The following is a 72,089-nucleotide window of genomic DNA, read 5'->3' on the forward strand; positions in this document are numbered from 1 at the left end:
GGCCACATGTTGAAATAGTTATCCATTGGTCCCCAGTGAACATACAATGTGTCCTGGCTCTGGTAGACACTGGGGCTGAATGTTCACTGATTCATGGTAACCCTGAGCGGTTCCCTGGGACCCCCACTATCATAGATGGATATGGGTGGAAGGCTATCAGGGTGAAACAAGCCCAAATCCCTTTGGGAACAGGGTGTCTACCCTCAAAAGGGTATACTGTGTATATGTCTCCTATTCCTGAGTATATTTTAGGGATTGATATCCTGCAGGGTCTATGGTTGCAGACCACTGCAGGTGAGTTCAGACCGAGAGTATGTGTGGTGAAGGCAGTTCTGAGGGGACATGCTAGGCACCTGCCCATAGCTTTGCCTGTGCCTCAGTGGGTGACTAATACCAAACAGTACAAACTGCCTGGAGGGCATAAAGAGATTGGAGAAACTCTCCAGGAGCTGGAAAAGGTGGGTATTATAAAGCCCACCCATAGTCCTTTCAATTCCCCAGTGTGGCCAGTAAAAAAGCCAGATGGCTCCTGGCATATGACTGTGGATTACAGAGAACTGAATAAGGTCATACCCCCTATGCCTGCTGCTCTCCCCTGTATTGCAGGCTTGATGGATACCCTCAGCCATGAACTAGGAACATACCATTATGTGGTAGATCTTGCTAATACCTTCTTTCCCATTGACATTGAGCAGGAAAGTCAGGAACAGTTTGCCTTCACGTGGGAAGGACGGCAACGGACTTTCACCATCCTCCCACAAGGATACCTCCACAGCCCCACCATCTGTCATGGATTTATAGCCCAGGACTTGGCTACATGGGAGAAACTGCCAACAGTGCAGATGTACCATTATATTGATGATGTCATGCTCACATCTATTCTCTTTCAGATCTAGAAGGTGCAGCACTTAGACTGCTGCAACATCTACAGGAGAAAGGATGGGCTGTGAACAGTACCACGGTTCAGGGACCTGGCTTTTGTGTTAAATTCTTGGGGGTCGTCTGGTCAGGTAAGACCAAAGTTATACCAGAAGCAGTTATAAAAAAAGTCCAGGCCTTTCCTACCCCCACAACTGTAGCATTGCTACAGGAATTTTTGGGTCTTCTAGGCTACTGGAGGGTGTTTATCCCACACTTGGCACAGATTCTGAAGCCCTTATACCGGTTGGTACGAAAGGGCATCAGGTGGGACTGGCATGAGACATGTGCATCTGCCTTTACTACAGCAAAATGGGCAGTCAAGGCCATGTAGGCCTTGAGTGTGATAGACCCATCAAGGCCCTGTGAGCTGGATGTTCATGTCACTGAAGATGGTTATGGTTGGGGTCTCTGGCAGCGGCTTGAATGAACTTGCCAACCTGTTGGATTCTGGTCACAACTCTGGAAGGGGGCAGAGGTACAATACACTTTGATAGAAAAACAACTGGCTGCTGTGTATCATGTCTTGCTGGGTACAGACCCATCCCTGGAATGTCCCCAATAAAGGTAATAACCACCTGTCCCATCTTGGGGTGGGTACCAGACTGGACCCAAAGCCAAGGAGTGGTGTGGCACAAATGCCCACACTAGCCAAGTGGGGTGCTTACCTACAGGAATGTAGTGCTCTCTCTAGTAGCCCCTTGAGTGAAGAACTCCAACGCTTGTTGGGATCGGTGGCATATACTAGTGAAAATCAGGAAGAACTTGCTTTTGAACTATTAGTAGCAGAGAGTCCCTATTGGGAGAGAAGAGCCCCTATACCCGAAGGTGCATGGTATACAGAGGGCTCCAGCCATGGGCAGCCCCCCAAATGGAGGGCCATAGCTTTCCATCCTAAGACTGAAGCAATATGGATGGAAGATGGTAAGGGGAAGAGCAGCCAATGGGCAGAGTTGCAGGCTGTGTGGCTTTTGATTAGCCAGGAGTCCTCTCCTATAGTTGTCTGCACTGACAGTGGGGCTGTCTATCGGGGCTTGACCCTGTGGCTACCAACCTGGTACCATGCCAACTGGCTGGTTGGTCACTGACCCCTTTGGGGGCAAGAATTATGGCAAGATTTTATGGACCTGTGGTCAGACCAAAATAATTACAGTATACCATGTGACAGGTCATTTGCCACTGGCATCCCCAGGAAACGATGAGGCAGATACATTGGCCCAGATACATTGGTTAGAAGGAAAGCCTGCCTCTGATGTAGCCTAATGGCTACAGCAGCGTTTGTTGCATGCAGGGCAAAAGACAATGTGGGCTGTAGCCTGTCTGTGGGGCTTGCCTTTGACCTTTGAAGAATTTAGTAGAGCCCAGCAGGAGTGTGTCATGTGTTCCAAAAAAGACTTACACCGAGTTCCACAGCAACATGGAACAATAGCTAAGGGGCCTATGCCCCTTGTCAGGTGGCAGATAGACTATATTGGGCTTCTCCCTGTGTCAGAAGGATATTGGTATGTGATGACTTGTGTGGACACAGCTACTGGACTTCTGGTTGCTTTTCCTACCCATGGTGCAGACCAGCATGTGATCAAAAGAGGCCTGCAGCATTTCTTTGCTGCCTATGGCTGACCACAGGTAATTGAGAGTGATCAGGGCACCCATTTTACTGGACATACACAGCAAGAATGGGTACAACAGCTGGGAATCAAGTGGAATTTTTACGTGCCATACAATCCTACCGCAGCAGGCATGATAGAGAGGCACAATGGCTTGTTAAAATCCAGACTAAATTCAAATACCAAGAGTCTACGGGGATGGTCAGTCCACTTATGGACCATGCTACGGCATTTGAATGAGAGACCCCAAAAGGGAGCTTTGAGCCCTGTAGACGTGTTAATGCATATGGCTGCCTCCCCTATACAACTGCAAGTACAAACCAAGGAAGAATCACTGAAGCCCAGGTTTGGCCACTAACATCTTGCTGCCAGCACCAACTGCACTGAACCCCGTAGAGTCCATTGAGTGGACGTGGCCTTGGACCTTTTGACACATGGACCAATGATGGCTGGCTCTCCTGGCACCTTGGGGACAAGGCCTGGAAGCTGGCCTCCTGTGTATTCCTGGAATAACAGCAGAGTGACCCCTAAAGGTCACAGTAGTAAATCCTGAATGGCCAGAAGGTAGGAGCATCTTACAGGGGAGTTTTGTTTTATCATTATGGCCAAGTGCATGCACCTCCAGTAGCACTATATATAGACCCTCCAGTAACCCCCACAGGGAAAGGAGTAAAGTATGGTATACTAGACCCAGAAGGGACTCCCTTCCTGCTACAGTCCTATCACAGGACCACTCTCTTGCATGAATCCTACCTGAAGGACAAGATTTGCCTATGTTAGTGGCATTAAAACATATGTCTTAAATGCCCCTAAAGTCTTTGTGGATTATGAACTTCCTCTGGCTTGAGGATTATTATAATTTTTGTATCAAAATCTTGCTGTATCTTAATTTTTATTATTTCTAAGTTGTTGTTATCCTCTGTTGCTACTGTAGAATCTGGTTACAGTGCTCCAGCTTTCTTGCACAGAGACCATTGTGGAAGATTGAAAGCATGTAGATTGTAAGGCGAGAATCCTGGAGGGGTGGAGTGTCGGGAAGTTGGGGTTCCTATGGCCAGGATCCTCACTGAACTTAAACCACCTGATGATGTAACTGGACTGTTGCTAGGCTACTACTGCTTCCACACCTTTATGCAATAAGCTATTGTTGCACTATATAGAAAGCTAGGCCCAGCTCTGGGGCGGAGGCAGGGACGCTAGTGCTCGACCTACTGCCGGGAGAACAAGCCGGGTAATAAACGCTTTCACCCCAAGAACGTTTTGCTGTCAATTCCTTTGGTCACATTGAATCCATAGTGAACTTGCCTGGGGCTGAAACCCATTGGCAAGACACCTTCCTCTGTGAAACTTATACCTGTGTCCTCACAGGGGTACCCTCTGACCAACTGACCAAGCAGGAAAAATTGGGGGACTAATTTGTACATGAGTGAGCTTATTATGTTGGTACCAGCTGAAAATGGACTACAGCTACATTTCAGCTGCACTCGGGGGTGGCTGTATGGACAGGGGCAAAGGGAAATCCTATCAATGGGTAGAGTTGCAAGCAATAAAGTTGGTCATTTACTTTATACAGAGGGAGAAGTGGCCTAAGGTTGGGATGTACATGGTAAATGACTTCTTTGAGTCTGGGAGGAGCAAGATTTAAAAGATGCAAGACAAGGGATTCTGCAGAAAAGTCAGATGAATGAATCAATGGAAGGGAGAAAAAGCATGTTGATCTTTGTCACCTCACATTAATGCCTGCCAGAGCAGAGGCACTCAGCAACCAGCTTATCCCACGGATGTCAGCCTTCCCCCCACCCAGGGCCTACAAAATGGGCATCCATGGATGGAGGCTATGCCCAATAGCACAGACTCCATCTTATGAAGGCTGATCCAGCTCCTTCCACAGCTGGTGCCCAAACTGCCAGCAGCAGGGACTATACCAAACCCTCAACATGGTACCATCTCATGACAAAACCAGCCACTGAAGGCAGGTGATCATATCAAGGCACTTTTACCCATTCTTATGGAACTGACCCTACTTCTCTGGCTATGGATTTGAACTGCCTGCCCTCGAATCCTTGTGCCAGCACCCACCCAAGGACTTAATAGGAGGCCTGAATCACCAGCACGAGATCTCATACAGCATTGCTTTAGACCAAGGGACCAAACTCTTAGCAAAGAAGGCATAACAGTGGGCACATGATCACAGGATGATCTGGTTTTACCACAAACCCTCACCACCTGGATTCACCTAAATGATGAGATGGCCCATTCAAGGCTTGGCTAAGGCACTGGCTCTAGGACAACTCCCCACAGTGTTTGGGTGCTGTCCTACAAGATGCTGTTTGTATTCAACGCAATCTATGGTACTGGGTACCTAACTGCTGGAATGAACAATGCAGGAATTGGCCCCTCTCAAAAGCAGTCCCAGAGACCCACCTATGGAATTTTTGCTTCCCATCATCACACACTTGGATTCTGCCAGATTAGATGTCCTGGTTGTTGGGGTGGGATAGGAAGGGACACCTCCACTAGGAGATGTTTAAGGATCCCAAGGAATGACTCCCAACTGCTTTATTTGAGTTCCTCATTCTGGTGGACCAACGGGCAAAGAAAATGTTATTGGTGAGAGTAATCGACCTGATTACCTTGAGAAATGGGGTTCTACTGTCCAATGGGGACAGAAAACTCAAGAGATACTTTACAGTCCTTGCTCAATGGTCCATGCCTGGTGTAATGGTAAACAGATGACTGTAGCATCCAAAACCCAAGAACGGCAAGGCAACTTAAGGACATATTGGGGATGAAGGCCAGAGGCACTCCACCAGGCAACCAAACTCCACCACCTAAATGGCTGGCTGAGGGTGAGGATGGGTATTTGAGGAAACAGTGTAATACAGTATTGGGACCTGTTGCAGTGTCAGGGACTGGATCTTATTCCACAAAGGTGCCTATGTTAAGATTTTTTAAAGACTGTTGCTAGCCACCTATGGATTGGCCTTAACAGAAGGCACAGGAAATCTGAATGGTGAATGATGTGATATGTGGACTGCTATCAGTCGCCCTTTGTCCACTGTCCTAATCTACCCTTGGCCTAGCCTTTGATCCCAGACACAGGTGTGACATTCAGCGTCATGCAGGCTTTGACCCACTTTGTACTGATGATGCTCTCCCCTCAAGTGTGCATCATGGGCTTCACTGAGGGGTGCTTCAGGAGCACTACTGGCTCCATCATGCACATCCCAGAAATGGAGAGCAGTAAGCATTCCAAGAGGCAGTCCTCCACGAATGCGGATTAGTAACTATCAGATAAATTCTTCCTTTTTTCCTCAAAGTTGACTATTTTGAGACACACTGTACATGCTCCTCAGAAGATCCCAGCAGGACCAAGCATTGTATAATAACTAATTTACTAATATACTATTGCATTCATTTCCCACCTTCTCTGTTCACTCTCCCCAGTCTCTCACTTCTATTCCCTAGGATTGCATGAAATAAGCTGAAAATAACCCATCTAAACACAAGTCCTTATTTCAGGCATCCATTTCTAAGACAAACCCAGCCTAAAACACTCCCACAGCCACATTCTGGACAGGAATTGCCTCTCTTTTAGTTTTACCTCCAATGGCCACACAGTTCTTTGTATTCTTGTTATTTCAATACACATATTCTCCAGCATCCCTGGGATCTTCTGCCTTGACATTGCTCCACTTTCTCTCACTCAGTTCCCTGTCCAGCATAGACCCTAGCCCATCACTCTCTGATCATTTAACAATGTTTTCCTTTGAAACCCTCACCTCTGAACCTCCTTCAAGCATGCTCACAGACAGAAATCTCAGAGAAAGGCATCTGTTGCTTTTTGCTGCCTAGTACCTATTTACCCTTTTCCAAAGGATGGTTCCCCAACTTTCCTCTGGGGAGCCACCCCTTCCTTCATTTATTTAGCTCATGATGCCACAGGTAGAACACTTACTGAGGCTCAATCCAATCAATGCTCTTCACCCCCTCTAGTCCCAGTGATAGCTTCAGGAAGAGATGCATGACTCAAGCCAATCAGGCCCAATCACAGTGGATGACAGGGCTTTTGCCTGAGGAATCAGGACAAGTGAGGAATTCTGCTGGAGTTATTATTGTCTATTTCAGAATGGAACCTACCCAGAGGGAGCAGAACTGAGAAACATCAAATCCTTCTGACATCATTCGAGCCCCCATAACAAATTTTATTGTAGACAGCCTACACTTGTATTGTCCAGTTCCTTAGCTAATGTATAAGCCAAGTTGGGTTGGGCTTTCTGTCACTTGCAACCAGTTCTAATTAATTCTCCTGGAATATTCTTGCCATTTAACTTCCTGCTTTCAGTAGAACTAATGAAAGTCTTGCTTTAAATTCATAGTCTCCAGTGATCTCCTCAATACCATCTCAAAGTCATTCTTCATAGCCATCTTCTTCTATAAATGATTGTTTCCAACTTTTACTACTCTCTTCAAGCATCCATCTCATTCTCTCTTTATATTCAGCAAAGGACTTGCCTGCTGACTTGCCAACCAAATCAAAGTCATCTTTCTTTTTATAATCCTTGCATTTATAAGGGTCACCAGTGACTAGTAACAATTGTAGTGTTACTCTGTAAGTGCTATTGAGAGAAGACTCTTTCTCCCTTATATCTTAGAAATTCTGACAGCATTGTTTATTTTATAACCCAAGATCTAGCGCAGCATCTGGTATGTTGTTAATGCTCAGTAAATATTTGTTGAATGAGTCAATGATTCTTTCTTTCATCTAAATATAATCCACCTAGAAACCAATCTATGTAAGGATAAATATCATACATGTATTTATATATATGCTTATACATATAAACATATATTGCATGTTTTTATTAAACTGTTTCAAATAACTTTCATATATAGATAAATAAAGAAATACAGATGAAAACATTTATCTTTTTTACCCCTCTCCATTATATTAGTGGAATACTCACCACTGGGAGGGTTCTTTCTACTAGAGAACGTTTCTCCACCTTCAGGTCTCTCCTACTCTCTGGCTGAGAGCATATGCTAGAGGCTACCCACGTTTCAAACTAAGACTAAATAGTACATTAAATTATCAACTATCAAAAATGCACTGAGTCTCCCAACTTTGGAGAGCACCAAGATGTGTAGTAGCTGCTTAGAGCTGTATAGGATTACAGGATTCACCTACTCCAATTCCACTGACAAATGAGGAAATTGACAGTTCATGAAGTTAGATGACATTCTCAAGGTCACCTGGCACACTTGGGACTAGAATTCTAGTTCTACTCCAGGGGTTTTCCCACGATATCATTGCTGCCTTCATGGTGGCCTAACAGCCAGTATGGTTCTTATGGATATGGGCAGTTTGCTACTAATTTACCTCTTTTGGTATTTTCCCACTCAGGCCTCATGTCAGTCAGGGCATGGAGATGGCATAAAAATGCTGTTTGCTCATGATTCTGTGTATGAAAGTCTTTCAGTGTGCCTATCAGCTGAGCATATCTCTTTACAGTTATGAGACTATTTAAGTCTGAAATCAGATGACAATTAGAAAGCCAATGATGAGGAACTTACTTGATTAATAAAGCTCATGTCTCCTACCCCATCAACCCATTTTCATGGGCACCCAACTCTACACAACAAATTAAAAGAAAAAATTTGCTTTGGTCAATAAGGTCCAAATAGTGTCAAATCCCTATTTAACTAAGGAAGCCGAACTGTTTCAGCCTATACTTTCAAAAAACAAGGGAAGCATGGGGAATCAAAATGTTTGCCTGTTCATGTTATAATGAGAAAAATACACTTTAGAACTAAAAACAAGTTTTAAAAAAACTGACTCAGTAAAAGTAAGGACAAGAAATATGCAAACACCATTTGGTGATACTATCCCTAAGTATAGACCCTTCGAAACAACATTCAGCTTACCAATACTCCTTAAGTGCCAACTACATGCTGGGGACTGTGCCAGGCCTTAAGACTAGACACATGGCTGAGGTGAGACCTCTGCTTTCAGCGCACCCCCACGGTGACTCCATCCGTCTCTGCCTGTTCTAGGTCTCATAGCTGCTTCTTCCTCTATGCCCTTTCATGTCCTGTCATTTAAACATCAGTTATTTCTTATTTTGGGCAACTGTAGGCAGCTTTTCTTACCAGGCTAAGGTCCCAATTCTTCTTGATTCGAATTTTCTTTTGCCCAGTGCCTTACCTGTGTCATTCTGTTCGGTCCCCAAACCTTTCCCTGGCACTCCACCTGACCTCCCTCTAATCATGACCACTTTCTTCTAACACCAAATGCTCTCGGACTCCGCCCTCCTCTTCTCCTTTCCGCTGTCTATGAACCTAAAGCTCACGTACTCCTAAGTGACTTGGTTTTCTTTTCCCATTTGCAACTCCAACTCTTTCCTTTTGCATGACTAAAGTTTGGAATCTCCACATCTTCCACATCTTCCATGCTTCTTTTCTCCTGCTTCCATCTCTCCCCTTCCCACGGGTGGGAGAAAGGAAGAACCGCTCATCGCCTGGACCTGTGAGAGCTGTCTGGCCCTTCTTCCTGCCAACTGATATGAAAAATAAATACCTCCAAATAAAACCAAGCCATTTCAGGGGTCGGCTTCAGCAAAAGGGGAGCATCCATTCATCAGTCCTGGCCCTAAGATCAGGCATATAGGTCAGAGGAGCTAGGCTGCCCTTCTCCCTGTCTGTTCATGTGTGTTCTCCAAGTCCACACCTACCTCTAGCTATAATGGAAATGTGGCAACAAAACAGAATTCCTTAGGATATGCTCATGCCCAATTTTCAAGAAAGCTGAGCCCCTGATGTTTCTGCCAAATAGCTCTGGGAGGGCATGAGCTACAGGTCTGGCTGACATATTTCTGTCCCTGCCCTTCCCCACTTTTCTCTTCGGCTCTGGACCGCAGTAGTAATGACTTCCACTGCTGCCAGTGACACAGGACATTCACACCACTTCAGGGACACTGATGCCAGCAACAAGGGTGCCATCTCCTGTTTCTGCTGATGCTGTTCTGCTGACACCTTGGGCTCTTAGTAACTATTCACAGATTTTAGCAAACCAATCTTTTTCTTTTCTCTTTAGGATTGCAGCCTCTTAAACCCAGTACTCAGATATGATTCCACAGTTATTGAGTCATTGGACAGCTGAGTGATAAACACTTGAATTTAGAATCACTTTCCTCCTTCGACACTTAGCCAGCATGCCCTTAGCTAAACCCTTCTTGCGCAGTTCTCCCTTTCCTTAGAGGGAGCTCTGCTTCTCATGTAAACAGACTTTTGGCAGACCTGTCCTGCCAGGTCTCCCAGCATGCCTAAATAGAATACAAAAAGGCTACTAAAAGTGCACAATAAAACCTAGGTATGAAGGAGTGACCGAAAATCAGAATAGTGGTCCAAAAAAAGAAATTCCCTGACAACACCTTTCAAGTGCATAGATCTAACACAGTGATGCCCATCTGATGACTTGCTGCAAAAGAAAATGTTAGAAAAGTCACTAATGAGAATCCTGTTTATTCTTCCAGTCATTTATTTCTTCTGAACAAGAGCTTTATCCCTTAATTATAGGTCATAGGAACTGTCCACAACTGACAATTTATTATTGCACAATTTCTTAGAATTCATTCTGTCATGATTGTAAACAGTCAATATTTCCACAGGATCAAAGTTCTCAAAGTTGCTCAGGGGAGTGTTTAAAATTAATAACTGCCTTCACAACAGCACTGCAAGCTCACATCTACAACCTACTTTTCATGCCCATTTTCCCAGGTATACTTTTGCAGGAGGTACAAAACCCCATGTGATGTGCAAATATTTAAGAGTTCTATAATTCTTCCAAGGTGCTCATCCACTGCGCTCATTCACATACTGCATTTGCTTTTTTTTAGGAAAATTGAATTTCCCCTAAACATTTTCTCATAAGTTGATGTCTTTCTTTTGAGGGGCCCTGTTGCTTATGTAAACAATTCCTACTTTCTTTGGTAAAGCTGTGTTAAAGCAGGAGGTGTCTGTTTCTAATTGCTTTCTTACTCTTTGCTTTGAACTTCACACATTTGTAGCTGATGAGCTCCTTAAATCCCTTTTTCCCTGGGAGTGAAGTATTGATAATGCAAACCATGGTCAGCCCCTTGGGCCAAGTTTTATCTGCACAGGAATGTCTTGATCAGAGATTACAGTTCTTATATCCTGCTTGTGTGAGTATGGATATTATTCAATATGATTCTATTAGATCAAGTTCATGGTAGACTGTCTTCTCTTTCTACACTCTAATGATGTTATTGTACTTTTTATGTGCAGTGGTTCCCAGCACCAGCACCCTAACCTCTCCCCTTGGGAGCACCCCTTCCATGATTCATCATAGAATCGCACATTGTACTCAGCTCGGGGATGTTCAGCTTGGCTTTCTCTCTATCACAGTTCCTGCCCCAGTCCACAGAATCCAAATCAAGAGGACAAATAGGAAGGGGTAAAAACTAGTTATTTGGAATCTTTTATAAATGTTGTTTATGAGGAAGAGTTTAGGGTAAATTCAACTTTTCCCCAAATTTTTTACTCGAATGTATTATTAGTGAGAACTCGTGAAGCTTTATGTTTTAATCACTTACCTAGTTGCTTGTCTTTGAGCAGGTTCTTAATTTCTGTGTTTCAGCTTCCTTCTGCATAAAATTAGAATAATACTACAGGGCAGGTATGATATGGTTACGAGATAATTTCAAAATGCATAGAACCCCACTCATCTATAATTTGATAATGTTGTCATCAGAAGACTAGAAATAACATCTCTAGAAAAAGAATTCGTTGTCTCATAAATGATTTCCCCCAACTCTGAGGGTTGTCCTGATAAATATAACAGACAGTTCTGTTCCTTTGTGGTGAAATTCTAGGAGACTTGGAAAATATCTTCGACCTAAAAGATGCTTGTGCCCCCCACCCACAGATATTTGAAATGCAGTCAACTACCAAGGACATGTTTATTAGAGATACAGCGGACAAAGAGAAACTTCTGAAGAAGAGACAAGCTGATGCGGATTTAAATCTATCATGTAAATAGAAAACTGGTTCTGGAACCTTCCTGGGGAAGGTCTGGATGTTAGGGGGTATGTATATCTTGGCTTTGTCTGGACAGTTTCTTACTCTTTGGCTCATCAGTTCATTACTAAAATGGCAGAAAAAGGTGGTAAAACAGCAATTGTCTCCCATGATCACAGTTGACCACCGGCCACAGTGAGTGTCCCCAGCCCTCAATAAGGGACTACTGGTTGAGTCTGTAGGTCCACAAGCTGGGCTGGGGTATTCAAAACTCTCTTTCCAAGATCACGCTGAATTGCAGAATGTCAAAAATAGAAGGCCATTTGAGAAACTTTAATCAAGGGCTCAGCAACCCAAATATATGTAGAGGCTATATGGGTGACATGAATGTGTGAATCAGGATGGTATGAGATAATAGAGAGTGGAGGGACTGTGGCAAACTATAGAGAGAATGCATGTACCCAACAAACATTTAAATTCAAATCTAACTAAATCCTGTTTTGCTCAAACCCCAGACTGCCTGTCTATGGCTCCTGACACAATCCCCTTGTTATAAAGGTGACCAGTGGATAAAACTGCAGTTACATGAGGATATAAGGTGCCAGTTACAAAGGCTCAGCTTGACTCTTAGACTTCAAACTCCTCCCCTTCCAGGTGAACCTGGGTTCCTGGGATGCATCACAACTTTGTGTCTTAAACACCATGTGCTGTTTGCTCTGCTCTTTCCCTTTCCTTCCTGTTCCATCTCCTTTGGGGTTGCTAATCCCCACGGTGGTGAAGAAATCCACCTGTTGCTAATATCACAGGTGCCTCTATGCAAACAGCAATGTCTGTGCCAGAGGCGCTACACCAGTGCCCCTCATTGCTGCCACTCCCCAGGATACACAGAGTGGAGAATCATTCTCTGTCCAATCCAAGGCCATGCTTTGGCACCTGGACTCCAAAGCCATGCTGGAGCCCAGAGGAGCAGAAGGCCTCTTAAGAAAACAGCCCCTAAGGAGGATCACAGGAAGATGGCGGAATGAGTAGTTCAGAGGAAATCTCCTCCCCAAAACATATATATTTATGAAAATACAATAAATACAACTACTCCTAAAAGAGACACCAATGGATGCAGTACAACAGCCAGGACACATCTACATCTGTGAGAACTCAACATCACACAAAGGGGGAAGAGACAAGCCACAGCCAGGAGGGACCAGAATGCTCCCCCCACCCCAAAACCCAGCGGGAAGAAAGGAGTCGGAATGGGGAGGGAGTGAAAGCCCAGGAATGCTAAACAACCAGCTCTAGAAATCCACACCCGGAGCACGGATACAAGGTGCATGGGGTACTGGATATTAGAGAAACGGAAAAGCAAAACCTGTGGGCAGGTCCCTGCAACCGGCACCCCTGAGACAAAAGAAAAGCGAGTGCTCTCTGCAAGTCTTAAAGAGACAGGGAACCCATAGCTGGATGAAGTTGTCCCGGCACATTTAGCCAGCAGCTGGGAATCTTGGGGAAACTTAGGCACTCTAAACCCCAGGGAGGCAGCGCAGCTCTGAAGCCCCTCATGGCACTAAGAAGCCTGCCAGTCATTCCTCCAACTGGCGCGGACCCCGACACACTGGCCCAGTAGCAGGAGAGTGGCAGCGCATGCTGGGGGCGGCAGCTACAGAAGGGACCAGAAGCAGATTGCGTGCACCAATGGTGCCAGAGGGGACCAGGAGAGGCTTGTGCGAGCCTGCAGCAGCAGTGACTGAACAGCCCGGGTGCGACTTGCGCGCACCGGTGGCAGTGGAGCCAGAGGAGCCCAGTAGAGGCCCATGCTGGAGAGCCCCACTTGCACCTGCAGTGGAGCCAGGTGGAGCAGGTACGCTCTCAGCAGCCGACGGGAATCCCAGCCCAACGCACAGCCACCTGGGCCAGACCCAAAGGCTGCTGCGGGCACAGAACTGTCCGGCAGGGGCACTGCTAGCACGGAGGAGCGCACCTGGCGTGCCCACCAGTTGCCACAGGACTCCGCACTGCTCTGACGGAGACCCCACCCACAGCAGCTTAGCGGACTAACCCAGTGGCTGCTCCAGGAGTGCGCATAACTGACACAGGCAGCAAAGAAGAGCAAGGCATCCAGCAAGCAGGAAAGGACTTTCTTCTCCCACCTGACACACCCGCAAACAGCCTACAGCCACCGCTATCACCATGAAAAGGCAAAACAATTTAGTCCAGTCCAAGATAGTTCAGACAACACCTGAGAGATGATCTGCAGAGACAGACCTAACCAGACTCCCTGAAAAAGAATTCAAAATAAAAATCATAAACATGCTGAGAAATATGCAAGAGCTAAGGAATGACATCTAGAGGGAGATTACAGAAGTGAAAAAAACTCTGGAAGGATTTATAAGCAGAATGTATAAGATGCAAGAGGCCATTGATGGAATAGAAACCAGAGAACAGGAACACATAGAAGCTGACGCAGAGAGAGATAAAAGGATCTCCAGGAATGAAACAATATTAAGAGAACTGTGTGACCAATCCAAAAGGAACAATATCCACATTATAGGGGTACCAGAGGAAGAAGAGAGAGAAAAAGGGGTAGAAAGTGTCTTTGAAGAAATAATTGCTGAAAACTTCCCCAAACTGGGGGAGGAAATAGTTGCTCAGACTACAGAGGCACACAGAACTCCCGAGAGACAGGACCCAAAGAGGACAACACCAAGACACATAATAATTAAAATGGCAAAGAGATCAAGGAAAAGGACAGAGTATTAAAGGCAGCCAGAGAGAGAAAAAAGGTCACCTACAAAGGAAAACCCATCAGGCTATCATCAGACTTCTCAACAGAAGCCTTACAGGCCAGAAGAAAATGGCATGATATATTTAATGCAATGAAACAGAAGGGCCTTGAACCAAGGATACTGTAACCAGCACGATTATCATTTAAATATGAAGGAGGGATTAAACAATTCCCAGACAAGCAAAAGTTGAGGGAAATTGCCTCCCACAAACCACCTCTACAGGGTATCTTAGAGGGACTGCTCTAGATGGGAGCACTCCTGAAAAGAGCACAGAACAAAACACACAACATATGAAGAATGGAGGAGGAGGAATAAGAAGAGAAAGAAATAATCATCAGACTGTGTTTTTAATAGCTCAATCAGCGAGTTAAGTTAGACAGTAAGGTAGTAAAGAAGCTAACATTGAACCTTTGGTAACCACGAATCTAAAGCCTGCAATGGCAATAAGTACATATCTTTCAATAATCACCTTAAATGTAAATGGACTGAATACACCAATCAAAAGACACAGAGTAATAGAATGGATAAAAAAGCAAGACCCATCTATATGCTGCTTACAAGAGACTCAACTCAAACCCAAAGACATGCACAGATTAAAAGTCAAGGTATAGAAAAAGATATTTCATGAAAACAACAAAGAGAAAAAAGCAGGTGTTGCAATACTAGTATCAGACAAAATAGACTTCAAAATAAAGAAAGTAACAAGAGATAAAGAAGGACGTTACATAATGATAAAGGGGTCAGTCCAAAAAGAGGATATAACCATTATAAACATATACACACCCAATACAGGAGCACCAATATATGTGAAACAAATACTAACAGAATTAAAGGAGGAAATGGAATGCAATGCATTCATTTTGGGAGACTTTAAAACACCACTCACTTAAAAGGACAGATCCACCAGACAGAAAATAAGTAAGGACACAGAGGCACTGAAAAACACACTAGAACAGGTGAACCTAACAGACATCTATAGAACTCTACATCCAAAAGCAACAGGATACAATTCTTCTCAAGTGCACATGGAACATTCTCCATAATAGACCACATACTAGGCCACAAAAAGAGCCTCAGTAAATTCCAAAAGATTGAAATACTACCAACCAACTTTTCAGACCACAAAAGTATAAAACTAGAAATAAATTGTAAAAAGAAAGCAAAAAGGCTCACAAACACATGAAGGTTTAACAACATGCTCCTAAATAATCAATGGATCAATGACCAAGTTGAAATGAAGATCCAGCAATATATGGAAACAAATGACAATGACAACACAAAGCCCCAACTTCTGTGGGACGCAGCAAAAGTAGTCTTAAGAGGAAAGTATATAGCAATCCAGACGTATTTAAAGAAGGAAGAACAATCCCAAATGAATAGTGTAATGTCACAATTATCAAAATTGGAAAAAGAAGAACAAATGAGGCCTAAGGACAGCAGACGGAGGGACATAATAAAGATCAGAGAAGAAATAAATAAAATTGAGAAGAATAAAACAATAGCAAAAATCAATGAAACCAAGAACTGGTTCTTCGAGAAAATAAACAAAATAGATAAGCCTCTAGCCAGACTTATTAAGAGGAAAAGAGAGTCAACACACATCAACAGAATCAGAAATGAGAACGGAAAAACCACGACGGACCCCACAGAAATACAAAAAATTATTAGAGAATACTATGAAAACCTATATGCTAACAACCTGGAAAACCTAGGAGAAATGGACAACTTCCTGGAAACATACAACCTTCCAAGACTGACCCAGAGAGATACAGAAAATCTAAACAGACCAATAAACAGCAACAAAATTGAAGCAGTAATAAAAAAACTACCCAAGAACAAAACCCCCAGGCCAGATGGATTTACCTCAGAATTTTATCAGACATACAGAGAAGACATAATACCCATTCTCCTTAAAGTTTTCCAAAAAATAGAAGAGGAGGGAATACTCCCAAACTCATTCTATAAAGCCAACATCACCCTAATACAAAAACCAGGCAAAGACCCTACCAAAAAAGAAAATTACAGACCAATATCCCTGATGAACATAGATGCAAAAATACTCAGCAAAATATTAGCAAACCAAATTCAAAATTACATCAAGAGGATGTACACCATGACCAAGTGGGATTCATCCCAGGGATGCAAGGATGGTACAACATTCAAAAATCCATCAACATCATCCACCACATCAACAAAAAGGATAAAAACCACATGATCATCTCCATTGATGCTGAAAAAGCATTTGACAAAATTCAACATCCATTCATGATAAAAACTCTCAACAAAACGGGCATAGAGGGCAAGTACCTCAACATAATAAAGGCCATATATGATAAACCCACAGCTAACATCATACTGAACAACGAGAGGCTGAAAGCTTTTCCTCTGAAATCGGGAACAAGACAGGGATGCCCACTCTCCCCACTGTTATTCAACATAGTACTGGCAGTCCTAGCCACGGTAATCAGACAAAACAAAGAAATACAAGGAATGCAAATTGGTAAAGAAGAAGTCAAACTGTCACTATTTGCAGATGAAATGATATTGTACATAAAAAACCATAAAGACTCCACTGCAAAACTACTAGAACTAATATCAGAATTCAGCAAAGTTGCAGGATAGAAAATTAACACACAGAAATCTGTAGCTTTCCTATATACAAACAATAAACTAATAGAAAGAGAAATCAGGAAAACGATTTCATTCACAATTGCATCAAAAAGAATAAAATACCTAGGAATAAACCTAACCAAGGAAGTGAAAGACCTGTACCCTGAAAACTACAAGATACAAGACACTGTTAAGAGAAATTAAAGAGGTCACTAACAAATGGAAACTCATCCCATGCTCCTGGCTGGGAAGAATTAATATCGTCAAAATGGCCATCCTGCCCAAAACAATATACAGATTCGATGCAATCCCTATCAGATTACTAACAGCAATCTTCAATGAACTGGAACAAATAGTTCAAAAATTCATATGGGACCGCCAAAGACCCCGAATAGCCAAAGCAATCCTGAGAAGTAAGTATAAAGTGGGGGAGATCTTGCTCCCCAACCTCAAGCTCTACTACAAAGCCACAGTAATCAAGACAATTTGGTACTGGCACAAGAAAAGAGCCACAGACCAATGGAACAGAATAGAGACACCAGATATTAACCCAAACATATATGGCCAATTAATATACGATAAAGGAGCAATGGACATAACAATGGGGAAATGACGGTCTCTTCAACAGATGGTGTTGACAAAACAGGAGAGCTACATGTAAGAGAATGAAACTGGATCACTGTCTAACCCCATACACAAAAGTAAATTCGAAATGGATCAAAGACCTGAATGTAAGTAATGAAGCCATAAAACTCTTAGAAAAAAAGATAGGCAAAAATCTCATGGACATAAACATGAGTGACTTCTTCATGAACATATCTCCCCGGGCAAGGGAAACAAAGGCAAAAATGAACAAGTGGGACTATATCAAGCTAAAAAATTTCTGTACAGCAAAGGAAACCATCAATAGAACAAAAAGGTATCCTACAGTATGGGAGAATATATTCATAAATGACAGATCTGATAAAGGATTTACATCCAAAATATATAAAGAGTTCACACACCTCAACAAACAAAAAGCAAATAATCCAATTAAAAAATGGGCAGAGGAGCTGAATAGACAGTTCTCTAAAGAAGAAATTCAGCTGGCCAACAGGCACATGAAAAGATGCTCCACATCACTAATCATCAGAGAAATGCAAATTAAAACCACAATGAAATATCACCTCATACCAGTAAGGATCACCATCATTGAAAAGACAAACAACAACAAATGTTGATGAGGTTGTGGAGAAAGGAGAACCCCCCCTTCACTGCTGGTGGGAATGTAAATTAGTTCAACTATTGTGGAAAGCAGTATGGAGGTTCCTCAGAATGCTCAAAATGGAAATACCATTTGACCCAGGAATTCCACTTCTAGGAATTTGCCCTAAGAATGCAGCACTCCAGGTTGAAAAAGACAGATGCACCCTTATGTTTATCGCTGCACTATTTACAATAGCCAAGATATGGAAGCAACCTAAATGTCCATCAGTAGATGAATGGATAAAGAAGATGTGGTACATATACACAATGGAATATTACTCAGCCATAAGAACAAAACAGATCCTACCATTTGCCACAACATGGATGGAGCTAGAGGGTATTATGCTCAGTGAAATAAGCCGGGCGGAGAAAGACAAGTACCAAATGATTTCACTCATATGTGGAGTATAAGAACAAAGGGAAACTGAAGGAACAAAACAGCAGCAGAATCACAGAACCCAAGAATGGACTAACAGTTACCAAAGGGAAAGGTACTGGGGAGGATGGGTGGGAAGGGAGGGATAAGGGCGGGGAAAAAGAAAGAGGGCATTATGATTAGTATGTATAGTGCATTGGGGGGCACGGGGAGGGCTGTGCAACACAGAGAAGACAAATAATGATTTTACAGCATCTTACTATGCAGATGGACAGTGACTGTGAATGGGTATGTTGGGGGGACTTGGTGAAGGGGGGAGCATAGTGAACATAATATTCTTCATGTAATTGTAGATTAATGATACCAAAATAAAAAAAAGGAAAGAAGAGAAAACAGTCCCTACGGTTTCTTTTCTCTGTGCTCATCTCTCATGCACAACCCTAAGACAAACATGCAAACATCATCCATCTCTGTCAGAAAGAGCCACGGTACAGGTACACTTCAAGCAGCACCAAGAAACATTTTTTTCCCCGCCCACCCCACCCACCAAATAAACAAATGGAAATCAGCAAAGACATTACTCTGACTAAAATACACACAGCAGTTTACGTTAACTAAAAGAATGCAGCTTCTTTGTTTAAATTCTCAGCATTAAGAAAATTGTCAAGTCAGTGTAGTGAGTCAGAACTTGGTTTATATTTGTGCAGCTAAAGGGCCTCTTTATTTGATTCTGCCAGAGAAAAGAAACAGGATTCCCCCAAAAGTACAGTGTCTAAACTTCAGTACAACAGACAGCTTCTGGCAGCTTTCAACTAAAATGTTTTAGGTTCTATCTATAGCACCTTCGAAAAATCTTGGGGTTGAGTTTCAGTCAACATCTTCTGTATATACCCATGAAGATTTTGCGACTTCAAGAGGAGATGTACCTGCAAATGATACAATCAAGAGAATTACAAGACAACCCACAGGATAGGAGAAAATATTGTTAAATTATATATCTGGTAAGGGACTTATATCCAGGATATATAATGAACTCATGTAACTTAATGATAAAAAGATAAATAGCCCAACTTAAAAATGGGCAAAGGATCTGAATAGATATTGCTTTATGAAAATGTTCAAATGGTCAGTAAGTACATGAAAAGATATCATTAGTCATCAGGAAAGTGCAAATAAAACCATAGAGAAATAACACTTCATACCCACCTCCTGCCTATAATCAAAAAGACACATAATAAGTATCAGGATATCAGGATGTGGAGAAATTGGTACTCTCATATACTGCTGGTGGAAATGTCAAATGATCAGGCTGCTTTCTAAAAATTTGGCTGTTCCTCAAAATGTTAAGCATATGAGTTACCATATGATCCAGCAATTCTACCTCTAGGTATTTACTCAGGATAAATGGAAACAAATGCCACATAAAAACCTGTGCATGACTATTTACAAGAGCCAAGAAATGGAAGCAACCTAAGTGTCCATCAATAGATGAGTGGATAAAGAAGATGTGGTACATATACACAATGGAATATTATTCAGCCATAAGAAGAAAACAAATCCTGCCATTTGCAACAACATGCATGGAGCTAGAGGGTATTATGCTCAGTGAAATAAGCCAGGTGGAGAAAGACAAGTATCAAATGATTTCACTCATATGTGGAGTATAAGAACAAAGAAAACCTGAAGGAACAAAACAGTAGCAGAATCACAGAACCCAAGAATGGACTAACGGTTACCAAAGGGAAAGGGACTGGGCAGTAGGGGTGGGAAGGGAGGGATAAGGGTGGGGAAAAAGAAAGGGGGCCTTATGATTAGCATGTATAATGTGGGGGAGGGGCATAGGGAGGGATGTGCAACACAGAGAAGACAAGTAGTGAGTCTACAGCGTTTTACTATGCTGATGGACAGTGACTGTAATGGGGTTTGTTGGGGGGGGACTTGGTGAAGGGGGGAGTCTAGTAACCATAATGTTCTGCATATCATTGTAGATTAATGATAATAAAATGAATTTTAAAAAAACCTGTGCATAAGTATTCATAGAAGCCTTTTTCACAATGGCCAAAAAATGGAAACAACCCCAAATATCTATCAAATAATTGATAGATAAACATAATGAGATATATCCATACAATGAAATTTCATTCAGTAATTAAAAGGAATAAAGTACTGATTTATACTACAACATGGATGGACTTTGAAAACAGTCTGCTTAGTGAAAGGAGCCACTCACAAAAGATCACACATTCTATGATTCCATTTATATGGAAAATGTAGAAGGAAAAGGGAGTGACTGCTAATGTGTGTGAGATTTCTTTTTGGGGTGATAGTTGTACAATTCTGTTAATATGCTACACTGGAATTGAAAAGTACACTTAAAATAGGTGAATTGTATGGCATGTGAATTATATCTCAAAATCTGTTTAAAATATATTTTTAAAAAATCGAGGATATGACATGTGAACAATTCAAAGCAGGAGAACTTAGAGGCATAACTCGGTTGACTCCTTCCAACTCCCATTGTACATCAGTAGTAAGATGTGTAGTAAAATTGGCATAGACGTGGATATGGACATGGATATAGATACAAAAGTAGACACAGGGTTTTAAATTATTATTACTGTTTTTATTGTTCTTTTTATTACCACCTTTTTTATTGAAATAGTTTGACTCACAAAAAGTGGCAGAAACAGTATAGAGAATTCCCATATACCTTTCTCCTAGCTTCCTCCAATGATAATATCTTATATAAACACATGTTAAACACTCAAGTTTTTAAATCACCTTCTCGTGCTCTTCCCCTGTTCTTTGAAACACATTTCTTTGTGGTTGAGAGTTTCCCATCTATTTTGTCCCTGCCTTCAGTTTGCCAAAATAGAAAAAACCTCTTTCACTACCAAGGCCACAGTATGAACATTACTTGAAATTCCTCTGTTTGTCTCAGATTCCCACAGAAGATAAATTTTGCCACTATACACCCAGCCTCCCTGGAAATAGCCACTGAGAATGCACATCCCCATGGCCAGACGTACCACAGGCTGCAGATCACAGCCCCAGGCTGAGGACCCACACTGGGGAAAGAACTCCTGAGCTCACAACTGACATCTGATCTGTGCTCACCAGACTTAAGAAGTAGGAGAGAGTGCAAGTGTGAATAAAAGTGTCAAAAGCTGTACTTGAACATCCATCCCAAGGGTGGGAAGTGAGAAATGAGGCTGATGAAATGTCAGGTGAAGAAACTGTAAGTCAATAGCAATGGACGGGCTGTGGCAGACAAACCATATCTTGGGAGCAAACAGGGACAGAATGCAACCTTCAAATGGCTGAAAGAAAATGTGAGAAAAATTTAAAAAGCACTGGCTCAGTGCCAAGAGTAATATCCAACCAATTCTAACTGCAAAGCAAAATGCATAAGATGCAAGGAAACCTTGAGTCACTCAAGTTGAAATACAAAATGAGTGGACTCCTCAAAGGGAAATTGCAGAGTTCTCTTGCCAAGCTCTCCTGGGGTCACTGCCCAACTTGTAGATTCCTTTAAAGCTTAGCTAAAACTCAGGCAGCACAATGCAGTGGCTAAGCCAGGCTTTAAAGTCAAACTAATGTATGTCCCATCTATTTCAACTGCATTATTTTGAGTTAGTTACTTATCTGCTATGAGACTAAGTTTCCTCATCTGTATAATGGGAATTCTAGTAATAATGGCACCTCACAAAGTGGTTGTGAAGGCATATGAGAATAAACACAGAGAGCAATCACTCAGCATAGTGCTAGCAAAAATGTACCCAATAAACCATGACTGTAATTAATATGTGAGCAGTGCTTTTCAGTGTAGGACCAAATCCCCTCGTGGTCTTAGAAGATTTTAGTTTCTCCACCTAAGAATGCATTATATCCCCCACGAGCCCAGCCTTATTGCTCTCTGACTGTGTTATTGAGACAGCTTAGCTGCTTTCACCCTTCCACTGGTCTGTCCTCTTCTATTTCTGGACTCTAAAGGGCAGTTAAAAGAGTCTTTAAAGACATTGCAAGCACAATTTCAACAACAGCCTAGATGAAGATGGCTGGAAACCCAAAAGAACAGAGACCTCTTGCTCTCACCTCCTCCCTATCCCCCATGTAATTAGCCACTAGAAAAGGTCTGGAACTATTTAAACAGGATGCTGTGGAGATGCCACAGGAAGAAGATTCCTGCAAACCACTATGAGAAATGCAGAGATTTAAACTTCAAACCAGTGAATCGAAAGAGCACAGGCTTGATGTAGGTATGTGGCCTCATATCCCTCTCTGCTTTTGCCTCATTTCTGCATTCCCTTTACCAAAAATAAACAAGCTCAATTCCACAATCTGAAATGTCCAGGAGGGATAAATCCAAAGAGATGTAAGCACTTCGGTGTGCCACAGGACTGGAGAGAGTGGTGAATGGAAAGAATCGGCTGAGTGGCTACTTGGTTTTATTCTGAGGTGATGGAAAAATTTGGAAACTAGCTAGAGATGGTACTTGCACAATATTGTAAATGTGCCAAGTACCACCAATTGTTTACTCTGAAATGGTTAATTTTATGTGAATTTTACCTTAATAATTTTTAAGTAAACAACTTCCTGAAAAAAGTATTCTCTGCGTTCTTCTCTAATTGTCTCTAGAGCTTATGCAAATCAGGCTTTCAGTCCACCACTCCACCCAAACTGCTATTGTTAAGGTCACCATGACCTCTCCTATGCTAAATTCTACAGTCATTTATAGCCATACATAGCTGCAGGGGAAGCCAGGAAGTGTGATCTTTATTCTAAGCAGCCACATCTCAACAAAAATCAGCATTCCCATTACTAAAAAAGAAGGGGACATGGCCAATAAGGGAAACATGGCAGTTTCTGCTAGTCTTTTTAAGGGTAAACCATTAGAAACAGGAGGATATATAGCACCCATATTGGATGGGGGGAGGGTATTTAAAAGAAAAAAAGAAGATAGGAGAGAAAAAACAAGAAAAAATTTTGGTAAATAGAAAACACAAAGAAGGCAGAAATAATTCAAATATATAAATAATTACAATAATATAAATAAATAAACTCATCAACTAAAATGCAGATACTCATTTAAGTAATTGGTCCATTTCATCTTTTTTGGCAAATTTTTGGACAAAAACAATTGTTCATTATGTTCCTTTATTACCCAAAATGTCTTGAGATCAATATTGATGGCTCCTCTTTCATATATGATATAAGTAATTTGTGTCTTCTCTTTTTTTAGCCTGGCTAGAAGTTTATCAATTTTATTGATCTTTACACAGAGGTACTCTTTGGCTTCATTGACTTGATTATTTTCCTGTTTTCCATTGTTTTGGTTTCTGTTCTGACTTTTGACATTCTTTTCTTTTGCCTACTTTGGATTTCATTTGTTCTTTTTCTGAGTTGTTTGTTCTTTTTTTAATTTGCTCTTTTCCTAAACTGGAAACTTAGATTACTGATCTTACATCTTTCTTTTTTCCTAACATATGAATTCAATGCTATAAATTTACCTCTAAGTGCTGCTTTTGCTGCATCCTACAAATTTTGATAAAATGTATTTTCATTTAATTAAAAATATTTTCTAATTTCTCTGAAACTTTTCTTTGACCCATGTTGTTTAAATGTGTGTTGTTTAAAGTCCAGAATTTTGGGTTTGCCAGCTATCTTTCTGTTATTGATTTCTAGTTTAATTCATTGGGGACTGTGAGCATGTATGATTTCTACTCTTTTAAATTTGTTAAGGTGTGTTTTTATAGCTCAGAATTTGGTCTATCTTGGTAAATATTCCATGTGAGCTTAAAAGGAATGTGTGCTCTGCTGTTGATGAATGAAGTAACCTAAAATATTAATTAGATTCATTTGATTAGTGGTGCCACTAAATTCAACTACATCCTTATTGATTAACTGTCTGCTCTGTCTGTCAGTTACTGATAGGCTGGGATTGATGCCTCCAACTATATATTTGTCTACTTCTCCCTTCAGGCTTATCAGTTTTTAGCTGATGTATTGATGTCCTGTTGTTAAGCACATACACACAAAGGATTGTTATGTCTTCTCAGAGAACTAACTGCTTTGTCATTACAGAATGCTCTCTTCATTGCTGATGACCCTTGCTCTGAAGTCTGCTTTAAGACAAAGGTTCTTATATTACTAACAAAATCAAAATAAACTTCTCTGCTGTTTACAAAGTATCAACTAAGGAAAAATTCACACAGAAAGGTTGAAAGGACAAATGTTCAAAAGGCAAAACTAACCAAAAAATAAATGGTGTAGTGATATTAAATATCAGACAAAATAGAATTTAAAGCAGAATTTAATAGAATTAACAAAATTAACTTCAATTAATACAATATAATTAATTTAATTAAAAAGGGATACTATATGATAATTAGCATGATTTTCCACTTAAAAGATATAACAAGTATAAATATGTATGTACATATCAACAATGTTAAAATATGTAAGCAAAAAATTGACCTAATTGCAAGGAGAAATTAATAAATCTACATAGTGGAAGATTTTAATTTACTCTTCTAGAAAGAGCAAATAGACAAGAAAGTTGAAAGACTATATAAATTTGAAAAATATAATTAACAGATTGTGTTTTATAAATAATATGTTTTTATTTTTCAAAAAGAGATGAGTCATTTTCAAAAAATGGCTACACACTAGTGCTTGTTTCTTCTGCTCAAGGAACATTAGACTCTAGAATTATGGTTCTATGATTTCACAATATCTACTCTTGAATAGGACTAGGTAGTATCATGCCAGGAGCACACGGGGAGTGAAAAGTCAAATTCAAATACCCAAAGCTGTTCATATAGGTCATTTGAAGGGAACACAGGCTCATAAACAAAGCCTCATAAAGAAAGAATCAATCCTTCCTGAAGAACTGGTAACAGATAGAACATGTTCTCTGATAATGCAAGTTAACAAGAAACATCAAAAATATTTAAGCAAAAACACGTCATTTTAAAAAGAAAATACAAATCTTAGTTATTCTCATATCCATTCCTGAGTCATAATCACATAACTCTAGATTCTTGTCCAGTTTGAAACTTTTTTCCTTCTCTAGCTCCAGCCCACCTCTGCCAGGAAATTGCCAGAGAAGCAGGAAATAGTTGATTTTTCCCTCCTTCCACACCTTACTCCCCACCTCTGCCTCCCTCCCAGGCTGTCTCTGGGCTTGCAGAGTTGGAGGTTGGAAGGCAGGGAGGAGGGAGGGAGAGAGTGAGGGGCAGGAATCATCCTCTTGCCTGCATAGACCGAGCCTGGAAACAGCAGCCTGAGGTGCAGCATGCCCTGCTAATGACTCCTTTAGGGCACTGGGTGGCCTCCTCAGACGTGGTCTCCATGGAGGTCAACTGCCCTGACAAGCAAACTAAGGTTCCACAGCAGGTGAGCAAACTGACCCTTCTCAGTGAGACATCCTCACTGCTCCTTCCTGATCACCAGGTGGTCCCCTTAATGGGGTCACATGGCTCCTCAGCAGTCCTCCCTGATAGAATTCAAAAGAGCTGAGCATCTCCCCTGTCCCACATGAGCCAGATCTGGACCCTAAGAGGTGCGCCTGATGCTCACCCCACTGAGGGCAGAGGAACTCCCAGCACAGCGCTGCCTCGCCCCTTGGCTGCCTCAGTCTCATCTAGCAGAGCTGTGCTCCAGTCCTTATGCCCCCCAAATCTGCAGGCATGCCTCGAGGCACCTGAGTCCTTCTCTTGAGGCCATTCTCTCCGGTGTAGGAAAACAGAAGCAGAGTCACTGTTCTCCTCCACTCCCAGAGGTGAGGTGGGGACAGGAGGTGGAATACACAGCTCTCTGACCTCTTTCTACACAGGCGTCTTCTGTTGCTTTGACCTCTAACTTGATCCTTTAAATGGATTATGGATGAGGGCAGCCAGATGAGTTTTGTGCCACACTCTTTGAGAGTCTTGCATAGGTGGTCTATACACTGTTTTGAAATATAGAGATACCTGACCTTTGTTCTGGGCCTTTGAAGCCAGAAAGAGGGCCACTTTAACAGCCTGTTAGATGACCATTATTATTACTGAGCAATGGGACAAATAATTCTAGAAGGGGATCTTTGCCATGATGATTCTCCACTTCCAGAAATATGTATTACACATCTGCAAGGTATTCTCAGGTTCATTCACTGAGCCCCAAGTCACTAGTACCATGGGAATACCAGGAAGCCATGGCAGCAAGGAAGAGGGAATCCCTTGGAGGCAAGAGAATATCCAGTCTTTTTAGCTTTCCTCAAACTAAAGCTCATAATTTTGAACAGTGGGTTAGCATTGTGAATTTACAAACTGCTTTCTTCTTTTTTTTCATTTCATACTCATGGTGACCCTGTGATTTTGTGTTATTATCTCAATTTCTTTCTATAGAGTAGTATATTGAAACTCAGAAAAGTTAATTCTTGTTTAAGGTTATGCAGCTGGTTCATAGCACAGAAGAACCTGAACTCTGCCCTGTCTTCCGGACACCCCACTCTACACCATCTGCATATGAGGCCCACACATTTTAGCTTCTTCTTACCACCAAGTGAGATAGAGTAGATCTTCAAAAGGCAACATTTCAAAAAGGCAGGCTGGATACTCCTGCAAGTAAGGCCCATCATTCCAAATTAAGAAGTTCCACTAGGTAATCACTTATATATTTGGAATCATATCTTGCAGTCTCTTAGATACATGGTTTTTTAGGAACACATTTGTCATGTTTAGTGTTCTAGCCGGCTTCTGAGATTGGAGATAAGTCTTAGAAAACATTAGTCTAATAAGGAGAAAGCACTAAGCAAAAAGCTTCAGATAGAGAATGCTCCAAGTTGGGTTGAACTAAGATTTTGATTAGTTTCTGATTTATCATATGTTTAATTTTCAAAATAAATTTGCATGTTTTCCCTGAATTTTATGAACCCAAAGTCTTGTGACTGCTTATGGCAATCTCTTGGCTGACTGGAGCAGTTGGAAAGAAATAGTGACCTCTGTTAGGAGTAAGGGGAGGGATGCAGGACAGCATGGACAGTGTCTGCTGAGACACTTGGCTCCCATGTGTCCCTAACGAATGAATTCTGTCAAACGACCCGTGAACATAATGTGTAAGGGGCTTCAAGACTATCGCTACTAGCCTGTTCAGCATGTCTCTTTTATTGATTGTCACCACTTAGCAGAAACAACAGAGCTTCTAGTTATTTTATCACAATTGTGCTATTTGTTTTTGTCAGAGAAGAAATCAACTTTACATATCTAATTAATTTCAATTACAGGAAGGAAATTCTATACATGTATGTGAGAAACTATTTTTTTTGTTTGTTTTAGCTGCCTAGAAGCAGTATCACTTTTAAAACATCTCCAAGTAAAAATAAATTAGGGAGTAGTTTGATCCTGTAAGTCTGCAGGGAGCTGATTCAGGCCTGACACAAGCTGGAAGCAATTGACTGAACTGCTCAGAAACAGGAGTTTCAAGAGCTGAGCATCAGAAAAGTAGCACTGAAATTAAGCAATTGGGGCCACACCAAGTCTCAGAAGATTTTCTACCCAGATCTCAGCTGTTCCATCTGTAAAGCAGAGCTACCATGCAAATCTAAAAGCACAGAGATCAATCACCTATTTCACAAGGTCTATTCAAAAGGTCACATTTATGATTACATACCATTCTGTCCATGAAATCCCCTCCAATGAACTGAGGGAGGGAAAAGGGAAGGTATCTGTATCTTTTAAGAGGCACTGCCATAGTAGGGAATAGCTCTTGGGGAGGACTCTCTGGCTAAAATCCTGGCACAGCTGGTCTCTGGACATGTGCCATGGTCAGGGAAATCATTTCCCTCCTCCGTTTCCTCAACTTTACCATATGTAAGACTTCACAGAGTTGTTATAAATATAAACTGAGTTTGCATATAGGAAGTGTTATAATAGAATATGGCACATAATAGGTACTTGGCAGGTATTAGCTACTATTCTCCTTTTTCATACACACGGGTATACATAGACAGACCTAACGTCAGGAAACATATTCAATGTGGAGCAGAAGGAAGGACCAAGCAAAATAGTGTAATCTGGACTATAAAACTGAATTTTGGGTTATAGCTCAGTATTCATATTTGCAATAATCAATATTGATGCTCTATGACATGTAGACACTATGCCAGGCATTTTGTGTCCATTATCTTTGACATTCCCACAATCCTTCAAGGTACATGGTAAAATATTACTACTCTGTTCATTTTGCAGATGAGGAAAATGAAGTTAGAATAAATTGTCCAAATCTACATGGTAAGTGACAAAACTCCAATTCAAACCCAAGTCTATCCAAACTGCAAAGATCTGGGGTCATTGCTTAAATGTGCTGCTTCAAGAGTAACCCTGCTGCTCTTCTCTGAATGCCTGGACCAGGTGCTCTGCCAGGCGCTTCCCTTCCCACAATGCCTCCGCCGCTCATAGCCATGCAGAATGGGCATTATTAGCTCCACTTATTCTCTCAGAGAACTGAGCCAAGCCTTTTACTTTATGCTACATAGTGCTCACCAGCAACAGTGAGGTGGGAAGCATCTGAAAGTTTTCAGAGTGGGAGTTCAGATGATACTGCTGACAATACTCAGATATATTTATTTCCAACCATGCCAACTGGCACTCTGGCACCTAGTTTTGAATAATGAGCCTCATTCAAGCTGGAAGAATGACTCATCCCTTGTCAGAGTTAACTAGTGAGGCTTGCTGACTGCAGCCTCAAGTTCCCAGAGACAGTCCAAGGACTCTCTCTCATTGGTGACAGGAGAACACCCGCCCTCCCCTCCCAGCACGAGCACATCTCAGGGCAGATAGTCCCATCACTACTTCCAGCCACCACCTCACCCTGCATGAGAAGATGATGCAAGGAGAGATGCACGACAGCCTGATGGCCCTGACTAACGGCCTATCACCATACAAGAGATTGTGAAATCTTTACCTAAGGGTTGGTGCCCAGGCATGCATATTTATTTTTAATTATAACATCTCACAAAGTTACAATAAGTTGGAATTTTCATTGCTGAGACATTTAGGAATCCAAAATCCCATTGTATTTTGTTTTTTTGGCGGGGGTGAGTCTTCTCAGTAGGCATGCTCCCCAGCGAGGCTGACCGTTTGTGGTCATCACACATCTCGTCTTTGCTTGGCTGCAGCATGAAGCAACCTGGCGCAATCACTGGTGGTTTTTATCTGTTTGATAGGTTTGTAGGGATTGGGTGTTATGGCAGAAAATAAGCTTTTAAGATGAGGGTACAGGGCTAAACTCTGCAATTAACCTACCTATAAATTTCTGTGGTCCCTTTTCTTCCCTGGCCCTAATTTTCAAATGTGGTTTTTTAAATTATGGCTAAATTATAGGTGATTCCTGAAGATTTTGAGATAAACCTAATCTCTCCTCTGACCCTAGAAACATCCACACCTGAGCCTTGTCAAGGGGATGCTGTTCTGTTTAAAATTCTGCAGAGAGAAAGGTTTCCCAGCCTCTCCCTTCCCAGCCTTCTATGGTAGGACATTCCTAAGTTGACAAGCTTTCTCATAAGCAAGGTGCTTTCTTGAACATCCTCTTCTTAGCAACCTTTTCACAGCATTAGGTGTGGTTTTCATAAAGTTTGAGCCTACTTATTATCATAAACTCACCCTGCTGGGTTTTCTTTTAGTCTGGATTTCCCTACTTTAGCTTTCTCCTATTCTGGAGTCAGCTTCATTACTTACTTATAAGTGTTCTCTTCGGTCCAGAAGATTCTTAAGCTTCGTTTCACATAGCAGACCATCCTGTGCTGAACTAAATGGAGCCTTTCCCAAAGAGCTTCCCATGGAACACTAGTTACCATGAATACGAAGGGCTCCAAGAAAGAGCTCCATGACCACATGTATCTTAGAATTGCTGGGCGGAATAGAATTAATAAGTATCTTCATCATTGAAGGCTGAGATCTCTCTTCCTCACCTGTCAGAGCTGATGGGACCGCAGAGGCAGAGGTCCGAGCACGCAGGAAGCACCCTGTCCTGGCGCCATCGCTGACCTCCCAGGCAGCAGGGGAAAGTGAGGGGGACACCTTTCTCCATCCCCCTCCCAGGCTGGGCCCCTTCTCATGCAGGGACACGATGGAGGAGTGAAAGATATCAAAGATTTCAGAGGTAAACAGACCCCCAAGGCTCATTGCCCAGCCTTGTACTTCTACTTGTGTGATATTAATTCTTTCACCAAGCTCTGTATCTTTGTCAATGGAATAAGGATAAAAATACCTGCCTTGCAGGACTATTGGGAAGAATAATTGAAAAAAAATACACACAAACACATACACACAAATAAAGAGCCTACAATCACTCAGACAATTCCAAGTACTATCAGAACTGAAATCTAAGTCCCCTGATTACCAACCAGGTCCCCTTTCCCCATTTGAAGATGGATTGACCCCTCTTCTAATCAGAATCCCTCCCATCCTCAGAGGCAGTGGTATGTGGAGTGTGAATACTCCCAAGCAGACATGCTCGCTTGAAGAATGCCAAGCCTGATTTTTAATGGCACCGATGGCCAATCCCTAACACAGGCAGGGAATTCTGTGGCTGGACAACGTGTTAGCAGATTGGAAATCTGTGGGGACACTTGAAATTAAGACTGTTTTGTGCTCTAAAGAGTAGAAAGGGAAGTACTCTTATTCCTGATGTTGGCAGGAATACTTTCCGGGATTGTCCTGGCTCTGGGAGAACTGGGGCATCACCTGGAGACCAGTCAGTACTCACTCGTCCCCTCCACTCTCTGAACAAATGGAAACTAGGAGCCCACAAACACATTTCCCTTGACCTACACAGTGGTTTTGAAAATTTGTATTAGTTGCCGAGATTTAAAAACTCATAGCATACACATAAAAATACAAGTTTACAGCTTTTCTTTTTTAATCTAAATATTTCTGTGTAGCAGCAATTGCCCAGGGAACAGTAGATGCAGCCCCTTTAGAGATGGCCAAGAGCTCTGTCCTCCCATCTCCATCCTTCGCTATTGTTATACCTTGTCTCCTTAATGTGTTAGTCAATGGCCTTCCAGATACCTGGATTTGAGCCTGATTCATTTCACAAATTGTGTGCCAGGTACTGTGCTGCGGTTGAGGCACAAAACAGACTCATGAGGGAGAAAAATATGTAAACAATGGCAATAGTACCAGGAGCTCTAACAGGTATAGGCAAAGGGCCATCCAGAGGTGGGGAGGATGAACTGCCTAACAATAGTAGCATCTACAGTTCACTGAGTCCTTATTGTGTACTAAGCATCCTACCTGACCAAGCAATCAGGGTCAGTTAGAGAAGGACATTCAGACAAAACCACATATTCAAAGGCTGCAAACAAGCCAAGCGAGTTCAGTGAACAAATGAAAATTGTCATGTGGCTGCAGCATGAGTTGGTTGAGGGGATGGGATGGGGGAGGGACTATAAACTTGGTTTGGACCTGGGGAGGACTAAACCCTTCCTGGCCTCTGGGAAGGCAGCTGAGCTTTAACTGGCTCCTCCACAGTCCTTCCTGTCAGTGGACTTACATAGAGGTAAAAGCACAAGAGTCCCCAAAATGCAGAGGGACAGAGGGATGGAGCCACGGCTCTGTCTGGGCCCTTGGGGAGGCATGCTGCTGTGGGTTAGCCTGGGCTGGTCCCCACTAGCCCTCATCTCCTCTAGGATGTGCTCAGGGAATTCAAAGCTGCTTATAAATCAGTCCAAGTCCAACATGATGAGGAAGGTAAAGGTGGTGCCAGACTTGCTGACAATGTGTTTGAAACCCAAGTGTGGCTCCTTTCTCCTTTCCCTCTGTCTTGAGTAGATCATACCCCTCCCCAGCAGAACAGAGATGTGAGTCTTTGTAAATGGCTATGAATATACATCTTTCCTCTCAAAGTCGTGCTCAAAATATCTGTCATAAATATGGGCTTTCATCACTGCCCCTTCCAGCATCTTCTCTATTTTTTTGTTAAATCCTTCTGCTTTGTGAATCCCTTCTTTTTTGGCAACACCCATTTATACTAATACGTAAAGGGGTCATGGAGCAAGTCTGGGGCCACTTTGCTATGCGGATTATTTAGGAGAAGCAACACGAGAGCGCTTTGGGAAATTCTCATCAGTAACTAAATCAGAAAGTAATATCCTGTTTTGTCTGTACTCTGCACTAGTCCCCCTGTGTCCTTTAGAGAAATAGAAATCCTGGAGTTTCTCCCTGCTGACTGAAAGATAAACAAACCACTGGCTCCGAGCCCTACCCTAGAGCTGTCCTGAGGAATTAACACTGAAAACAGTGTCATCAACACCAGACCAAAATGATGGAAACAAAATCTTAAAGGTTTCACTAGCTGCTAATTACAGTTCCTAGAGCAGAAATTTCAGTTTCTGCATGGAGGCCAAGCATTTATATAAAGATTAGTTGGCTCCCAAACTTTTCACTTAAAAGGGTGCCCCTTTTAATTTCAAATAATTTCAAGAATTCTCTAGGATACTGACTTTCAGTATCAAGTGGTGGAGAGAAAACATGACAAAAATCCAATAATAATTCAGTAAGAGTTTTTAAAGGAATTTTAATTCTATTAATCGTAACTGTACACGTAACTACCTGTTAAAAAATGGCCACATGCAGGCATGTGAGGCATCTCTGTTCTCTGTGAAGTATCGTCACAGTTACTTGGGAGGAATATTGATCACGCAGACCTTCGCAAGAATTTTCTTTCCCACACCCCATCCCCAATGGGAGTCATCCAACCACAGATTGAAAATCGCTGTAACTCAGAAAGAACAGCAAGGGTGCAATGTTTTGTTTCCTTTACGTTTGTTTTTGTTTTGTCAAAGAGCAGAATTCACTGTGATCTCTGTAGAAAGCTATTGAGATGTGGTCAGAGTCTTATAATGCTGTGTTCTCTGTCTGCCTTTCTTCTATTTAAATCATCCACCATCTCCTTGGAGCGTAGGCCCTTTGAGGATCCCTTCTGTTACTTCCTGGGATGGTCTTTTGTTCGGGTTTGCAGCTCCATGCTTAGTACCTAATATGAGTACATAGTTTCTCCTCCCGGAACTAACACTCCAAGAAAGAGCAGGGTGATCTGGACTTACCACAGCGAGAGATGTAATAATGAGGCTAGAAAGGGTTTTCCAGGTCATCAATGTCCCAGAGTGCCATAAAGGACTTGGCGATAAATCACATTCATTATTTTATCATGTATTGATACACACCATGTTTCAAGTAATGTGAGGCAAAATTAAAACCCTGGCCTCAGCAGGATGAGATACACAAGGTGGAGGTGTTTTTGAGATTATTTCAGAGCTGTGGAGGCACAGAAACCTAAATGAGATAAACTCCGTGAGAGGCACAAAGAATCATTGGAGTTTAGAGAAAGGGAAATGGTTTTCTACTCAGGTCAGATCTGAGGAGGCTGACCCAGGAAGCAGTGCTTGGACTGGACTTTGAGAGATGAGCAGATTGGACAGTTCTTTAAGTCCCATGCCTGCTATGTCTGTGGTTTGGGTCCAGAAAGCAGAGTGTTGGAGAAATAGGCATTTGGCTTTCACTTAATCAGGAGAGCTCTTCTGTAGAGGAAGAGTGAAGGAATTTTTGAAAAAAGATGAAAGTCACACTGCTTTTACCAAACAAAACAATTAATAAGCTTCTGGATTTTATGGCTTAGGCATGAAGATATGGGTTCTAGTAAATCTGAATGCATGACATTCCCTGTTACTGGCTGAATTGTGTTCCCCTCAAATGCTGAAGCCCTGATGCCCAGAACCTCCAAATGTGACTGTATTTGGAGGCAGTTTTTCAAGAGGTGATGAAGGCATAAGGAGGGCATGTGGGTGGGCCCGAGTCCATGAGAAGAGGGGAGTAGGACACAGACCTCAAGGAGACACAGGGGGAAGACAGCCTTTTAAAAGGCAAGGAGGGAGGCCGCAGAAGAAACTAACCCTGCTCACACCATGCTGTCGGACTTCCAGCCTCTGCAGCTGCAAGGAAATTAACTTCTGTTGCTCAACCACCCATTCTGTGGTCTTTTTTATGGTAGTCCTAGGAAACAAATACATTCTCTACTTTACAGGTTTCTGAGCTTAGGCTTAGAATGCCTCCTAAGCCAGCATTTTGACTACATATCCTTACACCGAAGCCACTGACATTTTACGCCTGTGCGCCTCCTGGGTCCCAGTTCCCCGGTCTGCCCCCGCTTCACGCTTCACACCTGACACTCTCGCCCACAGCGCCAAGATGCCCGCAGATTCCTGCACTTACGAGGTTCACCGCCTTATGGCTTTATACATACATATACCTTCTTTGCCTGGAATGTCCTATGTTCTCTTGTCTATTTGGGGAGTTCTCTATAATCCTTCAATGCTCATCTCAGAAGTCAAGTAGACTTAGATTCAACTCCCATCTGTTGACACGCACACACACACACACACACACGCACACGCACACGCACACGCACATGCACATGCACACACACGCACATGTTCACATACTGACTAAAAATTAACGGGTGGGCACATCAACGAAAAGGGATATTTCTGGGATGTTTTCACAGAGGATGACATCTCTAAGTCTACAGAACAATAGATTCAATAAAGGACAGAAGGAGCCTTGGCCCAGAATGTGGACCAAATTGGAAACTGATTCGTGGAGCAGTTCAAGAGGGGAATCTCCCACTTATTACTCTTCCAATAACCCATGTAACTCCCCCTGAAATGATTTCCCATGCAGGGCACTTTCTGGATCGATCCGTCCTCCAGCAGCCCTGAAAAACACCTGTCTGTCAGGCAGGTGCCTCACGTTGCCCAATGCTTCCGAGGGCACTGAGAGCCCAGAGCACTGAGCCCATCTTCCAGCAGGACTGTTTTCTGAACTCTTCCTTTGTCAGTTTTACTGCTTTTGTTTAACTGATTGCATATTTGTTCAAATTGAGACCTGATAGAATTATAAATCTTAGGATGTGAGTGGAGATTAGTCATAAATTAGGATCTTATGACTAGATTATTTTCATTTTGCCATATTCCTTAAGTAGTGTAAGTATTGTGTTTTAGTTTGATCAGTCCACTGCAACATAAGTGATAAGAATTTTACTTGGGCAATTTAACAACTAGATAACATTTAAAACTTTAAAGATTATTTTTGTTTGCCAATAACTGTTTTAATATAGTTATGAAAAAATATGAAAATAAGTTCAAGTTTACATTGATAAATTACTACTGATTTTAAAAAAGCAAATATTAATTCCATCCTTCTCTCTTTAACAATAGTTTTAAGGGATGTCAGGCTTATATTCATATATTCAGTATCCTTACCTTACATAGCAGGCATTAAACCCTCAAAAGCCATCTATTGAATGAAAAAAAATTAACTAATCAATGAATTTTAAGTTGCTCTTGATTTTACTGTATCTCTTTAGCTAATTTCATATTCATCATAAAACAATTTTCTAAGTTACTAAATCAACCATTCTGAAATGCAGCACTTAGTGTTTCCCTGGTAGATTCAGGAGTAAGACCAGTCTGCTCATGCTGGGTTTCCCAGTCTTACACTTTGCTGCCGAGCGTGTTCAATGGTTGACACTACTAATCTGTTTTAAGATTGTTGGGTGTAACTTCAGTGGTGATCCTTACAAGAGCTATCATCTAATAAATGCTAGTATCAGATACTGTGTGACACATGCTATGATAACCATATTACATGTATTATTTTACTTAAAATTATCATAAGTTCTAGAAGAGAGGTACTCTTATTTCCTTCCTAATCTTAAGAGACAAGATGTTAAATTATTGGCTTGCAAGCATATTAAGTCCTACCTTGAACTTGGAGTTAGCTTGTGTCCTCTCTCTCTCTCTCTCCCTCCCTCTCTCTCTCTCTCTCTCTGACCCCAAAGCCCACACCTTACTCATTGTGCTACATCTACCTCAGTAAAAGGGAAAAATACAGTTTCAACGAACATAATGTCCAGTACATATGAAACTTATGCTGTATAGACCCACCTTCAAAAGACCTATGCTTTAAGTATTATTATTTAATAGCACTTACGGCCTTTAGCCAAGCCATTTATACATTTTTTGCTTACATTTTTCCCTCTGATTCATGGTCCATGTTCATTTATTTGGATGAATATAATCCTGCCCCATAAACCTCAGCAATACACTAGCTCAAACTCTGAGTTCTTCAATATGGATTACCAGCATGACTAACCCTAAGAATTGTATCTGCTAAAAGAATTGTCAAACCCCTTTACCAAGGGTATTTTCTAGTCTAAAGCCATTATTGATTAATTCTGAAAAATAGTCAAGAAATTGAAACCAAGATTTTGTACAGAAACAATGAATCAATGCTGTGTCTCTTAAAGACATCTAAATTTTAATGTGGTGAGTTTCAATATTACATTCTTGATCCAATAACAAATAAGAGGTTCCAGGTGAATTTTCAGGTGTCACCTAAAGAAAGCCTTAAGAAAACTTTCAGAATTAAAAAAAAAAATCTCTCCCTGAGTATTATATGCTTTTGCATACACTGCTTACCATTAAATAACACAGGGGTTGGGGTGTCGACCTCTGAACAATCAAAAATCTGTGTATAACTTTTGACCCTCTCAAAACTTGACTGCTCATAGTCTACTGTTGACCTGAAGCTTTACCAATTAAGTCAATTAATAAACATTTTGAATGATATGTATATTATACACTGTATTCTTGCAAAAAAGTAAGCTAGAGAAAAAAAAATGTTTTCTCAGATTGGTTGCAAATCTCCAAATGTTTCCAATATATTTATTGAAAAAATCTGTGTATAAGTGGACCTACCCAATTCAAACCCCTGTTGTTCAACTTCAGCAGATGATGTTGATTAAAATTGATTATTGTATAATATTGTTTTCATCATTGATTAACTATAATTTCTCTGTATGTGTTAAGTTCTAGAATTTAGATAGAGAGCAGTTAATTTTGAAAAACAAAGTGCCAAATCATAGGTGAAATGAGTTGTTTTCAGTTTCCTCTAACAATCTTCCTTTGCCAAGCGCCGGCTACTAGCATTCAGCACAGCTCCATATCCTGTCACTGTCCCAAATGAAATTAATTCCGGTCTAGAAGCTAATGGATAGTAAAATGTCCTAAGAAGGACATTTTTTAAAAAGGGATTAAAAAAAAAAACTGGAATCTTAGCAAAGCAGTACAATTTTGTTTTGATAACTGAGAATGGACTGCCACAAAACAACAGGAATTGTATATTGGAGTGCAATGTTTCAAAAATCCATAGAAACTTCAACTCTTCTGTAGAGAGTAAGATTGAATCTTAACAGATCAAATGAATCTTTCTAGAAACCCTTGAGTGTAAGAGAGAGTTATGATTAATGTTAAAGTAGCATAAAATTAGCACTGTCATTCTGCCTGGATTAATTCTTTCTTAAATGCATTGTTGTATAAAATCCAGGAAACTGCCTGTCCAGACAATATTCACATGCAGCTGTAGCCTGAGGCTCGATCTCTGGGTACAATTACTTGCACTCTTTCCCAATGCTGGAGGGAGGCATGACCTGAACTGAAACAGGCTCCCCAGACATGTGGAGCCCAGGGAGGTGAGTCCATCGTGAAGGCACTGGAGAGACAGGCAGACCAACGCCTGGCTGGAGGGCTGATTGCCCCAGCCTGTTGGATGCTGGTAGAAGACCCCTGTTGCCTTTCCATTTCTCTCCCTCCTTGCTGAAATCTTTTGATCTGTTACTGCTCATCCACTAGAATAAAAGACAAGAAGCATAAAATTATGAAACATGGGGGAAATTACAAACATTCCAGAAATTTTATAAAGTGAATTTTTTCCTAAAATTCTCAACTTCCATCTTGAAAGGATGCTCAGTGACTTCTTTCAGACTATTTTAAATGCTGGTCTGTAGATATTAAGCACAACTATAGATATTAAGCACATAGCTATTGCCACACAATTCTCCATGGGTCTCTTGCATGTCTGTGTATGATGCAAGCAGAGGCATTGACTATCCTTTGTTCTGAACTATTATTATCTTTTAAAGGATATGTGTATAGTAAACAGCCTTAGAAAAATGTCTGCCTCCAAAGCGAAAGTCAGGTATGCTTACTGCTCATTTAAAAAGACACTGCCCATTAGAAAAAAGAAAAAACTTTTTTATAATTATGTGTGGTGACAGATGTTAACTAGGTATTGTGGTGATCATTTTGCAATATATATACATATTTAATCATTATGTCGTACACCTGAAACTAATACAACGTTATATGTCTATTATAACTCAATTTTTAAGAAGTATGAAAAGTAAATAAAGCCTCTAGGAGAATTGTTGAGAAAAACTCTTCAGAAGAAACTTAGTACTTCCACATGACTCTTGGGAAGCTCGGTCATGGGACAATGGTAACATAACATAAGAGGCTTCTTCCTGAGCCTGCATTTTGCAAATCTTAGTCAGTCACATGCTATATCTTTAAAAGCTTATATTAGTAAAAACTCATAATATTGAAAAAAAGAAAACAGTTATGGTTTCCCTTAGCTCCAGACTACTGCATGTGCATAGTCCCAACTGCATTAACCCCCAGGACTGGAGCAAGGGGCACAGATGCCTGTGCATCATCTCTAACCCAGGAGTTTCATGTCTTCTACCAGCACGCACAAAGCTGGCAAGCTAACTTCCAGGGTAAAGTGTCAGACCTTTCATAGTTCTTAGCAATAGCACAGTAGTTGGTACACAGATGCTGCAGCATAAACAGTGTCCTCACTTAGGCTGACTCCTCCAAGCCCTGGCAGGTCTGCTGTTCTGAGGGCCCACCTCCTAGCCATCCTCTCGGGGCCCCTCTCCTTTCCCTCCTGCTCTGCAGGCTGTCCTTTTGGTCTTTCTAGTTAGGAAGCCATCTGTTCCTTTGACCCTCAAGTTTCCTCCCCGCCCTGCAGGATTTCTTGCCTTTCTGTAGGTTTTTCAGGCTTCATTAATTCCTATCACCATGTTTAGTACCATCTGTACCTGATCCCTGAAGTTCTCCCAGTATTCAGATTCTCTGCCCTCCAGTGGACTATTCTTCTGCCTCCAGATCAAGGGAGAACATTTCTTCTGGCCATTCCACCAGAGCCTCTCTGTGCCATGGTGCCTGCATTCCTGCCTGAGACACACAGGGTACAGCTTGCATTAAACACTGTCCCTTCTACCCTTTCTTTCTCTGTCTTTTGTATTATTTGTTTACTAGTATATATTTCCCATCAGTCTGAAAGCAATTTGGAGAGCAGGGTATCATATTCCTTTTTACACACTCTTCATGAAATAGTGCCTTTACAATAACTGAGAAACACTACTTAAATTAATTTTAATTTTACACATAAAAGTAATGCAGGCATATAAAATCATTAATACCTTTCACCTTCACAAGGGAAAAAAGGGGGCCATTTTGTCACATAGGTCATTTCCTCTCCCTGCCCCTCCTTGCTCTCACGGTTATTATTCTTAAACACTCTATTGCATATGCTACTTTGGTTAAGGGCTAGAAGAGATGGCTTCATGACTAGGAGCTATTCCAAAGGCGACTCAGGGACAGGAGTAGAGCCACCAGATGAAGGGGCCTTGGAGAGCTGCGTGGCACTGGAAGGAGTAAATCAGGTTGTCAAGAAGCCCCAACAAAGAGCCTTAAAACATAGTATTATTCCCTCTTCTGCCTCAGCCCCCAGGAGTCTGATTTGGGGAAAAAGACCAAGGGATTTCTGTGAGCCCATCCCAGCTCAGGCAATGAAGGCTGAAAAAGGAAGTTCAGGAGAAGAAAAGGGGTCAAAGCTGCTCAGACCAGAGCTGCCCACTGCCCCAGGAGCAGGCATTTCTTGAGCATGTACTATGAATCAGGCAATCTTTCAGGTTTCACAAGTCCATGACCAGTTGTGACCAGTGTCCCACTCACAGATAGAGATGTCAGGTGGCTGGTCCCAGCTCACCCAGAGCTGGGACTCTGGACTGGGCCCACCTGCACACGGCCGCCTGTAGCTACTGGGGGCCCTGCCTCCAGTCCCGACAGGCACTCAATTTGGTTCAACCAACTTTCATGAAGACCCCACAGCCAGAGCAACAGGTCAGACCTGGAGAAGGAAATGGGGACCGAGAAGGCTTGGCCAGACCTGTGGGTATGCAGACAGCAGGAGAGAATTTAAGTAACAGGCAGACCCTAAGGTCCCGTTACATTTCTACAGATCATGGACTATAGGGACAGAGTGCAGAAGAAGGAAGGCCCTATTTCATCTAGCTTTGAGGAAGTTTGTCTAGGGGCTGCCCTGAGGCAGACAGAAAAATGATCCTGGATGGGAAGTGTCTCTCAGTGAGTATGGGAGCCCTTCACTCTGCTCCTGCCCTTTCCCCACTCTTTGCCTTCAAAATGAGAAGTTCTTGAGGCCTACGGAGTCCAAACCCTGCTATTCCACACTTGTCTCTGCGAGAGTTTCAGTCTGCAGGATAGAAGCAATAAGGCACTGGGAGAACAGCTGCTCCTTTCACTGCCCTGCCTCCCACATGCTGGAGATGAAGACACAGGGCGTGCACAGCGTCGTCATTTTATTTTCTGATGTGCCTGGCACACATGCCAGAGACAGCTACAAGTAATTGCTCTCCAAGCTCCAGTGAGCTAGAACATCTTCATTTAAGTCATGCAAAGCCTGGAATTTTTTTTTAAGGAGAGAAAGATGACTTTATGTGGTAGTTGCTAGGCAGCCAGGCTCTCTGGGAGCTCAAACATACACACAGCTTTGCAGAATCTCAGCAGGCAGCCACACTGTCCTCTTTAAAAAGCTCTCCTTGTGAAAACCTGCAATCTTCTAGTATCCAAAAATGTAAGCTTCTCTTGTTTGTTTTTAACTACACACCATTCCCACACCGCATTAACCAATGATAAACCAGGAGATGATTTGTTTACCACATCTCTGTCTCACTGAGGGCCTTGAGGCAACCTAATCTTTGGGCAGAACTCCAGTGTAAGTACTGCAAGAAATGAAAAGTTTCAGCTTTTCAGGTGCATGGAGACATTTTGTAAAATACAGAGAGGTATAAGGCAATTAATAAAATATATAATAACCCCACAACTCAGAATAATCAAAGGTAATTGTATATGGTGAATTATATGACAAACTGGGATCACTAAATACTCAGGATTTAACACAATGCCTAAACAGTAATAGGCACTTATGCTTAATAAGTAATTTTAATGAGTGGATGAAATAATCCTAACACTGTCAATTTTTTCTATGAATACACATATATGAGTATTTTCACAGTAAAGATATTTTAATGCTTGATTAGCATTTCATCACATAGAGGATTATAAATGATTTTTTTCATCAAGTATAGTATTATTAGGTATTTAAATTTTTTTCTAATTTTTCGCTAATTTAAGCAATGCTGTAATGAAAAGCCTCTGTATAATTCTTCACCCATTTTTCAGATTTTTTTAGGATTCCTAAAACAGAGTTTTTTGACCAAAAAGTATGAGTTCTTTTAAATGTCTTAATAGTTATTATTAAAATGCTTTCATAAATATTGTTACATTTCCAATATAGATTATGATAATCCTTTCTCACTGCACCTTAACTAACACAGTATATTGTCATTTTTTAACTGTCAATTTTGTTGACATTTATTTTATAAAGATATAATTTGTTGTTGAAAATTGACATCTTATTTTGATTTGATATTAAATAGTTTTTCATTTTTTTTTAGTGACCATTTAATTTATCCCTTTGTGAATCATGAATTCATTGCCTTTGCTATTTTTTCCTCCTAGGGAGGGGACATGGACACCAGGAGGCAAGGGTCATGAGGCCACCGTCAAGTGTCTTTGTCACCGCATCTCAAAATGAGTTTGAGACTTACTAAGACATTAATTTCACCTCAATCAAGAGTATGAAAGTACTGAAACCAAAAAACGCCAGTATGGAAGATTTCTTTTTAGGGAGTTGTTAAGGCTGTTTGTGCTCCTCAATCCACCATCCCTTATGGGAGGGCAGGGACAGAAGGGCTTTTCTTACCTTATGCTAAGGGGTAGTAAAGGTTCCATAAACACCTCTCAGAGAGTTTGATGTGTGGCCCTGGAGTTTGGGAGCTCAGGTCATAAGAAGCTGAGGTGACAGAAGACAGAGGCCCACCCTCAGCTTGACTACCTCTTATTTGGGGGGATAAAGAATCTCACAAATCAGATTGGAGCCCCTAGAAGGTGTCGTGACTCCTGCCCAACATGACTGCTTGGAAAGATGATGTGCAACCTATGGAAGGGGTGGTCTGCCAGATGCCCAGGGGCTGAAGGAAGAATCAGAAGTGGCTCACAGATGGAAAGCATGGTACGTGCTAAGAACCTATCATCTGAGAGTTCCTCATTAAAGAACAATTAGCAGTGTAGCACCCTCTCCACTAGATCATTAAGTGAAGAACTCCAACACTTAAGGGGGCCAGTGACATACACCAGTGGAAAGTAGGAAGAACTTTCTTTGGAGACATTAATAACAGAGAGTTCTTATCAGGAGGCAAGAGCCCCTCTACCTGAACACAGTTGGTATACAGATGGCTCCAGTCATGGGCAGCCCCCGAAGTGGAGGGCTGTGGCTTTCCATCCTAAGACAGAGACAATATGGATGGAGGATGGGGAATGGAAGAGCAGCAAGTGGGCAGAGTTGCAGGCAGTATGGCTCGTGACCACCCAGGAGCTGTCCCCTATAGTTGTCTGCACTGAGAGCTGGGCTGTATTTCAGGGCTTGACAATGTGGCTACCGACATGGTATCATGCCAACTGGATGGTTGGCCACCAAATCCTCTGGGGACAAGAGTTGTGGCAAGACCTATGGGCCTCTGGTCAGACTAAGACAGTTACTGTATATCATGTGACTGACCATTTGCCTTTGGCATCCCCAGGGAATGATGAAGCAGAAACATTGGCCCAGGTGCGCTGGCTAGAAGGAAAGCCTGCCTCTGATGTGGCCCAATGGTTACATCAGCATTTGTTGCACACGGGACAAAAGACAATGTGGGCTGTAGCCTGTCAGTGGGGTTTGACCTTTGAAGAAGTCAGCAGAGCCCAGAAGGAGTGACTTGTGTGCTCTAAGAGGGACTTACACTGAGTCCCACAGCAACACGGGACAATAGTAAAGAGGCAGATACCCCTTGTCAGGTGGCAGGTAGACTACATTGGGCCTCTGTCCATACAGAAGGATATTGGTGTGCCATGACTTGTGTGGACATGGCTACTGGACTGTTGGTTGCTTTTCCTGAACATAGTGCAGATCAGCAAACCACCAAAAGGTGCTACACTGCTGTAAAGATGCACCCCATTTAGTCAGTGTGGGTATCTGTGCCACACCACTCCATGGCCTTTGGGTCCAGTTTCATGCCTTGCAGTGGGATGGGTGGTTATTACCTTGGTTGGAGCTGTTCTGGTGACGAGCTCCATAACCAGCAAGGCGTGGTACCCAGCAGCCAGTTGCTTCTCTATCAAGGTGTACAAACCTCTGCTCCTTTCCATAGTTGAGACCAGAATCCAATCGGTTGGTAGGTCCATTCAAGTGACTGCCAGAGGCCCCATACAAAACCATCTTCAATTACATGAACATGCAGCTCACAGAGCCTTGATGGGTCTATTACACTTAAGGCCTGCACACCCTCTTTTCTGACTAGGAGATAAATTCCATGAAAATAGGAACTTTGTCTTATTCATGGCAGTATCCCAAGCAGGCACTCATAAGCATGATGCCTGTCTCATGTAATCCTTTGAGAAACTTTCATTCACTAACATAGCCTTATCATGAGAAATCCTTGGCATTATCACTTCCCCAGTTCCTTTCTATGCTCACAATTTGACTTCTAGCTTCCCACAATGTATTTATTTTCTATTGATGCTGTAAAACTTACTGCAAATTTACCATTTTAAAAGAACACCCACTTACTATCTCACAGCTCTTGGGTCAGAAGCCCAAGTAGGCTCAGAGCCTCTGCTGAAATCCCCATGCCAACCAGGCTGGGCTCTTGTCCCAAGGCTCTAGGGGAGAATCTACCTCCAGGCTCATCCAGGTTTTTGACAGAATTCAGTTTCTTGTAATGATAGGAAATGAACTAATTTCCTTGCTGGCTATTGACTACAGGTCACACTTAGCTTCTAAAGTAATCCACATTCCCCCTGGTTACCCCCTTCATCTTCAAAGCCAACAGTGATGAGTTGAGTCCTTCTCACACTTCAAATCTCTTTGTTCTTTCCTTCTGCCTTATACATCCTTCCTTCTGTACCCATATTTCTGCCTTGCTCTTCTGCTTCTAAGGGTTCCTGGGATTATAGTGGGTCTATCTGGATGATCCAGGATATTGTCCTGTCTTATTCTGCTCAGGCTGCTATAATAAAACTACCAGAGACTAGATAACTAAACAACAAACATTCTTTGCTCACATTTCTAGAGGCTAAGAAGTTCAAGGCACTGGAAGATTCTCTGTCTGGGGAGGGACCTGTTTCCTGGTCCCTAGACAGCAGTCTTCTCATTGGGCAGAAGTGGTGAAAGAGCCCTCTAGGGTCCCCTTCGTAAGGGTACTAATCCCATTCACAAGGGCTCCACCCTCATGACTGAATCACCTCCCTAATGCCATCACATTGGGCTTTAGGATTTCAACACATGAATTTTGGGGAACACAAACATTTAGTTCATAACACTCCATATTTTAAGATCAGGAACCTTAACAGTTAGGAAACAGTTTCAACTGCAAAATCCTTTTGCAGCAGTACTGCGAATAGTGTTTGATAGAAAAACTAGGGAATGGGAATTTGGGAGGACATCTTTAGAAGTCTACCATATTCAAAGTAAACAACAACAACAACAAAAAGAGTGCCCAAAATGAAAGCCAATCTTCATCTGACCTCATCTCAGAAGTGACAGCCCGTTACTTCTGCCATCTATCAGAAGAAGGTCAGTGAGCTCAGCTCATACTCAAGGGGAGGGGATGCAAAGAGCCTCAAGGACCAGCAGGCAAGGATCACTGGAGACCATCTTAGAGGCTGCCTACCACAGGAAGGAGAAGTAATTACATTGTATTGTATGCTGCAGCTGTTAAAAGTATTTATATAATCATAATAATATAAATAATATAAAATTATCATTAACATTATACTGACAGGCAAGGGTGATAGAATAATTATATGTGTTTGACAGGAGAAGAGAGCAAAAAGAAAGCTGAATCCTCAGTCAATTGTGAAGAATTATTAAAAAATATCTAGAAATAGCAAATCAGAAAGTAGCAAAAGTTCTGCTTTTTGGGGACATGAAGGTGAAATGGCAAAAAATCAGACAAAAAATGTTGAAGTGCTTCTGGGATGGGTAAATGTGAGCCTGAGGGGCTGCTCACTGAGGATTGCTGTTTCTTATCACAAATCCTGTAGACTTTTTTGACTCTTTAAACCATGTATGCATATAACTTCGATTAAAAGAATGCATGGGGGCATAACAAGAGAGAGCAGGGTTTTCAAAAGAAAAATCCTGACATTATTTGCATTCAGTGAAAACAATGCAATGCATCTCTAGCTGAGATGGAAACACTTTGACCCAAGAAATATTAAACAGAATGCAAAAAATGAAGAGTGATTAGGTCCAATTCAGTAGAATAACAGCTAGGAATGTCCAGCTGCACACTTAGCTAGCCTGACCCATCCTTGAAGCCTGTGACAAGTAGCCAAAGAGAAACAGCCCAGAATCTGCCTCTCCTTGTTGCCATTCTTATTTTCTAGTCTGGCTCAGCTGCTGCTTGAGGCGTGGTTTTATTTCTAGCTATCAGCCTTGGAATAATTTTTAATGTAAATGTACAGTTTTGTTGATTTGAGAGACACTTAGGTCTGTTCTTAGACTAAGTTCATTTCTACCACAGGACCCTGCTTTTCTTCTGCAGGAATGCACTATGGCTGGGCAGCTTCTGCTTCCTGCTTCTTGGGATTCATGTCTCATTCTAATATTTCCCTCTCAGAGGCTTTCCCTGACCACTCAAACTGAAAAGGTGCACCTTTCTGCAGCCTCCTCCACTGGTTTTGACATCACCCCATCTTCTTTTATTCATAGAATTTGTCAGAATGTGAATTACCTTGTTTACTTACTTTTGCCTTGGTTTTATTCAACATGGTATCTCTGAAGCTTACAAAAAGTATCTGGCATATATTAGTTGTTCAATAAATAATTGTGGAATGGATTACCTCAATAATACTACATTACAAATCATCCTGAAACTCAGTGTCTTAAAACAATAAGCATTTCTTTCTTGCCCATGTATCTAAGAATCAATTTGAGTTCAGCTGATGTTGGATGAAATTGGCACGACTTGACTTCAGGCTGTGTTCAGTTTTGCACCGTGTGTTTCCCCATTCTTCTTGGGCTAGAGGCTACCTGAGTCTTGTTTTTCTCTGAGCAGATCACTGGCAAACAAGAAGGCAAGCAAAATCATGTCATGCTTCTTGAAAACTTGGCTGCAATTGGTACACGATTGCTTCTACGCATATTCCACTGGTCACAGCAAGTCAAATGACCAAGTCCAGCATCAGTGAGACAGGAAAGTATACTCTGTCCATTATCATTCAGTATTATGATATTAAATTAAAAACACATATACAAATAGAGATATCTACATTATTGCTGTTGATTAAATACTAAGTGTGTCACAGAATATGAAAGCTATGAAGAATTTGATCTTATCCAAGCACTTCAATTTTGCAGCAAAGAAAAAAGACCCAGAGAAATGAGAGTACAAGAACACTCCAGAGCTATATAGCAAAGAGGTGGACACATATTCCTATTAAAGGGAAGAGAAGAATTAGGATCAACAACTCACTCTCATCTGAATGAATGAATACTAGAACAAATTGGACTGACAGAAAGGAGCCAGTAGAGAGAGGGAACTGAAGATGCAAGAGAAAAAGCAAGGTTTTAGGGGAGGCAAAGGATGATAAGATTAAATGCCATAATGGAAGGCAGGCCTTAGAAAGGAAGGATTCTGTCAGAAGTAGGGGAAGAGTGGGTAGATGCATAGACATATTTCTAAGTTGTAAGGAAGGAAAAATAAGAGTTGAAAGAGTTCAGGTCTGTGAGACAGGATACAACATGTGATTAACATATTCTACCATAACATGCCCAACACAACACATTCAGGTATGATGTTGGCGAGGAGTTCCCAGATCCCTGAACCTCACCTAGCTAGCTGCCCACTTAACTGCACTGCAGGACGAGTCCGCAGAGCACCAAACGGTACTCAACACAGAATTAGTGAATGGTAGTACTGCTGACCACTGGAACGGCCTTGTTTTCTCACCAAAGTAGGTATGAGTCATTTGCTGAAAGTGAAGGCAGCAAGGATTATATGGGTTGCTTCTGATAAATGATGAAGGTTTGGAATATCTAAGGGAAATGGAAAAAGTAACCAAAAGCATCTGAAGAATTGGCAGCCAACAGGGGGCTGGCTCTGGATAATCTCTAAGATTATCCACTAAACAGCATCTATCCACGTGGTAGGATACTCAAGCACTTCTCCATTCAACCATTTATGGAGTGTTTAGTGAAGGCCGTGAAAAACAGTTCCTAGCTCCAAAGAGATCATAGTCTAATCAATACATATGCAAAATAAGTTAATGACTATAGATAATTATAAAGACTCCATAATACTTTAGAACTTAAAATTTTACACTGGAGCATGGATTAATGCAAATGTAACCTTTCCATCTCATCTGCCTGTACCAAATGCCACTGCCATTTAATTTTCTAATAAATTACAGACATATACAGTGTTTAAATGCAAAGTTTAATGAAGTCAATAAAATATGAGCATAAAGTTGTAGAATGTATATTCCATTCCTGTCCTTTACTACCTAACTGAAAGATAAATGTTATTTGCCTTGAGATAATATTTTCACATCACTTTAAGAAAGTTTCTGCTCCAATATACCAAAGGGATCACTGCTGACCACTCTTATTTATGATAATGACTAAATTAAAAACACATATGTAGATAGAAACATTCATATCATTGCTGCTGATTCAGTATTAAGTGTGAGTGTCACAGAATGATAAAGCTGTACAGAACTTTGCTCTGGCCAAACCACCTCATTTACAGATGAGAAAAAAGTAAGAAAATAAAACAAATTGCTTTTCAGAGGGCATATAACAAATTATTAGCAGGACCGAAATAAATCCCAAATCTCCTGATTGCCACTGCAGGGCCACTTTCCACTGCTCCAGCTGTTTCCTTACCTGTGCTTGGCAGTCTTATCATGCAGGGGGCTCAGGTTGCCATGACAAAGAAGGAAAAGTAAGGTGTGGAAGAGCTAGTTGTGTGCAGTATCACTTTGCTCTTCACACAAGCAGAGATGTCTCAGAGAAGCAGCCCCATCAGCCAGAGACTGACAGGCACACAGTCTCTCATGATAAGTGCACAGTCAGTGCCAGACCCTCTTGGGAACCAAGAGAGCAGTATGTCTGCCACTCAAAAATGCTTTCAGGCAAGCAGAACTTACACCAGCTAAAAACCTGAATAAACATGGTCATTGTGAGGAAGCATAAAGCATCATTTACTTTATTTTGGAAACTTTATGAAGTCACTTGGCATAGTCACAGAACAGCCAATTTGCCAGAAAGAATACTATGGTCCACCCCCATCTACATGGACCAGGAAGCAAACTGGCTGATGGATGCTAATGGGCTCTTCCATTATCTAATTTCCATCCTCTGTGAACCTCCTGTCTTAGTTAATCCCTGCTGCTAAAATAAAGTATCACAGATTGAGTAGCTTCTAAACAGCAGGAATTTACTTCTCACAGTTCTGGAAGTTGGCAAGTCCAGGCTCATGGTGCCAACAGATTTATTGTTTGGTAAGAGCCCACTTCTGACTCACAGATATTACCTCCTTGTTGTGTCTTCACATGGTGGAAGGGAAGCAAGGAAGCTCCCTGGGGTCTTATTTTTAAGGGCATTATTTCCGTTCATGAGGGTTCTACTCTCATGGCCTGATCATCTCCCAAAGCTCCCACCTAAGGCCATCTCGTTGGACATTATGATTTCAACATAATGATTTTGAGAGAACACAAACATTCAAACCATAGCACTTCCCCAAAGACACAGTCCACGGTAATACTGGGTTTCTGACACTTCAGACTGCCTGGTTATATATACATATATAATCTATGTATGGATGACCTCATTGTAGATATTTTTCTAAGTGCCCATAGAAAGAGACATAAATAGAGAGAGCTATAGATAGAGTTTACAAAAATAAGACACTTTGTGCATGGTCTTGTAAAATAAATATAATAAATGCAATTTTGCTTGAATTTAACATGATGAAAAGGAACTGATGTAAATCTAAGTAACTAAACATCAGAGATTACACAAAAGAAAAACATTTCTAAAAACTATGAAAAATATGAAATGTTAAGGGGTGAGGTCATGAGGTCCTATTTAACTTTAGACAATACTTATTAATTCTCTGATGGCGCAGACGAGGACATTACTATATTACACTTCCTCCCGCTCCTTCTCCTCTTTCCACCTAGAATTTTCATTGGTCATTACATAATTTTCCTATGAATGCTGTGACAAATCACTACAAGCCTGGTGCTTTAACAATAGAAATATATTCTGTTACTGCTCTGGAGACTAGAAATCCAAACCCGGTTTCACTGAGCCAGAATCAAGTGGTCAGCAGGGCCGCACTCTCCCCGGAGGCTCTAAGAGAGGTCCTGTGTCTTGCCTCCTCCGGCTCCGGAGGATGCCAGCATCCCCTGGCCTGTGGCGCCAGCATTCCCATACTGGCCCCTGTGGTTACATGCCTTCTCCCCTCCTGCGGTGTCACTACACCTCCTCCCTCTACTTCCATCTAATAAGAACAGGTGCAATTGCATTCAGGGCCTACCCAGATAATGCAGCATGATCTCCCTATCCTAAATCCTTAATTTATGCACATCTACAAAGCCCTATTGTTATTTAAGATGACTTTCACAGGTTCCAAGGATTTGGATGTGGCTAACTTTTAGGGGGAATTATTCAGCCCAACACAGAACAATACTATTATTGTTCCAACAACTAATTGTTTTTAATATTTGCATTCTCCTCTGTGCTTGTGATTCTCACAGTTATTTAGTCTTAGTTCCCTATTTAAGGAGATTTGATGACCACTCCCAGTCTTAGTTTTTATTTTTCTGGATTTTTTTTTCATCTATTATTAGTTGGCAGTCCTTAGTTATTGATATTCTCTACTGCACTGATTTGCCCCTTATATCTATTGCACTTTTTCTCTTTTGTTGTTTCATTTTGCTCTGTTACTCTTTTTTCCAATTTTTGCAGCTGTCAATCTTTAGCTCATTTGTTTTTATCATGTTATTTTCTGATATTTCTGAGCTATAAATTTCACTCTCAGTACTGCTTTAGCTGGGTCTACAAATCTAACATATAGCGTTTTCATTCCATTTTCACTATTTCACAATTTTTCTTTGGCTTTTCTCTTTCATCAAAGTTACTTAGCCATGCATTTACATTTTGCTTGATCTAGCAGTTCCTGAAAGAGATGTGTTTACATGTTTTGCTGTTAAGTGTAGTGTTGTTTATTTTGTCCCATAGTTCTATTTGTGGCCTTTACTTTAGCCTGTATGGTAAGGTGCATGTATGCTTCTAACTAGCTTTTTGATATATTGTTCTTTTATGTTGCACTTTCACCTTTACAGTATTTCCATCTTAAATTTCACTTTTAAAATATCAAAATTGTTATCACAATTTTGTCTAGTTTGTATTTCCCCATACACTTATTTTCAAGTCTTCTTTTATCCTTCAGTTTTAAAAATGCCTCTTCTAACAGCTATATTAATGGAACATGCTTTTGAAATAATCTCTGAAACTCTGTATTTGATTCAGTAAGGGAAACCCACTTGCATTTATTGTTCTTGTTTTTATATAAGAATGTATTTCTACCGTCCTTTTCATATTTTCTATATAAAATACTTCTATCTACTTCTTTTTCTCTTTTCTCCTGCCCTCCAGAAAATAGTAAGGTTAGGGGTCTCTTCTTCCAATTTGAAATTTATACATTCTATTTTTATTTGTGGTGATGCCTAATTTGTTAAGACCAAAAGTTGTATTTATAATTTTTCAGTTTCTTCAATTATTAATGTCAATGTCCACTCCATAAATAAAAAAAAGTACTTTTTATCCCTCTGGTCTCAGTCCTTTCCCCCAGCCGTTTTTAATCAACTACAGTTTAGTTCTAGCTCTTTATGATCCTTTCTTTGAAGGATCCTTTCTTTGGTCCTTTCTTTTGATTTGGTCCTTTCTTTTGAAATAATAATGAACTCTACTTATTTGCTGTCTTAGTCAGGCTGCCAGAACAAAATACCATAGATCAGGTGACTTAGCCAACAAACATTTATTCCTCACACCCTGGAGGCTGGAAGTCAGAGATCACAGTGCCAGCACTGTCAGGTTCTAGGGGTGGAGCTAGCCAATCTTTCCTTGTATCCTCACATAGAAGAAAGAGAAGGAGTCAAGATCTCTTGTGACTCTTACAAGAATATTAATCCCATACATGAGGGCTCCATTCCCATGGCTTCACTGATTGTAATTACCTCCCAAAGGCCCCACCTCCTAACCATCTCTTTTGGGGGTAAGATTTCAACATGTGAATTTGGAGGTGATACAACATTCTGTCCATAACACCTTTTTATTACACATACATTATTTTCTTCTGGATTAATTTCTCTTTTCATCAGAGAATTTCCACCAAGAGTGTTTTCAAAGAGGATCTTTGTGTAGTAAAACTTATGAGATTGTGTATGCCTGAGGATATCTTTATTACATCTGAACACTTAAATAATGGCTTACCTCTGTATAGATTCACTACATAAAAAATATAACATTACTCCACTGTATTGCGTCCAGGGTTGCTATGAGAAGTCAGATGCCAATAAGATATCTATTCTTTGTACGTGATGTGAAGAAAGGTTGTCAGGATCCCACAGAGGGTTTCTGGCCTGGCTTGAAACTATAGTTGCAGATTAAATTCCTTGGCACCTGAGAGAGAACAAGAGAATTCTAGGAACCTGGTAAGTCTCTCAGGCAGGAACACAGGACAACTAGAGAGCAACCTGCAAATGGAAGAAAAACAGGGACACCCTAAATCAAATAAAACTAAGTACCACAATCTCAGTGGCATGGAGGCTCACGATAGAAATTTCTTTCTGTTCTACAAACTCAAATTTCTTCTACCTCTTGATTTGTGGTCTGAGATTACTCTATGTGGTCTGCAACAAATGGGAAACACTTTCTTATGCCTCAACAGCCTCCCTCTATGGAGAGGGTAACAATCTCTCCTTTGCTTGAATTTAAATGTCACCATGTTTAAGTCATCTTGGTCATGTGAGGCCTGCTCTTGTTTCCATACATTATCAATGCAACTACACTGAAGTGCTCTTTATTAAGCCAAAATAGGAATAACAAGCCTTTTTAAAAGGTATAATTCAATGTGGAAGTTAAAGCCACCACTGAGTGACACCTCTGAGTTCAATAAAGCATCCAAAGCCTCAGTAGAATAAGAAGAGCAGCAGTGGGACACCTGCCATCTGTTAAAGCTTGTAGCAGTGAGAAAAATGTAGACATTTTTGCATGCACAATTCATTTTATTTCTGACTTAACTATTATAATAGATAATATTTTTGGCACTTAGGAAATGTATGACATTTTGTGTACACTTTCCATACCTTAATTCATTTACTCCTTTTACAAACTATGAACTACTGGTTATTATTCACACTGACTGCTCAGGAATCTAGTGGGTAGAGCAAAGTAACCATCTCAGGTCCAGAGGTCCAGAGGGGCACCCAGGTTTGCCCGCCTTCAGAGATGATTTTCTTAACCATTCACTTTTTCTGCCAACCCAATACATTTTTATCCCCAACTCAAATCACCCCAACAAGTATAATTTTAAAAAAATATCTGGTCACTTGGGGACACAATCGACAAAAATATATTTATAATTTAGGAAGAGGAGGCAGAGGAGGGCATTCTCTACTAACCAGAGTAAGCAATCTGTTCAGTCCCCAAAGCACAAAGTTTGATTTTTTTTTAAATCTGGCTTTTATGTTCAAGGGGACATAAATGTCAAGAATCAAGCATTCCCTCTGGATGGTGGAGTAATAAATAACTTTCATACCATTTTGCACAGATGCTGTGACTAAATTGAGACCAGGAAAGATACAGACAACTATAGCAACAAACTGATGATGAATCTATTTTTAAGAGCAATTATTAAATTAGAAAGATTTGCCAAATTAAAAAAAATAACTTAGGAGAAAAAAATTTGGACACCAATTCTAAGAAATTCAAAGTAGATTCAAAGCCTGAGTAAATGAGCAATTCGTTCTGCGTAGAAAGATCACCCTTTCCCAGTTTTAAAACAAAATTCTGAATGTTTTAAATCATAAAGAACAGCTTTATACCTTGAAAGACTTGAAGAATTACTGGGACTAGAAGAAAACATTTCTGAAGTAATAACTTTATACTCTAAATAAAATATAATATAAAGAATAATAGCACATCTTCCTTTAGGAAAGTTCATACTTGAAACCAAGATATGATTATTTATCCTAACTTGATTTAATTTTATTAATTTATTAAATATTTTGAATCATTCCAACACAGTAATACCACTTCTGAGTATTTATCCTAAAGTAGATATTATGAATATGTCATTAAAAACAAATGTTCATTGAACCATTATTTTGTAATGGCAGTATATTAGAAATGGAACCAAAACAAGAGAAACTAATACTTTCCTCAGTAACAATTATTTGTCAGGTATTTGTTCAGTATTTCACTTATGTCATTATATTTAACAACAATAATCTAAATATTGTTTTCCTAATGAAGAAATGAGCTCATCAAGGTTATATTACCTGTGAAAGATTAGATACATGGTTAAAAACGAACAAAGTATAACCTAAATGACAATAAATAGGAGAATGGTTAATTAATTAAATATACCAATTTAATATTTTTCATGCAGCCATTAAAACTAATAATTCTGAAAACCATGGAACAAAATGGAAAATGTGTAAGATTTAACATTTAGTTAGATATGTACACACACATAATTGTCTCTATGTTAGAATTAAATACACAAAATTATATTTACAAATGGGCAATGAATAGAATATGAGACTGGCTGATATTTGTTAGAGTACTGGCATTGTGAATGGCTTTCCATAATTTTATATTTCAACATTCATTAATTCATTTAAAAAATGCTTATTGAATGCCTAAGTCAATAAGCAAAATAAAACACTTGGCCTTATGGAGACTGCATTCTAGTAGGGGAGACAAATAAATAAATTACATGAAATCAATTAGTGATAAAAGCAATGAAGAAATGAAGCAGGGTTTGAAGAATGAGAGTAATAGAATGTTCTTTTAGAAACAGTGATCAAGGGAAGTCTCATTGATGAAATGACATTTGCACAGTGAAAAGTATGAGGGGAAAGTTTATGTAGCAATATTAAGTAGAAATAGAATAAGAAAAAAAGGCTACAAAATTATGCCTATAATCTAACAACCATGTAAAAAAATCACACACAAAAAAATGTAAAAACAAAAAGTACAATATGATGAGGTGAGTTATCTCCATGTAATGGAGCCTTTGAGAGAGCAAGCACTCTGGAACCAGACTAGTCTGGTTCAAATCCTGATTTTGTGTCCTCAGGAGGGACTTGGCATAGCTTTTCAGTGCTTTATTTATAAAGTGGAGGTAATAGTACCTGTAGCAATAATGCTATTGAGAGGTATGGTAGGAAGAATAATATGCCTATAATGTCCACATTCTAATCCCCAGAAACTGTGAGTATATTACACAGGGGAATTAAGTTGCAGATGGAATTAAGGTTGCTAATCAGCTGCCCTTAAAAAAGGAGATTATGTGGGGTTATCTATCTGAGCCCAGTATAATTACAAGAATCCTTAAAAGTAGAAAAAGGGAGACAGAGAAAGAGAAGTGACAACAGAAACAATGGCAGAGAGATCCTATGTTGCTGGATGCCTTGAAGATGGAGAAAGGGGCCATGAGCCAAGGAATGTGGACCCTGCCCGAAGCTGGAAAAAGAAAGCATTCTTTTCCTGGAGCTTCAGAAACAAAACAAAGCCCTGCTGACACCTTGACTTTAGCCCAGTGGGACTATGTTGGTCTTTTGAACCGCAGAACTGTAAGATAATAAATTTATATTATTTCAATCTACTAATTTCATTCTAATTTGTTACAATAGCAATAGAAAACTAACACAACAGGATTGAGTTTTTATGAGTGAAATATTTAGAATAATACCTAGCACATGATGTACATATAAACTGTCATAATATTTTGGGTGGTGTTTTCTACCACATATTCCAATAAACAATAAATGTGTTGATTAAATATTACTTTAAAAGTAAGTAGGAAAATATTACTTAACAAGAGAAAATGTTATCATTAGCACTAATAAATAACACATGAAAAAGAACACTTTAATTGCAGGAGATCAAAATTAATTCAAATACAAAATAAGAAGGAAACAAAAAGAAATCTTCCCTAAATTAAAAAGATATTTTACATGATATGCTCTTCATTTGCTAACAAAATGCTGACAAGTGGTGAGGCTGAAGTAGATTAAAAGAGGCTTCACTTTGGGTGTGTGATTTATAAACTATGAGAAAAACCATGAATCCATCTAGAATCCAGATGTTGGTCAGTAATCTAAGACATGTAGTCTAGTAAGTTTCTTTACAGACAAGGATCATAAAAGCTTGGAATTTTACTCCTAGTAAAAACCTCTAAGAATTTGTGAATTTCATTTTAATTCCAAAAGAAAAGTGAGAAATCAGACTTTAGCAAGTCAACAAAAAGCACCCCTTCCCTTAATTCTTGGCTCAATCAGGTCTCTAGTGCACTTGAAAAATTTCAATTCCACCCAAACTCTTGGCAAGCATCACCCATATGTATGGCCAGACCCTGTGTTAAGTAGCATTGAACTTAAATACAGACAGCACATAATATGTATCTTTTATGGTTGAAAAAAAATACAGCCTCATTATTTTAAAAAGTTGGGACATTTTCTGTTCATGCTCAATTATATTATTCAAAAATATTTCTTGAATGTGATTCTGAATATATTTAAATATCATGAAATACTTTCAAAGAGACTACATGGTTTTTCAAATAATTTGTAAGAAAGGAGCAGGAACCTTTGGAGCTTTTCTATTTTACTACTTTAAAATTATTTTCAGATATGTCATCATTTAGATGCGTGGCTTAAGTGTCAGAATGTTTATAACTCCATAAGAATTAAATAACTAGATTTTGTCAAAACGTTAGATTTTAAGACAGTATTTTTTCTTTTTTAATTTCATTTTATTTGTTTATTAAAAATGATGCACAAAAAAACCCCTAGATACCTGCCTCATCCATCTTCTTTCACAATTCCTCAGAAACAACCACTTTCAATGTTTTTGAATGTTTATTCTAGTGTTTACTTCCATATCTTTACATAGCTTGTTATATTGCTGTCTTATGATTTTTTTTTTTTTAATAATTATTTTTTATTGAAGGGTAGTTGACACACAGTATTACATTACATGAGTTTCAAGTGTACAACACAGTGGTAGAACATTTATATACATAATTCTAGGTTCCAGCTATCACCCTACCAGGCTGTTACAATATCTTGACTATATTCCTTATGCTATACCTTACATCCCGGTTACTAATTTATTTTACCATTGGAAGTCTGTCCTTTTTTTTTTTTTTTTTTTTTTTGTGAGGGCATCTCTCATATTTATTGATCAAATGGTTGTTAACGACAATAAAATTCTGTATAGGGGAGTCAATGCTCAATGCACAATCATTATTCCACCCCAAGCCTAATTTTTGTCAGTCTCCAATCTTCTGAGGCATAACAAACAAGTTTTTACATGTAGAACAAATTCTTACATAATGAATAAGTTACATAGTGAACAGTACAAGGGCAGTCATCACAGAAACTTTCGTTTTTGCTCATGCATTATGAACTATAAACAGTCAGTTCAAATATGAATACTCATTTGGTTTTTATACTTGATTTATATGTGGATACCACATTTCTCTCTTTATTATTATTATTTTTAATAAAATGCTGAAGTGGTAGGTAGATACAAGATAAAGGTAGAAAACATAGTTTAGTGTTGTAAGAGAGCACATGTAGATGATCAGGTGTGTGCCTGTAGACTATGTGTTAATCCAAGCTAGACAAGGGCAATAAAACATCCACGTATGCAGAATATTTCTCTCAGAACGGGGGGGTGAGGTTCTAAGCCTCACCTCTGTTGATCCCCAATTTCTCACCTGATGGCCCCCCTGCGACTGTGCCTGTCTTAGGTTGTTCCTCCCTTGAGGAATCTTACCCGTCTCTGGCTAACCAGTCATCTTCCGGGGCCATACAGGGAAATGTGAAGTTGGTAAGTGAGAGGGAAGCCTTATTGTTTGAAAAAGTTAGCTTTTTACTTCTTTGCATATTTATGCCCTGTGGCTTCTATGCCCAGCATTTGTCTTGAGGTATCTTTACCACTTGGAAGAATTATGATACTCGGTAAATTTGATATGAGGCACGAATTCTATTTAAGGGTTGTAATTAGGAAGGAAGAAGAAAAGCTATAGAAGTAGCAGGCGGAAGAAAACATGGGAAGATTGATTATTTCTTTGATATATCTTCTTGTAGAGTAACTTCAGCATGTATAGGTTTTAAGCTACTACTTAAATGGCACACACACATTAACATAATAGGAGTATAGTTACATAACCAAAGCATATCTGTAATTACCAGCCATCTGCAGTGAAACCAAGAAAACCAGTTAGGCACCTTAGGCATTTGTGAAAACTTATCTATGATACGGTGGATATTGACCAACTGAACTTGAACAGTCTGAGAGAAATCAGACAAATTAAAACAACCCATTCCTGGGGACTGTTCACATGCCATATGTTCTTTTAACAATAAATAGTTTGTAGTTGTAAGACTTTGGAGCGCTACAATTTGCACTTCTCCAAATTCTTGGTTGAGTTCCAACAGTATAGATCCAGTCCAATTTTGTTGTTTTACTGTATGCACAGGCCAGCTTAGATATCTCCTTCCTCATTCCCATGGCAGGTCCAGGAACTGGTGGGATGAGTGCATCTACAGCTGTAGCAGTGCGTGGATCTTTGTTGGGGTTTTTTGATGATCATCTTCTGGCATGAGTCTTCCAGAGGGTGCAGATGTTGGAAGTTCTTTTTCATATCGTATCTTAGTTCATTTTCGGGGTAGCCCAATTAGGCTTTGATCCTCTGTATAAACACAAACAGACCCTTTGCCTACACTTTTATATGCCCTTTATACCCTTGTGTAGAACTCGTTGGAGGTTACCACACAGGAACTGCCCTTTTTTTTTTTTTTTGCTCTCACTAATCTACACTTACATGACGAATATTATGTTTACTAGGCTCTCCCCTATACCAGGTCACCCCTATAAACCCCTTTACAGTCACTGTCCATCAGCATAGCAAAATGTTGTAGAATCACTACTTGCCTTCTCTGTGTTGTACAGCCCTCCCTTTTCTCCTACCCCCCCATGCATGTTAATCTTAGTGCCCCCCTACATCTCCCCCCCTTATCCCTCCCTACCCACCCATCCTCCCCAGTCCCTTTCCCTTTGGTACCTGTTAGTCCATTCTTGAGTTCTGTGATTCTGCTGCTGTTTTGTTCCTTCAGTTTTTCCTTTGTTCTTATATTCCACAGATAAGTGAAATCATTTGGTATTTCTCTTTCTCCGCTTGGCTTGTTTCACTGAGCATAATACCCTCCAGCTCCATCCATGTTGCTGCAAATGATTGGATTTGCCCTTTTCTTATAGCTGAGTAGTATTCCATTGTGTATATGTACCACATCTTCTTTATCCATTCATCTATTGATGGACATTTAGGTTGCTTCCAATTCTTGGCTATTGTAAATAGTGCTGCAATAAACATAGGGGTGCATCTGTCTTTCTCAAACTTGATTGCTGCATTCTTAGGGTAAATTCCTAGGAGTGGAATTCCTGGGTCAAACGGTAAGTCTGTTTTGAGCATTTTGATGTACCTCCATACTGCTTTCCACAATGGTTGAACTAACTTACATTCCCACCAGCAGTGTAGGAGGGTTCCCCTTTCTCCACAGCCTCGCCAACATTTGTTGTTGTTTGTCTTTTGGATGGCAGCCATCCTTACTGGTGTGAGGTGATACCTCATTGTAGTTTTAATTTGCATTTCTCTGATAATTAGCGATGTGGAGCATCTTTTCATGTGTCTGTTGGCCATCTGTATTTCTTTTTTGGAGAACTGTCTGTTCAGTTCCTCTGCCCATTTTTTAATTGGGTTATTTGTTTTTTGTTTGTTGAGGCGTGAGAGCTCCTTATATATTCTGGACGTCAAGCCTTTATCGGATGTGTCATTTTCAAATATATTCTCCCATACTGTAGGGAACCTTCTTGTTCTATTGATGGTGTCTTTTGCTGTACAGAAGCTTTTCAGCTTAATATAGTCCCACTTACTCATTTTTGCTGTTGTTTTCCTTGCCCGGGGAGATATGTTCAAGAAGAGCTCACTCATGTTTATGTCTAAGAGGTTTGTGCCTATGTTTTCTTCCAAGAGTTTAATGGTTTCATGGCTTACATTCAGGTCTTTGATCCATTTTGAGTTTACTTTTTTATATGGGGTTAGACAATGGTCCAGTTTCATTCTCCTACATGTAGCTGTCCAGTTTTGCCAGCACCACCTGTTGAAGAGACTGTCATTTCGCCATTGTATGTACATGGCTCCTTTATCAAATATTAATTGACCATATATGTCTGGGTTAATGTCTGGATTCTCTAGTCTTTTCCATTGGTCTGTGGCTCTGCTCTTGTGCCAGTACCAAATTGTCTTGATTACTATGGCTTTATAGTAGAGCTTGAAGTTGGGGAGTGAGATCCCCCCTACTTTATTCTTCTTTCTCAGGATTGCTTTGGCTATTCGGGGTCTTTGGTGTTTCCATATGAATTTTTGAATTATTTGTTCCAGTTCATTGAAGAATGTTGCTGGTAGTTTCATAGGGATTGCATCAAATCTGTATATTGCTTTGGGCAGGATGGCCATTTTAACGATATTAATTCTTCCTAGCCACGAGCATGGGATGAGTTTCCATCTGTTAGTGTCCCCTTTAATTTCTTTTAAGAGTGACTTGTAGTTTTCAGAGTATAAGTCTTTCACTTCTTTGGTTAGGTTTATTCCTAGGTATTTTATTTTTTTTGATGCAATTGTGAATGGAGTTGTTTTCCTGATTTCTCTCTCTGTTGGTTCATTGTTAGTATATAGGAAAGCCACAGATTTCTGTGTGTTGATTTTGTATCCTGCAACTTTGCTGTATTCCGATATCAGTTCTAGTAGTTTTGGGGTGGAGTCTTTAGGGTTTTTTATGTACAGTATCATGTCATCTGCAAATAGTGACAGTTTAACTTCTTCTTTACCAATCTGGATTCCTTGTATTTCTTTATTTTGTCTGATTGCCGTGGCTAGGACCTCCAGTACTATGTTAAATAACAGTGGAGAGAGTGGGCATCCCTGTCTAGTTCCCGATCTCAGAGGAAATGCTTTCAGCTTCTCGCTGTTCAATATAATGTTGGCTGTGGGTTTATCATAGATGGCCTTTATTATGTTGAGGTACTTGCCCTCTATTCCCATTTTGCTGAGAGTTTTTAACATGAATGGATGTTGAACTTTGTCAAATGCTTTTTCAGCATCTATGGAGATGATCATGTGGTTTTTGTCTTTCTTTTTGTTGATGTGGTGGATGATGTTGATGGACTTTCGAATGTTGTACCATCCTTGCATCCCTGGAATGAATCCCACTTGGTCATGGTGTATGATCCTTTTGATGTATTTTTGAATTCGGTTTGCTAATATTTTGTTGAGTATTTTTGCATCTACGTTCATCAGGGATATTGGTCTGTAGTTTTCTTTTTTGGTGGGGTCTTTGCCTGGTTTTGGTATTAGGGTGATGTTAGCTTCATAGAATGAGTTTGGGAGTATCCCCTCCTCCTCTATTTTTTGGAAAACTTTAAGGAGAATGGGTATTATGTCTTCCCTGTATGTCTGATAAAATTCCGAGGTAAATCCATCTGGCCCGGGGGTTTTGTTCTTTGGTAGTTTTTTGATTACCTCTTCAATTTCGTTGCTGGTAATTGGTCTGTTTAGATTTTCTGTTTCTTCCTGGGTCAATCTTGGAAGGTTATATTTTTCTAGGAAGTTGTCCATTTCTCCTAGGTTTCCCAGCTTGTTAGCATATAGGTTTTCATAGTATTCTCCAATAATTCTTTGCATTTCCGTGGGGTCCGTCGTGATTTTTCCTTTCTCGTTTCTGATACTGTTGATTTGTGCTGACTCTCTTTTCTTCTTAATAAGTCTGGCTAGAGGCTTATCTATTTTGTTTATTTTCTCGAAGAATCAGCTCTTGGTTTCATTGATTTTTGCTATTGTTTTATTCTTCTCAATTTTATTTATTTCTTCTCTGATCTTTATTATATCCCTCCTTCTCCTGACCTTAGGCCTCATCTGTTCTTCTTTTTCCAATTTTGATAATTGTGACATTAGACCATTCATTTGGGATTGCTCTTCCTTTTTTAAATATGCTTGGATTGCTATATACTTTCCTCTTAAGACTGCTTTTGCTGTGTCCCACAGAAGTTGGGGCTTAGTGTTGTTGTTGTCATTTGTTTCCATATATTGCTGGATCTCCATTTTGATTTGGTCATTGATCCATTGATTATTTAGGAGTGTGTTGTTAAGCCTCCATGTGTTCGTGAGACTCTTTGCTTTCTTTGTACAGTTTATTTCTAGTTTTATTCCTTTGTGGTCTGAAAAGTTGGTTGGTAGGATTTCAATCTTTTGGAATTTTCTGAGGCTCTTTTTGTGGCCTAGTATGTGGTCTATTCTGGAGGATGTTCCATGTGCACTTGAGAAGAATGTATATCCCGCTGCTTTTGGATGTAGGGTTCTATAGATGTCTATTAGGTCCATCTGCTCTACTGTGTTGTTCAGTGCTTCCGTGTCCTTACTTATTTTCTGCCCAGTGGATCTATCCTTTGGGGTGAGTGGTGTGTTGAAGTCTCCTAGAATGAATGCATTGCAGTCTATATCCCCCTTTAGTTCTGTTAGTATTTGTTTCACATATGCTGGTGCTCCTGTGTTGGGTGCATATATATTTAGAATGGTTATATCCTCTTGTTTGACTGAGCCCTTTATCATTATGTAGTGTCCTTCTTTATCTCTTGTTACTTTCTTTGTTTTGAAGTCTATTTTGTCTGATATTAGTACTGCAACCCCTGCTTTCTTCTCACTGTTGTTTGCTTGAAATATGTTTTTCCATCCCTTGACTTTTAGTCTGTACATGTCTTTGGGTTTGAGGTGAGTTTCTTGTAAGCAGCATATAGATGGGTCTTGCTTTTTTATCCATTCTGTTACTCTGTGTCTTTTGATTGGTGCATTCAACCCATTAACATTTAGGGTGACTATTGAAAGATATGTACTTATTGCCATTGCAGGCTTTAAATTCGTGGTTACCAAAGGTTCAAGGTTAGCCTCTTTAGTATCTTACTGCCTAACTTAGCTCGCTTATTGAGCTGTTATATACACTGTCTGGAGATTCTTTTCTTCTCTCCCTTCTTGTTCCTCCTCCTCGATTCTTCATATGTTGGGTGTTTTGTGCTGTGCTCTTTCTAGGAGTGCTCCCATCTAGAGCAGTCCCTGTAAGATGTTCTGTAGAGGTGGTTTGTGGAAAGCAAATTCCCTCAGCTTTTGTTTGTCTGGGAATTGTTTAATCCCACCGTCATATTTGAATGATAGTCGTGCTGGATACAGTATCCTTGGTTCAAGGCCCTTCTGTTTCATTGTATTAAATATATCATGCCATTCTCTTCTGGCCTGTAGGGTTTCTGTTGAGAAATCTGACGTTAGCCTGATGGGTTTCCCTTTATAGGTGACCTTTTTCTCTCTAGCTGCCTTTAACACTCTTTCCTTGTCCTTGATCTTTGCCATTTTAATTATTATGTGTCTTGGTGTTGCCCTTCTTGGATCCTTTCTTTTGGGGGTTCTGTGTATTTCTGTGGTCTGTTTGATTACTTCCTCCCCCAGTGTGGGGAAGTTTTCAGCAATTATTTCTTCTAAGATACTTTCCATCTCTTTGCCTCTCTCTTCTTCTTCTGGGACCCCTATAATACGGATATTGCTCCTTTTAGATTGGTCACACAGTTCTCTTAATATTGTTTCATTCCTGGAGATCCTTTTGTCTCTCTCTATGTCAGCTTCTATGCGTTCCTGTTCTCTGATTTCAATTCCATCAATGGCCTCTTGCATTCTATCCATTCTGCTTATAAACCCTTCCAGAGTTTGTTTCATTTCTGCGATCTCCTTTCTGGCATCTGTGATCTCTTTCCGGACTTCATCCCATTTTTCTTGCGTATTTCTCTGCATCTCTGTCAGCATGTTTATGATTCTTATTTTGAATTATTTGTCAGGAAGACTGGTTAGGTCTGTCTCCTTCTCTGGTGTTGTCTCTGTGATCTTTGTCGGCCTGTAGCTTTGCCTTTTCATGGTGATAGGAATAGTCTGCAGAACTGGGACGAGTGACGGCTGGAAGGACTTCCTTTCTTGTTGGTTTGTGGCCCTCCTCTCCTGGGAGAACAGCGGCCTCTAGTGGCTTGTGCTGCGCAGCTGCGGGCAGACAGTGTTTCTGCTTCCTGCCCGGCTGCTATGGAGTTAATCTCCGCTGTTGCTGTGGGCGTGGCCTGGCTCGGGCAGCTACTCCAAAATGGTGGAGTCGCGGCTGCTGGGAGGCTATTTATCTCCGTAAGGGGTCTCCCTGCTCCCTGCAGCCCAGGGGTTAGGGTGCCCAGAGATCCCGGATTCCCTACCTCTGGATTAAGTGGCCCGCCCTGCCCCTTTAAGACTTCCAAAAAGCACCCGCCAAAACAAAACAACGACCACAAAAAAAAAACAAGAAAAAAAATTTTTTTAATTAAAAAAAAAAATTTTTTAATTAAAAAAAAAAAGGTGGTCGTTCGTTTTTCTTTATTCTCCGGTGCCAGCCTCAGGCCTCTGCTCACCGGTCTTTCTGCCCTGTTTCCCTAATATTGGGGTCCCTGTCCCTTTAAGACTTCCAAAAAGCGCTCGCCAAAACAAAGCAGCAAAAAAGCAAAAAAAAAAAAAAAATGGTCGCGTGCTTTTCTTATGTCCTCTGTCGCCCAGCCTCCAGTGCCTGCTCACTGTTCTTGCTGCCCTGTTTTCCCAGTATCGAGGGCCCTGCACTCTGGCCCGGATGGCTGGGGCTGGGTGTTCGGCAGCCCTGGGCTCCGTCTCCCTCCCGCTCTGCCTGCTCTTCTCCCGCCGGGGGCTGGGGGGAGGGGCGCTCGGCTCCCGCGGGGCCGGGGCTTGTATCTTACCCCCTTCGCGAGGCGATGGGTTCTCTCAGGTGTGGATGTGGTCTGGATATTGTCCTGTGTCCTCTGGTCTTTATTCTAGGAAGGGTTGTCTTTGTTATATTTTCATAGATATATGTTGTTTTGGGAGATTTCCGCTACTCTACTCACGCCGCCATCTTCCGCCCCCTGTCTTATGATTTTTTACATTTACATGCTATCTATTGATTCTGCTGTGAGATGAGATTTTACTTCTCATAGCCACTTCCTTCATCCTCTCACATACAAACATAAACTCATCTTTTCCTGTTCTTCTAATATAATCCTTTCCAGTTTAATCAATGTTGTTTACATTTTATGACCATGTAAGAATAATACAGAGTAGATAAATGGTGTATTATAGTTTCATTTCCTTTATTCTATAATATTTTGCTCCTAGGAATTAATAATGTCCTCATTTGGTCCAATTGTTTGATTTTCTTTGTAACTGTCACAAATTCATTCCCCAGCACTCTGACAGAGCTGAAATCCAACAGAACAGGAAACCCATCAGTTCTGTTTTTTTTCTTTTTTCCTCTTGCAGACTTTCTTGCTGCAACCTTCTGTCCCTCAGCTTTGACCTGGATTGGTTGCACCAGAGCTTTGCCACACACTAACTGTTCTGAGAGTTTTCCTCTGGGTCATTCTGGGAACTGCCTTCACCTAATTCCTATATTATACACTTTGTTTGCAGGGCACCTTTTCTTTTCCTCTTTTGAATGATGTCCTGTCTTTCAGGAAGCACATCCTATAGGAGCTTCCTGGGAAGGATATTTGAGACCTAAAACTTTTAAGAACTTTCAGGTCCAAAACTGTCCTTCTACCCTTATTCTTGATTGTTAGTTCAGCTGGATATAGAATTGTGTTTTGTAACTCCATTGACTCTAGTTTCCAATATTGCTTTCAGGACATTTGTATGTAATTACTCCTGCCCCCACTCCCCATACTCCACCCCCACCGGTCTGGAGGCTTTTAGAATTTTCCCTTTATCTCTGATGTTCTAAAATTTTTACGATGATATGCCTTGTTTCAGTTTTAGTTTTGTTTTTAGTTTTTGTTTTTCATTTGGCCCATTTTTCTGGCCAATTATTTGGCCTTTTTTTGGAAAATTTAATTCTTATAATGTGGGAAATGTTTCTGGAATAGGTCTTTCATAGTTTTTTTCTTTATTTCCTCTGGTCTTTCTTTGTGGAACTTTTATTATTCATATCTTTGGAATTCTTCAACTAATCTTTTAATTTTCTCACCATTATTGGGAAATAGACTTTGAAATGTTTTTTCAACTTTACTCCGCAATCCCTCCACTGAATTTTTAATTTCTATCACATTTTAATATACAAAATCTTTCTTTTCAAAGCAATCTATCCTTTTTCCTGGATAGATTTTCTTCTCTCATAATTCTGAGAATATTAAAAGGTTCAGACACTTTCCTTTTATAGTTTGTTAAGATTCTTTTCTCAGTTACCTGGCAATTTGTGGGTACTTTATTAGAAAATAACATATCTCACTGTGGGACTTGACTCATGGGCTTCATTATAAGACAGTCTAGGGATATGGTTTTCTTTTTGAAAATTCACAAAAATCATTTCTGTAGCACTTCACTCTTGGGCAAGTATGTTTCCTAAATAAAAATCTTCCAGTCTTATAGTTTAGAAATAAGGAGATGGTTACAAGCTTCATTATTAGCCTTCAGGAGGCTGAATGGGGCTGGATTTTGGAGGTCTCACTTCCGATAGGCAGGTCTCCACCTATCATCCAGTAAAGAGCCTTCACACTACTCTGAACTGTGTACAGCCTCCGGTTTGAGATCCCCAGTTTGAGAGCATTTATGATTCATTCTCCAATATGAGAACCTATATGGTTTGTCCTCTCTAGACAGTAAACCTCAAACCCTTGACCAGAGTTGGGAGGGGCAGTTGCCCTGAGGAAGAAGATATAAGGGCCTAGCTGCTAATACAAATAAAAGTTTTCAACCAATACACCTTTTTTAGCCCCTCCCTGAGCGTCCCTCCTTTCCAGATACCTGCAGACCCAATTCCTGAGCCTCTCCCACATTCTGTAGGATGAATCAACTTGCTTTTTATTAGCTTTCTATACTGCATGCTTGACAAATTTCAGATTTTTCAAGTCAATTAAGTCCGTTATTCCTAGTCCCTCCAAATTCCTGCTTCTAAATTTTTTGAAATGAGCTGCCTGATATAAATGTATGCCTCTATGTCCTTGTAAATGCATGCCTTTTAAAAACTCCCTTTTACTATCATTCAAGTGAGACTTGAGGAGAAAGCAGAGGTAAACCTGTGGATTTATTCTATTATGTTTATCTGAAACATTCTCTTTCATTTTATAAAATAATTCAAAATTCTTTTTAATTTATTATTTTATTTTGAAATTTGTAGAAGTGTTTTCTTAAAGAATTATATTGTGATTCAAGCAAAGGCATTCTTAAATACCTATCTTCTTAATTTTCAATATAAAGTAGTTAATAGCTAGAAAATTGGAATCAATAGACCTGGAAAAAAATCAGTTCAGTCACTTATTGTTTGACCATCTTAAGTAAGTTATTTGAATTTTTTAGGCTTTGGTTTTATTTGCTTCATAATGGTAATATCCTATGCCATAGTAAGGATTAAATGGGAAAATTCATATGTAGCATTAATTTCGAAGGATGTAAAGGGTGTCCGCTATTCATGGATGGTGCTGCAGGCCATGCTAGGAATTTAAGGCCAAAAATTTCTTTTCCTGAAAAATAATAAATATAATGATCAGATTTGTGTTTTTGAAAGAACGTTCAGGGTTGTGGCACAGAGGAATGATGTGAGGGGCAGGACTCCCGGAAGAGATTAGTTGTTTTGTATCTCATTCTCAGGAAAGAAAGGAGAACCAATGTGATAAAATCAACAGTGTAAAGAGATGAATTACAGAGACATTGAAGAGGTAAGCTTGACAAACTTGAAGACCCATTAAATACTGGGGGAAGAAAGCATCAATGATATCTCTCAGTTTATGAGGGGAGGTTTTCATTTTAGTATCATCATGTTTAAGGGACTTCAAAGACATTTAAATGGCCATTTTCTCTAGGTAGTTGGATATTTAGGCTGATCTAATAAAAAGATCTAGGAAAGGGCTATCAAATTATATTCTAAAATCTATTCAAGTAATGGAGAGACTGAAAATAATGATACTTTGTGGAATACCATGAAATAGGAAATATGTATATATACATGTCTATCCATAATAAAGAGCTTTAAAAAATTAAGTAGGTGCATGCTCATATGACATTAAACAAGTGACACCAGACACAAATTATATACATTGGAGAAAAATTTATTGTTCCATTAGTTTCACTTTTTTCATGATATCTAGAGAAAGTTCACCATTATTTAATTTTAGCAACCACTGCGTGCTCCTGCAAAACCACTGTGCTTAAAGTATTGGAATGCTAATATACGTGAACTTCCCTTTAATCAAAAAAAAGCACTTCTTTCTAAGGTAAATTAGGTATTAAGAGTAATAGCCCAGGTTTCCAAATGGCTAAAGATAACATCTTACCTTCTGAGCATCTTAAACAACATCTTCCCTGGGTTTGTTTATCTCAGTGTTTATATTTAGTAATTCTAAATGCATCTGATCCAAGTACTACGTATTTTAAACTCTAGTTTCAGGATTTAACAATAGGCAAAAGATCTGAATAAATGTTTTTCCAAAGAAGGTAAACAAATGGACAATAGGTATTTGAAAAGGTGTTCAACATCACCAATTATCAAGGAATGCAAATCAAAAGTACAGTAAGATATCACCTTACACCTGTTAGGAGAGCTGTTATCAAAAAGACAACAGATAAAAAATGTTGGCAAGGATGTGGAGAAAAGGGAACCAATGCAAAGTGTTGGTAGGAATGGAAATTGGTACAGGCATATTGGAAAACAGTATGGCAATTCCTCAAAAAGCTAAAACTTTAACTACCAATTTGATCCAGAAATCCCAGTATTGGGTATATATCCAAAAAAATTAATATCTGTATCAGCATACTCATGTTCACTGCAGTATTATTCACAATAGCCAAAATATGGAAACAACCTAAATATCCTTTGATAGATGAGTGGATAAAGAAAATATGGTATATACATATACAATGCAATATTACTCAGCCATAAAATAGAAGGATATGTTTACTATCCTAGAAGGAGTGGATCTGGAAGACATTATGCTAAGTGAATAAGCCAGATAGAGAAAGACAAATCATGTATAGTACCATACTTAAATGTGGAATATAAAAACAAACAAACAAAAAATTATTTCATAGAAACAGAATAGAATGGTGATTGTCAGAGACTGGGAGAGGGGGACTTGGGGTAAAGTCGGTAAAATGCGTAAATTTTCATTTACAGGAAGAATAAGGTCTGAGGATCTACTGTATCACATGGCAACTATAATTAATAATATGGAATTGTTACTTGAAAGTAGCTGAGAATACATGTTAAGCATTCTCACCACACAAAAAATCGAGTTAACTCTGTGGCGTAATAGCTGGATTACGTCCCTTGATCTCGGTGATCATTCCACAATGTATATGTATATCATCAAATTATCAGGTTGTATAATTTAAATATATATAATCGTTTGTCAATTATTCCTCAATAAAAGTTTTTTTAAGATTATTTCAAAAAGAAAGAATGCTAAAAGACTTTTTTCTTTTAGTAGCCACTCATTCTTTTTGTGCCACTTGTAAAAAGAATCCCTATTAAAACTGTGATTTGAAGGCAACTAACTATCCTATGTACAGTAGTGGACATTAACTGCAACTTATCAAAATATAGTCCAAAAAGTTGACTAAGGTGTTAAAAATGCATGCAAATAAACTGGGGTGCCCTGTAAGTGCACGTCTTTACTCTGTATTTCAAATAGGAAACGTACTGTTCTGGATGGTCCATGAGGCCTCAGGGTGCTTAGCTGTGACCGTGCTTTCCCACTGGCCTGCACAAGAACACCATCCTTTTAAACTTCTTTGCAATTTGGAAGCATGTGCTTACAACCAAAGTAATCCTACTCTGCAGGACTTAAGTGACTGGGCCCAAGATTACAGGCCTATGCCAAAGGCAGCTCATGAGGGATGCTCTGTTTCAGATGGCAATCAACTAGCCCAAAAATCAGAACAATATATGCCTTAAAATATAAAGCCCATGCACCAAATGGAGCAAATTCAAATATGAGTTAGATTCTAATCAGATTGCTAAAAGACTAGCTTAGAGCAAGGCACAAATATGGAGCAAATTCTTGGGTTAAAATCTATTTAATTTCAGTAGTTCAGCATATAGAACGCTTCTATTCTTCCTTCTGGTTCCAGTAGCTAACATTTCCAATTGGAAAAGTGTGTTGTTCATATTACCTTAGGAAAGGCAAACACACTGAGAGGCCTGCAAGGATTTTCCAATAAACTTACCCCTTTGTTGCTCCTTCACTCTTAAGCCAAGGTGCAGTGAGAAAGCTCTGGCTTGGAGTCAGGGGCCTCAGCAATCACCCACTCCCTGAAAACTCAGATGAGTTGCATCTTCCCTGAACAAGGCTGTCTTCTGCTTTGTGAGTGGAGGGAATTGAGCTGGCTGATTTCTAAGTCTCTGAGTTTCTTTGATGATAGTTTTAGATCTACTTCCTGTCTGAAGGGTAGAGCATAGGACTGAGAACATTGCTCCCCACAACAAAGATGTCCACTTCTTAATTCTTGAAACCCGTGAATATGCTACTTTATATGGCAAAAGGGACTTTACAAAGGTGATTAAGAACCTTGAAGTGAAAAGATAATCCTGAATTATGTGGGTGGGGCAGCAGGTGTAATCACAAATTTCCTTATTAAAAGGAGGCAGGAGGAGAGGAATCAACAGAAGCAGGAGTTGGAATGCTATGACCACAAGCCAAGGAATGCTGGCAAACCCTACAAGCGGGAAAAGGCAAGGAACAATTTTCCCCTAGGACCTCCAGGAGGCAGGCAGCCCTATTAACATCTTGATTTTAGCCCAGTGAAAGCCATTTTGGACTTCTCACACCAGAAATGTAAGATAATAAATTTATGCCTTTTTAAGTCACTAAATCTGTGATCATTTGTTACAGCAACAATAGGAAACTAACACGTGTTGTAATCTGAGAAAAGGATGGGAAACACTTTTGCCTATACAGAAAACAAGGATCTATAAAGCATACTTTTTGGAGAGTGGCAGGAATATGATATTATGCAAACTGGCATGGGGCAGAGAGGACAAGAACAGTTGCTATTTCACATCATTGCAGTTTTAAGAACCATATTGTTCTATTGCAATGAGTCCAAATAATACTGTAAAAAAATCCTACAAGCATACACTTCCCTTTATATTCTAAGATGATGAGATATCGTGAAGTACTCTGCTGAAATATGCTCCCCATCATATACAAATGCTACATTGTTAAATGTACTATTACACATTCTTTCTTTTATTCACTTATTCCATGAATATCCACTCAGCAGCACTATGTACATTATGCTATGTACAGAGGAATATAATGATAAAATAATTTTGGCCATAATAATAATGGTAACAATACTTACATGGTTCTTACAAACTAGTAAGGAAGAAAATACTAAAATTGTCAGGAAAAGGGAAGGGAAAGAAAGGGGTTTTGTGGTTTTTATAGAACTCTTTACAGAGAGGGACAGAGAGAGAGAGAGAAATTACCAAAGCCATGCATGGTCCCACAATGCAGAAATCACACAGTAAGTTTAGGTTTTGATCTTGGTGTCACCATTTCCAATCTTTTGTAAATGGATACATGAATGTTCATACAGTCTGTAGGATACAGATTATTTTTTCACATTAGTGTAATACTTATATAATCACAGAAGCATATAATATGGGGAGAAGCAACTAAAGTAATGGGGGCTTGAAGAAAACCCCCTCAAAAGCTGCTCTCTACCTATGCTCAGGGGTAACACTTCAGCTGAAATCTGCAGGATGAGTAGAAGCTG

The sequence above is a fragment of the Manis pentadactyla genome, chromosome 13 (genome assembly GCF_030020395.1).
Source record: "Manis pentadactyla isolate mManPen7 chromosome 13, mManPen7.hap1, whole genome shotgun sequence".
Lineage (NCBI taxonomy): Eukaryota > Metazoa > Chordata > Mammalia > Pholidota > Manidae > Manis > Manis pentadactyla.